General features: G+C 41.2%; 2 protein-coding genes across 2 annotated transcripts; both read left to right on the top strand.

The window, feature by feature from the left end:
* Positions 1-4,133: 4,133 nt before the first annotated feature.
* On the top strand, positions 4,134-31,747 carry LOC133103800 (cytochrome P450 3A29-like). The gene is made up of 13 exons (XM_061209333.1): positions 4,134-4,261; positions 4,785-4,878; positions 7,118-7,170; positions 9,569-9,668; positions 13,699-13,812; positions 14,059-14,147; positions 15,387-15,535; positions 18,371-18,498; positions 19,595-19,661; positions 23,265-23,425; positions 25,862-26,088; positions 28,577-28,739; positions 31,511-31,747. The coding sequence occupies exons 1-13, from the start codon at positions 4,191-4,193 to the stop codon at positions 31,604-31,606; spliced, it is 1,512 nt and encodes a 503-aa protein (XP_061065316.1). The 5' UTR covers positions 4,134-4,190; the 3' UTR covers positions 31,607-31,747.
* A 19,831-nt stretch (positions 31,748-51,578) lies between these two features.
* On the top strand, positions 51,579-58,008 carry LOC133104252 (vomeronasal type-2 receptor 116-like). Its single transcript, XM_061209885.1, is given in 3 exon segments — positions 51,579-51,860; positions 52,236-52,357; positions 57,042-58,008. Coding segments are annotated over 3 exon segments (1,371 nt in total).
* The last annotated feature ends 6,447 nt before the right edge of the window (positions 58,009-64,455 follow it).

The following is a 64,455-nucleotide window of genomic DNA, read 5'->3' as shown; positions in this document are numbered from 1 at the left end:
ACAGAGGCTGAGAGAGGCAGGCAGTGAAGGGACCACGTGGTTGAAATAAGGTCCTTTTAGATGAATTCTGATCAATTTCCATCACGGACAGATGAGGAAACAGACCCAGGGATGCCCAAGGTCACACACTCCCAATGCATCAAGTCCTGCTTATTCTGTTGCCTTCATATCTTTCAAGGAGAACAGAGTTTAAGGAAAGAAAGAAAAGTCAACTATATCAATGGTAAGGGAGCTTAAGTAAGGGGTTCTTCTACTTCATAATACATGTCCTGATATGTAACTCAATATTTATTTGAGAAGTTATTTGTTTATGTCTCTCTCCCCTTTAAGTGTAGGCTTCACGAGAGCAAAGATTTTGGCTTTTTTATAATCAGGGCTTGGCATGTGGCCTGAACACTGCAGGCATGGATCCCAACCAACATACAGTGACACTGGGGTGAGGTGCCCACCTCCTCTAAGGCCAGGACAGAATGTCCTGTCACTATCTCCCCACCCTTGATACTAGGAGACCCTGAAAAGTTGTCTACTCACCTCCCCAAGCCACCAAAACTTAGCTATCACCTGTTACCCTGAAATGGCATGCTCAAGTTTTGCCCTACTGAGAAGAATGAGGGCATGGGAGAGCAGAGATATAATACAAACACATAATCTTGCTTTCATTGTTTGTACACTCCAGATTGTGACCTGTGAAATTTGAGTCTAACACACAAATCACTCCAGAGCAACACTGCCTCCCCATATGGTGGGCAATTCTTTCAGCCAGTGGATGTCAGGACAGGCTTCCCAGAAGAGGAGCCACCTGGGCAAACAATATAAAAGGACAGGAATAGCCGACTGACAGTGCCTCTTGCATCACTGAGTCCCTGACACCCCGTTCACCTATAAGTGAGCCTAACGCCTCCCTGAGTGTTATTTGATTTTCAACTCTGACTCATTGCTAAGGACTGAGAAGATAAGCCATTTATAGTTGATGAAGACACTGTGTTTCTAAAACTTGTATAATTAGTTTACCCTGGCTGTACTATAACTACCTATTTGTCTCTGTCTTCAACCTGAATACTGTCTGGATTTTAGTCATATTTGTGCCCTAGGCATTAAGAAAAGAGCTTTGAAAGTACATGACGAGCCCATTAGTACACAAACGACTAGATGAGAGACATGGGGTGTGGGGTGATCTTCAGGCACACATGTCTTCCTTCACAATCTTAGTATATACATTGCTTCCCGTTAGGTCTTCCTGGCTGTGAATGAAGGGGCACAAAGATCATGGCTTCTATTATTTCCCCTTGCAGAGCAAGGCCATTTGCATTGGTTAGGACGTGGTACTGGCTACATTTTATTCCCAGGAAATGACTAGCCTATCGCCATTGGGATAGATTCCAACCAACTGGACCAGGTCCTGAGGTGAATAGGGCAGGTGACGGTCATATAAGGCTTAGTGAGAAAATCATCATAGCCAAGTATGTGTTTTGGAGGAAGGTGAAATCATATAGTTTCCATAAAAGGTTTTTTTCCCAAGAAGAATAAGAAAGGCTGTGAGTTTAGTTGAGTGAATTAAGTTGTCAGTAGTTATCAGACGACACCCCAGTCATCCCATGTGGGATGTATTTTATGTTCCTCTCAGTTGGGACATAGAGAGGTTGATCCTACACACAAGACCCTTGGTGTCCTCATGACCTGCACCTGTCTTTATTCCTGGTGAGGTGAGATAGAGTCCTTGGTTCTGGAGACCCGTGTGGGAGCTCCTGGGCAGGGGTAGCCATGGAGATAGGAGCCAGATTGTAACCAAGTTGCTGCTGCAGCCTCGGGTCTCACTATTTCCCATAGTGACCCTTATCACGAAACAGCAAACATTGAATACTGGCATTTCAGAGCAGAAGGCTTGCCAATCTATCTTCATGTTAGCTTACATATGACAGGTTGTGATCAACAGTTGTTGGGAAGCCACCTGCAGTCCCTGAGCCTCAGTTTCTACATCTGTAAACTGGGGGTTGTATCATGACCCTACTTAACAGCGCCCAGAGAAGGTACTGAAAGAGGGCAGAAATGTATCAGAATTTCTGGGACTTTCTATCCTACTTTTCCTGGGGATCATCTTCCAGCTTCCCAGGTATGTCCTTTGTCAGTATTCAAGCTTGCAGCCACTTCCCTCCTTCACTACCTCTCTGTAGGGTTCCATTTTTTTTTTCAGAGATTCCAGAGGTATGTCACATACTAAGCATGGTTGTGTGTCTCACTCCCTCCACTTGGAAGCTGCTCTCAAGGAAGGAGACTGTATGGCTTCTAGCCCCCAACCCAGCACAATACCTGCACCTGACATTCACCCACTTGACCTTGAATCAATGCACGAATAAATAGATGTATTCATGCAGTTTACTTACCAGTGGCAGCTATGGATTTTAACAGGTGTCTCCTGGAGAAAGTCTGAACCCAAAGATGACAAACTATGATGGTAGAAATTTCATGTTGCATGACATGTTCCCAAGGAAACAAAAGAGGGCAGGTGACATAGTTGGGACTTACTGCATTTCACCAATGAGACCTCCACCCTCTCAGGCTGTTGTCCAGGAGCCCTGGGGACTTTCAAGTCAGAGGGAGGGAAAGAGTTGGTGAAAGGTGGGTATCACTTTCTGCAGAAGGACTTAAAGTGAGAAAGGATAAAGAGAGAAGGAAGTGCACAAGCACAGCTTAAATGTCTTGTGCTTCTGTTGAGTTTAAGAACCTTTGAGATTTTGTTTTTTACGTAATTCATGGTTTCCCAGGCCAAGCAATCCCAGGACCTGGGTCAGAGTAATGGCAACGAGGCCATGTAATTTCCAGACCCTCAATCCTCAGGTTTCTCTCATAAGGAATGGGGGGCAGGCTCACAGATGACACTGACCTCTAATATAAGCCTCCTCCTTGCCAGGTCCTCATACCTATTATAAATTCCCTACTTGTCAAAAAGCAGGAAGCCATCTGTTCTGAGCCCACTTTGCCCCATAGAAAAACCTCACACCATCTTTTTGGAGTCCTGTGTACTGTGTGTGCCACATCACTGGTGGATAAAGAGGTGGGGCCCACTTGGCTATCAGTCTGCTTTCTCCTCTTTACACCCATTGATCTTGGACTTGCAGCCTCTCCAGAGACAGGGGGCCATTCTTTGGTCTAGAATCTGTCTAACTTGCTGTCTACTGCAGGACCCTCTGAGGGCAGGACAGGAATCAGCCTGAATCAATACTCCTTAGTGCGCCATCACCATCCCCTCCATGTCCTGTCTCTCCCTCAGGAGCCCTCTTGTCAATAGAATCCTGATGGATCATCCTGAACGTGCAGGGATGGTGGCCGAGGTGCAGCCAGGCTCTCTTGTTGTATTAATAATCCAGGAAGTTGGTGTGGTCACCAAAGAGCCACTTGAAAAAGACGTAGAGTGGCCCAGTGATCTTACCTCCACCAGCTCAAGTCCACCTAACTTTCTCATTCCCACTTGGCAGAAAGCACTGTCTTGGTTCCAGAGACATGATGGTGACGAATACCCAGACTGTGCACAAGCTCTCAATCTGGTGGGGGAACTAGGTAAGGACTCCAACAATGGTGATGGACATATTAGAATTCTGTGCAGAGGACAGAAGTTTGCCAGATGAAGAAGAGGTTATATCTGTTCAAGGAAGTTGGTTAGGAAAGTCTCTAAAACAGTGGGTTCTGTCTGAGCTGGGATTTGAAGGATGAACAGGAGACTTATAGAGGAAACAAGGACATTTCTAGGCAGAGGAAACTGCATGGGTAAAGATCTGTAGACCTAGCTTGTTGGAAGAATTTCAGGTATTTTAAAGTGTGGGCAGTTATGGAGACAGGGGTAGTTTAGAGGAGATACGGTCAGTAGCTTTATGTGAGTTTCTGTAATGGTTGGGCTTACTGATAACACTGAGTTGTTATTGAATTGTCACAGATATAAACTCAAGGGAGGTCAAACTGGAGTGTCCCTGATGCTTTGCCAACCATCAAGGCAGAGAGGGCTCATGCAGGTGGAGCACAGGTGGCCCTTCTATTGGCTGCATCTCCAGCTCCACCCCCTTCCCAGAACATAAACCTTCCAGCCTCACTGAATCTCCACTGGCCAGGAAGGGAAACTCCACACTCAAAGGCCTGCAAAGAATAGCACACACAGCTGAAAGGAAACTCAGAGGAGGGAAACTCAGAGGAAAGTGGCCATGGACCTAATCCCAAGCTTTTCCACGGAAACCTGGGTTCTCCTGGCTACCATCCTGGTGCTTCTCTATATGTGAGTAATGGTCCAGGCTTGCCTCCTCTGTAATCTTGGGCTTGGGGTGCTAATCAGGTCTCCCTTTTCTTGTCTGTTTTGAAGATCCAAGTTAATGGACCGGAAGTTGCTAAAGCCTTGGGTTCTACCAAAAAAAACTTTTCCCCTTTCTACCTAGAATGAGAATCTCCAAATCATGGAAGAGTCAAGTAACTAATAAACATGATTAATTCCCTGGAAGATTCCTGCCTCAACTTCTCAGGAACACTCAAATTGGAAACATTTATCAAGTATTCATTCTAGGATTGGGACCGTGAAGACTTCAGCTGCTTTTATCTAATCATCATTACTTTTTGTGGGTCTCACAGTGCAGGTGGGAAAGGAGGTGATGAGTGAATGTAATATCACTTTTGGAATCGCTGTTATTATTTATCGCCTACATGTTACCTCCCTAGGTTGACTGTCCAATTCTGAGTCAGTGACTGGCCAGCTCCAGCACTTACTACACAATCCCTGTGACCTGGTTTTCTTTTTCACTTTATAGATATGGAACTTATTCACATGGATTTTTTAAGAAGCTGGGGATTCCTGGGCCAACACCTCTGCCTTATTTTGGAAATATTCTGTCCTACCGAAAGGTGCGTGATGTTTGAGCTCCAGCTTTGCTTCTTATGGTTGCAAATCTCAGCTGAGTTCCATAATAAAAATTCCCCTTCTCAAGAGGAAGGTCTGAAGTTTCACGCTTTCCAGAAATGACACCATAGGCTCCACTCAGCACATGGCCAAGTTTACCCCATGGCTCCATTGTCAGCTGTTAGGAGCCTCAGGTTTTGCCACCTCAGACAGCCCAGCTCTCTAGCTGATTCAGCACAGGACTTGATGTTGCATCTTGTGAGTATTGTGAAGAGGATTTTCTTTCTGCCAGATGCAGATTCCCAGGAAGGTACCATCCCCCTTAGGAGAAAAGCATGAAGGGGGTGCCCAGTCATGACTCATTAAGCTGTGTACACTACAGTCAGACTTTCCTTTTGCTAGCATGTGCTGCGGGTACCCTTTTAAAAAAAATTCCTCCTGGATTGATTGGAAACTTCACTTTCTGAGGCAACCCTAGTATTCACCATTGAGTAATTTGTACATACTTGAATTCCCTCAAGAACTGCTAACCTCAGCAGTTATTTCCATGCTCTAATCCACCTCTTGTACCGGTGACTATTTTGGAGATTTGAGAGGTGGAATGAGAACTTTCTGTTTCACTTCTGTGTCTTCAAAGGAGGCACCTCATGGATGAGTTTGAGCAGAGAGAGAGTATAATGGAGACTAGATAGTGGTTGTCTTCGACTTCAGATATTTAACTACTAAATGAACTGTGGGTTAAAAAACAAAAAAGCAAGGCAGAATTACTTATGCAAAATCACTAGAAAGGACATGATTTGGCAAAATTATTAAAATTTTAATTTAACCGAACAGAATGTACTAGGTGGCATATGGGCTATGAATTCTGGCCAAGCCTTGATATTAATCCAGCTCTGATGCCTTGCCCAGGGCCTGGCCCCTGAACTGAAGGTCGTGAGCTACGTCCATGTGTCCAGGGGGCAGAGCCTTGTGTGCAGGCTGCTCTCTGGCTCAGATTTCCTTTCCTGCAGACATAAGGCTTGTTTCTCAGATCCTGATTCTCCCACCTGAGGTCTTCATTGTCTCATTACTGCCTATGAGATTCCTGAACTTTTTTCTCTCTGAAAAAGCAATAATTTATTTTCCATCTTTCCCAGATGAGCTCCTTAGTAGATGCACTCCAAGACCCACATTTCTGGGACTTTCTTTTGCATAGTTAAACCATCAAATATCACAGCAGAAACTTAGCTACAGGAAGGTTTTTGTTGTTGTTGTTTGTTTGTTTTTAAGTTACAGAAGTGAAAACTCAGGGCAAATGTTTTAATTGCACTGTCCTTTGTCCTTTGTGTAGTTGTGGCATCTCCCCATCTTTCCATGCTGAGCTGGAAAACTAGAAGGCGATCTACTTTGTCATTCATTCATTCACTCACTCACTTTCTCACTCACCACACGCCCTAGATGTTTTTAAACCTGCTAGACCCAAAGAGGTTACTGGCGCCTTAACTTCCTTATTCTGCTAGAATTCTAGGGGGGGTCATGAGATAAATGAAAAGGCTGCTTAACTAGGAGATGAAAGTGTGTGTAGGAAACTCTTACCCTCAGCTTCAGTTTTCTCACTTGTTCCTGGAGGATTAACTCAGAGGGTTATGAGATTTTAGAGACAACACGTGCTCAAGCAAAACCCCTCAGAAAGACAAGGAGTAATTAGTATTCATTGCCAAGGGTAAGTGTTTAGTATCTACAATACTCAAAGAAAATTCGAGTGATTTTTTAAAATATTTATTTATTTATTTATTTATTTTTGGCTGTGTTGGTCTTCGTTTCTGTGCGAGGGCTTTCTCTAGTTGTGGCGAGCGGGGGCCACTCTTCATCGCGGTGCGCGGGCCTCTCACTATCGCGGCCTCTCTTGTTGCGGAGCACAGGCTCCAGACGCGCAGGCTCAGTAGTTGTGGCTCACGGGCCCAGTCGCTCCGCGCCATGCGGGATCCTCCCAGACCAGGGCTCGAACCCGTGTCCCCTGTATTGGCAGGCAGACTCTCAACCACTGCGCCACCAAGGAAGCCCTCGAGTGATTTTAAATTCTCCATTTCAAATATCTCCTCTATTTTGTCTTCTTTCCCCTAAGATGTCTCTGAATAAGAGTTCCTTGCATTTGCCAGTGGGAAATAGTAAGCCTGATATCATGCGATTCAAGTCATTTTTGTCCCAATTAGAGGTAAAGTTCAATACATTTAAACTAATAATCCAAATTTTTTTCTCTTGCAGGGTATTTGGGATTTTGACAATAAATGTTTTAAAAAGTATGGAAAAATGTGGGGGTGAGTATTCTGGAAACTTCCATTGGATAGACTTGTTATGATGTGGCGCCCCCCTGTGGTGTGGAGGACAATCTCAGTCGGGAGCTTCTTGAGATGAAGCCATATATCGTAAAGCTTTGGAGGCTTGTTCTACCAGGGATCCCAGATGTCACCAGGTATCCAGGTCCACAGTCTGAGTCAGGCCTGGAGAGTCACAGGTCATCACTTTGCTCCAGACTTTGAGGCCCAGGGACTCCTAGCATCACTTTATGCCCAGTGTCTTGCTCTCCCCCCCTTCGCCATTTTTTCCTTCCTTGGGGCACCTTTAATTGCATAAAATGCATTATTCCAGAACATTCTAATATCTGCTCACAAAAGTATGTTTTTATCGTCTCCCACATGATTCACTTTTAATTAAAAGCCAAAATTCCTTTACCTAAATTTTGGATTTAATATGTCCTTTTCAAAGAAGGACTCAGGGGTATAGGTAACAAGAAAAGGAAACCATTTCTGCTCAGCTTTTAAAAAATTTCTCTGCACTTATGTAGTTTAGTTTTTTTTTTTAAGTCAAGACTTTTCAGTAGAAGTGTATAGTGGTATTGCTTTAACTACTCTATTCCTCTGACTTTGAAGAGATGTGGGATATTTCTAACCCAGAGTGTTTCAGGTGGGCTGAAGGACTTGATGATTTTGTAGAGTGGCCCCAGCTGATTGCAGTGGCTGGTCCCTTTTGCAGCTGCTGGAGGTTTGGTGAGAGCAGCAGGAGAGGTATAATGTGGTGACTATTTGCCAAAACAAGTGGGAGAAAGTTCTTCCTCTCCATACCTCTTCATCTTCTCTCATCAAGTTCTCAGAAACCATAGGGCTCTGCTGAGTTGCCATGGCCCCAAAAGGCAACGTGACTGCGTGGAAAAACAGATAGCACTGGATTGCCACTGGACCAACTCCAAATGCCCCTCCAACATTTAGTACCTTTGAGCTCTGGATGGAGTCACTCTTTCATAGTAGATCTCAGTTCTCTTTTTAGAAAATGTTTCTCATGCTAGGTGTAAATAAGAACCACCTGGGAGGGCTTGTTAAAAATGAAGCCTTGGGCCCCACCCGCCAGCAACACTGAACCTGGAGGATCTGGGATGGGGCCCAAGAATCTGAATTTTAACTCAGAGTGTAAGAAATACTAAGGCTGGAGTGACATGATGAGTATAAAATGTTACCCCAAACCACTATCCCTTCTCCACCCAGGTGTTTTTGAAAAAACATGATGGGAAGAAGGGAAATCATCCAAGAAATATAGTCAATCAGATGAAAAAGCAGATTAAGTGCCTCCTCAATCCCTTCCGTCACTGCTTCAACACTAAATGCACATGACACCCGCTTAAACCCTCTGAGTTTTAGAATTTTGGGGGGGGGAAATAATGCACTGGTTCTCATCCATTTTTATATGTGATCACAAAACCATTTGAAATTCCTGTGTGAAGTCAGAGGAATAATAGGTAACATGTAGAAAACCTTCCATTGTGTTCTAGACACTGCAAATGATTGATAGAGGAAACAAAATGCCGGAAGACAGTGTGATTAACTTAGAGTCAGCCTCATGCCAGCGGCCCATTCCCATGAACGGGCATCCTGACAGTCAGGAGATCAGGCCAAATTAGGATGTATCACATCTGAGGAGTCAGCTTTGTGTGGTACATGTGTCAAAAGTGGGCCTGCCTAGCTGCTGATGGATGTCACCTACATGGAGCCCTAGGCCCACTTGGGACCCATGTCAAAGAATAAATATAAATAGTGAAAAGAAAATATTTTAAAAATGAATTTATACATGTTCCTCTGAATTACTTTATTCTCTCAGTCCTTTTGTTTCAAATCCTTGATGCTACCAAGGATATCTCCTTGTTATTTGAAATATGATTTCCTTTTAAAAAGTATAAAGTAAGTGTATTTTTGAAAATAGAGCAAAGAAACCTTTCATAATCCTACTTTCACTTGTTGAGCATTTTTAATCTTCTATTTGCAGACACATTGTACATATTTATGATCAGTGTGTCTACAAGTTTCAGCTATTACATCATTGCATTTTTCATGCCTTTGATATATCTTCAAAAATGACAGAGTGGGTGGACTCTCTGTAATTAATTATTTTTTTGTTTCCAGTTAATTAACTTGCCTTCAATTATTTACTAAGCTAACTTATGTTTTGATATGAAATATTTTAAAGCCCTAAGAATTATGAAGTTGGTATAGGAAATACCCATACACACACCACCTAGACCTAACCCATGTTTTAATGTTATTTCTAACCATGATCTCTAGGAGTAGGGATTATGTAACATCTAGTTGAAAATCTGGACTTCTAGTTGTGGCTCCAGCTGAAGACACTGGCTCATTAAGTTTAATCAGCTCTGTTTTCCCTACACAGGTTTTTTGATGGTCAACAGCCTGTGTTGGCTATCACAGATCCAGACATGATCAAAACAGTGCTAGTGAAAGAATGTTATTCTGTCTTCACAAACCGGCGGGTAGGCATGCATTTTAAATTTTTAATTAATTAATTATTAAATTTTCATTTTGAAATAATTATAAATTCACAGCATGTTCTCAAAAGAAAAAAATACAGGGAGATCCCATGTTATGTACCCTCGTCATGTTTCTCCCAATGATAATATCTTGAAAAATTATAGTAGAGTATCAAAGCAGGAAATTGACATTGATTCTACCCACAGAGCTTATTCAGTTTTAATCAGTTTTTTGTGCACTCATTTTTGTGTGTGTGTTGCTGTATGAAAATTTATCATGTATTTAGGTTTGTGTAACTACCTCCATCAATATACAGAACTGTTCCATCACCATAAGGCTCCCTCCTACTATTCTTTTATAGTCACGGTGAGTAGCTTGTCTTTTCCTCTTATCAGGGTCTTTAGCAGAGCAACCTTTTTTTTTTTAAATTTTGATGAGGCCAATTTTGTCAATTTTTTCTTTTATGGGTTGTACCTTTGATGTCAAGTCTGAAACCTCTACCTAGTCCTAGGTTCCAAAGTTTTTCTCCCTTATTCCTCTAAATAGTATATAGTATTATGTTTTACATTTAAGTCTATGATCCATTTTGTGTTGATTTTTGTATAACATGTGATGCTTAGGTCACAGTTCTTTTGGTTTTTATTTTTTTGGGGTTTTTTTGCCTGTAAATGTCTGCGTTTTTCCTCCACCATTTGTGGAAAGACTCCTTCCTTCATTAAATAGCTTTTGCACCATTGTCAAAAATCATTAGGGCCTATTTCTGTGGGTCTATTTCTTACTCTCTGTTCAGTTCATTGATCTATGTATCTATCCCTCCCCCAGTACCACACAATCTTGATGGCTGTAGTTGCACAGTAAGTCTTAGCAAGTAGAATATTCCTCCCACTTAATTTTTTTCAGAATTGTTTTAGCTATTTTAGGTCCTTTGCCTTTCCCTACAAATTTAGGATAAGCTAATCTATGTTTGCAAAATACTTGCTGAGGTTTTGATAAGAATTGAATTAACCCTTACATCAACTTGGGGAAAATCTATATTTTTATTAGGTCACATCTTTGAATCTATGAACATAATATTGTTTCTCAATTTATTTAGGCTTTCTTTGATCCTTTCACAGCAGTTTGTAGTATTCAGCATAGAGATTTCATATATGTTTTGTTTTATTTACACCTAAATTATTTCATTTTCTTTAGAGTGATTGTAAATGGTACTGTGTTTTTAATGTGTTGTCACATATTCATTGTTATTATATAGAAATGGGGTTGAGTTTTGTGTGTTGATCTTATATGCTACAAACTCGCTCAGGTCATTTATTAGTTCTAGAGGTTTCCTTATTATTTCCTTGAGAATTTCTATATTGACAATTATGTCAGCTGAAAATAGGAACACTTTTTTCCTTTTCCAATCGGTATGCCTTTCATTTATTTTTCTTGTCTTGCTGCACTAGCTAGAACTCACTGCACTAGTTCAAACTTCTTATAATGTAGGAAAAGAATGGTGCATTGTTCCTGATCTTAAGGGGAAGCATACAGTCTTTCACCTCCTAAAATTTTTTATTTATTTATTTTGGACAAAAGAATTGTATATACTCAAGGTGTACTCAACATGATACTTTGATATATGTATATGTTGTGAAATGATTACCACAAACTAATTAACACATACATCCCCCCTCATGGTTACCTTTTGTGTGTGAGTCTTATGAACGTTTGAGATCTACTCTTTCAGTAAATTTCAAGTGTGCATTACAGTATTATTAACTAGAGTCACCATACTGTAAATTAGGTCTTCATTTATTCACCTGATAACTGAAAATTTGTACCCTTTGATAAATATCTTCTCCCCCTCCCCCTGCCCCATCTCCCACTAGCCTCTGATAAGCACCATTCTTCTCTATGTTACTCTCAGTTTGAATTTTTTTGTTTTTTTTAGATTCCATATATAAGTGAGATCATGTGATATTTATCCTTCTGTGTCTGGCTTAATTCACTTAGCGTGTTGTGCTCAAGGTTCATCCATGTTGTAGCAAATGGCAGGATTTTCTTTTTTAAAGCTGAATAACATTCCATTATATATATAATTATTCACGCACACACACTCATTTCTTTATCCATTCATCTGTTCATCTACATTTAAAGTGATTGTACGTCGGACTTACTGTTGCCATTTTCTTAATCCAGGTGTTTCATAGATTCTTTGTTTCTTCTTTTTCTCTTCTTGTCTCCTTTGTTATTTCATGATTTTTTTTATAGTGGTATCTTTGATTCCTTCCTCTTTATCTCTTTATCAACTATAGGTTTTACTTAGTGGTTAGTGAAGTTTACAGAAAACATCTTATATATACATATAACAGCCTATTTATTCTCATTCAAAAGCTGAATGTTTTCACTCTCCTTCCCCTACTTATTTTATGTTTTTGATGTCATAGTTTACAGTTGATCCTTGAACAGTGTTGGGGTTAGGGGCGCTAACCTTCCCTGTAGTCAATTTGCATATAACTTATAGTCCGTCCTCTGTTATGTGGTTCCTCTGTATTTGAGGTTCCTCCGTCCCTGGTTTCATATCCACAGATTCAACCAATTATGGATCATGTAGTACTGTGGTATTTACTATTGAAAAAAATGCACCTGTAAGTGGACTTGCATAGTTCAAGCCTGAATTGATTAAGGGTGAATTGTACATCTTTTTTTTTTTTTTATAAATTTATTTATTTATTTATATTTATTTTTGGCTGTGTTGGGTCTTTGTTTCTGTACATCTTTTTATATTGTGTAACTATTAACAAATTATTTTAGCTATACTTTTTAAAAACTCTTTTGTCTTTTAACATTTACCCTGGAGTCATAAGTGATTTGCACACCACCATTACAATATTACTGTATTCTGAATTTGACTGTATATTTACATTTACTAATGAGTTTTATTATTTCATATGATTTCATGTTACTAGTTAGTGTTCTGTCTTTTCAGCTTGAAGACCTTCCTTGTAAGGCTGTTCTAGTAGTGGCAAATTCTTTCTGCTTTTGTTTGTCTAAAAATGTCTTTATTTCTCCCTCATTTCTGAAGGATCCCTTTTTTGGGAAAAGTATCCTTGGTTGGTTATTTTTTCATTAAATGTTTTATATATTTTAGCAATGAACTCATTTGGGCCTGGGATCTTTTATGGAGAGATTTTAAGTTAGTAATTCAATTTATTTACTTGATCTTTGCAAAGTACTGACTTTTTTTTTTTTTTTTTGCTATAGTTTTTCTGTTTTGTTTTGTTTTGTTTTGTTTTTGGCATATGCCCTTTATCAAGTAGAGGGAGTTTCCCTCTCCTCCTAGTTTATGAGTTTTCATCATGAATGGGTGTTGGAAATATCCATTTTAAAAGAAAATTTTATTTTGGAAGAATGTGGAAATTTCCAAGCAGGTTGGTTTGATAGGCCAGTCCCAAGTTGAGAAATAGAATTACCTTTTTTCCTTCTTATCCTGGGCAAAAAATGTAGGGGAAAATGTTTTTTGTGTAATTGCATTATTTCTTCAGACTAGCAAATAGATTCCTAATCTTTCAAGCGCTAAGCACTGTTTTTAGAAACAATCACCATATCAAGGCATCCCTTTTTCCACTTGCTCATGCTTTAGATATATGTAAAGACAGAACTTGTCTGAGTCAACATACACTTTGCCAAGGCTATCTGGCTATCTGTCACCCATACCCTTGTACTTTGCATAGCCCAGGAGGATGAACTAGGTCTTATGCCTGTCTATTCCTCTGGAAGAACAGTTTTCCTACTATGTGGGTCATTTCATTTAAAAGGAGATTGGCATATAAAGTCTGGAAATGATGTCAGGTGGCTGGATGTCTCCTTGACCCTCACAGGAAGCTGTGAATTTGGGAAAAATACTTATTGAGCATCTAGCATAGGGCCTGCTTCCAAGTAGACAGTCACTAAATATTTGTTGAATAATTGGTGCACATTTAACACAATTTCCAAAAATGTCGAGACTTTCAAAACTTATGTAGGGTAAAATGTGTTTTTTTTCAACTCTAGACGTTTGGTCCAGTGGGAGTTATGAAAAATGCCATCTCGCTGGCTGAGGATCAACAATGGAAGAAAATACGAACATTGCTGTGTCCAACCTTCACCAGTGGAAAGCTCAAGGAGGTAAGAAAAGAAGAGGACTTTCAATTAGAAACTGAAAGAATAAGGTAGAAAATAAAACCACAGTCCTTTTCCAGGGAGGAGGCTACTAAATTCGAGCTTCCTAAAATAGCCTTTTATCTTCACCTCCTAGAAGAGACATTATGAGATTCCTTATCAAATGTCACTGCTCCATTCATGGGAAAGCCAGGTCCTTCTAGGACTTGAGTCTCCACATTTAACTTCGAGTGGTGTTTATTTTGTGTCTAGATGTTCCCCATCGTTAGCACGTATGGAGATGTGTTGGTGAGGAACCTGAGCAAGGAAGCAGAGAAAGGCAAGCCCATCACCGTGAAAGAGTAAGTAGGGGTGAAGCTGCTGGTACCTGAGCTCCACTGAGACCCTCCAGCTGCCTGCCAGGGAGCCAGATTCCCACTGCTGTGTTACTGTAGTGACCAGACAGAAGTAGGTATGTGGTGGTACAACTCCCAAAGGCCCATCCCAGAAAGAGAGGTGGCTCGCCAAAAAAAGCAGGAGAGCCAGGAGAGAAGGAAGAAACGTGACTGCACCAATTTTGAGTGTGGATGGCATGGAATGGTGGCAGGGAAGGGACTTGGTACATACTGGTAGGCAGTGGGTGACGTACAATCATCACAATATGGAACTCGGAACAACTTAGATCTCTTCACAATCTGGCTGAGGACACCTGCAAATACTGAATGTTAAATCTTGCCACCACTCCCCTTTCCATCCGTCCAAAAAGACAGAAGACCTTGTACAGGCTATGGGTAGGATGACCATAGAATTGATCGTCTAAACTGGGATTTTTTTCACTATGCAGGAACAACAAGTAAACTGGGACTGCCCTGGAAAACCTGGGGACATAGGATCACTTAGCTGTTCAATCCCCTAAGTCAATTTTAGAGTGATTTATTTATTTTTAACAAGAAATATTTTTACTCTTTACCTTTTACAGAAATGAGTCTGCCCTCTGGGCAACCACAGACCACTGGAGTTGAGGAAGTGTGGGTCTTTCAGGATCCTTAGCAGGGGTGTAAGACAGTGAGGGATGATGTTCCTGGCAACTCAGAACAGGGTGCTGCTGTTCTGTAATTCACTGAAGAGGAATCAGCTCTGAGCACAGGTTCTGTGCTGAGGCAAGATCCAGATCAACGTCCCCTTTCTGGACTCCCCCAGGATGGGTTAATTTTACACCCTTGGTTCTGCTCAGACACAGTCCTTATACACCTATTATGGCCTGTAGTCAAAACACGCTACCGTACTTTGTCTGATTATGGGTGTCTATCCCTCTATGACTGAGCTCCTTGAGTTTGTGGGGGGATGTCTAACTTGCCTTAGTGTCCCCATCCCTCCTGGCACAGGGCCAGCTGCATCACTGGCACCTCAGACACACCTCATGAGTGAGTGATAGTAGCATAGACTCTTCCATGGTCCAACAGGTGGTTCTGAAAGAGTGTGGCTCTTTACCTGTCTTGTCTGGGCATCTGATTTTACGTGGACTTCTTGTTGCATGTGTTGGGCAAGGATGGTGAAGAGGTGCTGATCTGAACTGTCCATGTCTTTCTCTCTCTACTCAGCTTCTTTGGGGCCTACAGCATGGATGTGATTACTAGCACAGCATTTGGAGTGAAGATTGATTCCCTCAGCAACCCACATGATCCCTTTGTGGAACATACTAAGAAGCTCTTAAGATTTGATTTCCTTGATCCACTCCTTATCTTTTCAGGTACGTGGACTACTATATTTCTTTTTCTTTATTTCCTTCCTTCCTTCCTTCCTTCCTTCCATCTCTTTCTTCCTTTTATAGATATCTATATTGAGATATAATTTATATACCATGTAATTCACCCATTTAAAATGTACAATTCAATAATATTTAGAACCTAAGTGTCTGTTGACATATGGATGAAGAAAATGTGGTATGTATATGTATGTGTGTGTGGTTGTGTGTGTGTGTGCGCACAGTAGAGTTCTATTAAGCCATCAAAAGGAAGGAAATCCTGCTATTTGCATAATGTGGATATACCTTGAAGGTATTATGATAAGTGAAATAAGTCAGACAGAGAAAGACAAATATTTAAATGCTGAATCAAAAAGAAGAAAATCAAACTCATAGAAGAACTATTTCATATTTTTGATTACCAGAAGTGGGGTTGGGTGGTGGGGGAATTGAATGAAGGTGGTCAAAAGGTACAAACTTTGAGTTATAACATAAATAAATACTGATGGTATAATGTGCAATGTGACTACAGTTAAAACTTCTGTATGATATATTTGGATGTTGCTAGGACATAGAGCTTTGCTTATTGCACCTTTGTGGTATAAGTTTTGAAATCAGGAAGTATGAATCCTGCAACTTATTTCCTTTTTTTTTCCCCCCCAATATTGGTTTGGCTCTTCTGGGCCCCTTGAAATTCCATATGAATTTTAAATTCAGCTTGTAAATTTCTACAAGGAAGCCAGCTAGGATTCTGATAGGGAATGTGTTAAATCTGTAGATTTGCTATCTTGACAATGTTAAGTATCCTGATACATGAACATGGGATGTTTTTCATTTACTTAGATCTTTATTCCAACAACGTTGCAGTTTTCAGAGTAGAAATTTTGCACTTTTTTGTTGATTTATTTCTAAGTATTCTATTTTTTACATTATTATAAATGGAGTTATTTTCTTAATTTCACTTTTGGATTACTTATTGCAATGTATAGAAATACAATTGATTTTTGTATATTGGTCTTGTATCCTGAAACCCTGCTGAACTTGTTAGTTAGTTCTAATAAGTTTTTAGTGGAATCTTTATAATTTTCTATATACAAGATTACGTTATCTTATGATAGAGATTGTTTACATCTTCATTTCCTATATGGATACGTTTTATTTCTTTTTCTTCCCTAATTCTCCTGGCTAGGACCTCTAGTACAATGTCGAGAAGAAGTGGTGAGAGAAGCTTCCTTGTCTTGCTCTTAAACTTAGAGGAAATCATCCAGTCTTTGACGATTAAGTATGGTGTTATATGTGGGTTTTTCGTAGATGGCCTTCATCAGGTTGAGGAAATTCCCTTCTGTTCCTTTTTGCTGAGTGTTATTATCACAAGAGGGTGTTGGATTTTGTCAGTTGCTTTTACTGTATATTTAGATGGTCAAATGGTTTTGTTCTTTATGCTATTGAAACTGTGTATTACACAACCTTGCATTCCTTGAATTAAACCCCCCTTTGTTGTGGTGTATACCTCTTTTTATATTTTGCTGGATTCATTTGTTGAGGATTTGTGCATCCATGTTCATAAGATACGTTGGTCTGTAGTTTCCTTTTCCTATGCTATCTTTGCCTGGTTTTTGTATCAGATTAATACTGGCCATATAGAATGACTTTGAAAGTGTTTCATCCTCTTCTATTTTTTAGAAGAGTTTGTGAAAAATTGTTGTACTCCTTCTTTAAATATTTGGTAGTATTCCCCATTGAAACCATGTGGACCTGAGCTTTTCTTTGTCAAATTGTTGGTTTTTTCCTTGATTACTAACTCAAACTTTGTACTTCTTACAGGTCTATTCAGATTGTCTTTTTTTTTTTTACATCTGTTTCTGTATTTTGTGTCCATTTTATCTAAGTTATCTTATTTATTGGCATAGAGTTGTTTATGGTGTCCTTTATAGTCCTTCTCATTTGTTTAATGTGAGTGGTAGTCTCCCTTCTTTAGTTTCGACACTGGCAATTTGTCTTTTTCTCCTGGTCAATCTAGCAAAAAAGGTCTTTTAAAAGAATCAACTTTTTGTTTCATTGATTTTCCTCTATTGTTTTTTTATTCTCTAGTTCATTAGTTTCTGTTCTCATCTTTATTATTTTCTTCCTTCTGTTTGCTTTAGTTTTTGTTTGTTCCTCTTTTTTCAGAATGTTAAGGTGGAAAATTATTAGGTTATTGATAGGAAATTTTTGTTCTTTTAAAATGTAGGTAAATAAAGCCATAAATTTCTCTCTGAGCACTCCTTTTGCAACATTCCATCAGTTTTGGTATGTCGTGACTTCATTTTTATTCACTTCAAAGTAATTCCTGATTGCCCTTTTGATTTCTTCTACAACCCATTGATTATTTAGGAGTGTATTGTTTAATTTCCACACATTTGTGAGTTTCCCAATTTTCTTTCTATTATTGATTTCAAATTACATTCCATTATGGTTGAAAGACATACACTGTATTAAATCTATCCCATTATTTTTTTGAACACCGTGATTAATTGAAGTAGCAGACTATGGTCTGTTTTATCCAAAGAAACTGTAGTTCAGTAGATAAAAGTCAGTGAAGTCCAAAATGTAATCCTGTTCCTCTGGTCACGCGAAAGATAGAGGGAGGACCACTGATCTCACGACTATAGTGATGACCCCTATATGTGGACTTGCCCTTGCTCAGGCCTTGGCTTGGAAGTCTGAGCAAAGGTCATAGAGGGACTGATCCTGGTTGAGAAACCTGGTGTCTCTTACTCTCTGATTGGTAGTGCAAATTATAATTGCTCCAGGTAAATTTTGCAGTTTTACTCTACTTTCCTTTTATCTTTTCCCTTACAGCACTTTTTCCGTTCCTTCGTCCAGTCTTTGAAATATTAAATCTCTCTGTGTTTCCAAAAAATGCTGTGAATTTTATCACAAAATCTATAAAAAGGATGAAAGAAAGTCGCCTCAAAGATAAAGAAATGGTAAAATCTGGTGGTGGTGACATGAGGGTGTTCACCTTTTGGTAATTTATTGAGCTGTATACACATGACTTATGCACATCTCAGCATTTTTTAAGGTAGGTAGAGAACTATAGATTTTAGAGCAGAAGAGTTCTAAACTTTGGGGGTAAATAAATATATAATTTACCTTTGGGGGTAAGTTCTTTGGGGAAGAAGATAAGAAAATGAGTCAGAGAGAAATGTTTAAGTTTAAAATAGGTGTGCCAATTAGTATATCACTGCATAAATATTGTTGAGCTAAGACTTTACCATTTCCCTTCAATAAATTGTCAAAGGATAAAAATTACTGTTTATAAATGATTTTACTCATATTTCACCAAATATTAGATTGGCAAAGAATCACTTCAAATCCGAGCCTCCTATTTTACAGATTTTCCAATGGAATGCCCCATCAGGCACCTGGTGGAGTGTAGTCTGTGTTAAATTTGAGCCCTCTCATAGGCTGGAGTGGGCAGGGGTCTTCTGTTGGCAATGAGGCTGCAAGCTGGTTAAGCCAGCTTTGCCTCATGAGGCCTGGAGGCCAGCACAAGGATGTCTGCAGGTCAGGGGGACAGGGCTGGGTATCCCAGGAAAGCACTGAAAGTTGTGTAGCATTCTGGAAGGATGGGGCTTTTGAAGCTGCTTCTACAAAAGCTGCCAGTGAACTCTGCAAATGTCTGGGTATTAATTTATGTGGCCATTCCTTAAGAATTAAAGCTGGAGGGAAAAAAAGATGGAGGTTTTTTCTTCTTGCTCTCCTGAGCAAACAGTTATGACAGGAGAGAGAGCAGGTAACTCTTTGGTTAAGAAGCTGTTTCAAAAGCCAGAGAAACCAAAGATCAGGGAGTGAGGACTAAAAAGCAGTTGGGCGTTACGGCTGGGTTTCTCTCAAGGAAACATCATGATCTCCAAGATTTGTAGGTGGATGTTTTGTTCACTGAGGCCTCAGTCAGTACTAGTCAGCCTTCAGCTCTTTAAGGGACCATATTCTCTGGAAAGAGGTGAAATATACACTCCTGATTTATTTCTGACTTCACAGGTGACTTTCAGTCATTGAAATTTCTCTTTCTGCTTCTAGTACCGAGTGGATCTTCTTCAGCTGATGATTAACTCCCAGAATTCCAAAGATGTGGACACCCGTAAAGGTAACCAGGGAGAGCTTATGAGGGGCCGCTGTGGGGAGGTGCAGAGCTAGGGGGTGGTTGTGAAAATGTGCAGGAAGTTTTCCAGGCAACTTGGGATTTCTGCCAAATTGAAGGAAGACACATGGTCAGACAGAAATGGTAACCAGAGGTACTTTCTAGAAGTTCGCAGGCACAACCTTGTTCAGAGCTCGAAGGGCAAGTATAACAAGGATGTCATGCCCATCAGTCAGTCATGGTCTGTGGATCACCTACAGCCGAACCTCCGGGGAGCTTGCTTCCAATGTCAATTCTCAGTCTCCTCCAGACCCACTGAGTCAGAACCTCTGCCTGGAAATTTGCATCAAAGCTTCATCCCATCAGGAGGAACATTGCCCCAGTGTTGATGACCTTAACTTGGAACACTAGGTTAAAGTTGTGTTCACTAGCTTAGTCTACTGTAAAGTTCAATTTTTTCCTTTGTCATTAACAAGCAGCTGGTGGGAGAAACCTTTGAGACTGGAAATATAGTGTTCCTCTTCAAATTGTTACCTACTAGTTTTATCATCCATGGATGGTTTTTGACTGAAAACTTCATTACTGTGATGTTTGCAAAATGAATTTGTAATTTCATCATTCTTCTGTATTTATCAGTTGATGTTCTATTTTAAGGGAGAGCTTTCCATTCTCCCCCATCATTTATTTATTTATCTATATCAGTACATTCTCATGTGTAATTTACTCTCATATCATTTTTAACTTTGATTCTAAAATTCTCTCAGGTTTGTCCACTGGATCCCTTTTAAGCAGGCTCCTGTATCCTTTTTTATTTCTTTTTTTATTCTTAAATGTTTTTTTTTTCCAATAGACTATTTTTAGAGCAGTTTGGTTCACAGCAAAATTGAGGGGAAAGTACAGAGATTTCAAACATACATCCTCCCCGCACCTACACACAGCCTCTTCCACTATCAAAAGATCACATCAAAGTACAATTGTTACAGTCAATGAACCTACATTGACATATTATTACCACCAAAAGTCCATAGTTTACATTAGGGTTCATTCTTGGTGTTGTCCTTTCTATGGGTTTTGACAAATGTACAATGACGTGTATCCACCATTATAGTATATAGAGTATCATTTTCTGAGAACTTCCTCGCTTTCTTTTTTTTTATTGGAGTATAGTTGCTTTACAATATTGTGTTAGTTTCTGCTGTACAATGAAGTGAATCAGCTATATGTATACATATATCCCCTCCCTCTTGGGCGTCCCTCCCATCCCCCGCCATCCCGCCCAACTAGGTCATCACAGAGCACCAAGCTGAGGGTCCCACTAGCTATCTATTTTACATATGGTAGTGTATTTATGTCAAACCTAATCTCCCAATTTGTCCCACCCTCCCCTTTCCCCCTGTGTCCACATGTCCGTTCTCTACATCTGTGTCTCTATTCTGATGCAAGATGTTCCAGGTATCTATTCTGTTTCCCTTGACTAGCCCTGAAAGGAGCTCTGGTTTCCTTTAGTGAGAAATGGTATTTAGAAATCAAAACCTGGGATCTAGGAATGGTCATTTCTACTGGTTTCTTTGCTTCTACATCCTTTCAGTGGACAAAGATAAGACCATCAAACATATCATCAAATATATTTACACAAGACTGATGAACATAAGTATTTCTTTTTCTTGTTTGTTTGGTTTTTAAAATTTATTTATTTTATTTATTTAGTGTTGGCTGCTTTGGGTCTTTGTTGCTGCGCCCGGGCTTTCTCTAGTTGTAGCGAGCAGGGTCTACTCTTCATTGCGGTGCACGGACTTCTCATTGCAGTGGCTTCTCTTGTTGCGGAGCACGGGGTCTAGGTGCACAGGCTTCAGTAGTTGTGGTACGGGCTCAGTAGTTGTGGCACGTGGGCTCTAGAGCGCAGGGTCAGTAGTTGTGGCGCATGGACTTAGTTGCTCTGCGGCATGTGGGATCTTCCCGGACCAGGGCTCGAACCCATGTCCCCTGCATTGGCAGGTGGACTCTTAACCACTGTGCCACCAGGGAAGCCCCAAGTATTTCTATATCTACTCATAACCAGTGATGTAAACAGAACGTCTCTTTAAAACAAGAATGCCCTGGTTTTTAGTTTATTTCCATGATATGAATACTCCCACTTGGTTAATTTCAAGGTACCAGTGGTTTGACAACCATCTCACAATATTCTTGGATTTTTGCAGATTGGTTCTTGAGAGAGGGATGAGATGACTCTAGCACACCACTATAAATATATCCACAACTATGTCCCTATCTATCTGTCTGTCTATCTATCTATCTATCTGACATCTATCTAACTACGTGGTCCAATACAAATTTCCATAGGAAATATTCTATATCTGCACTGTTCAATACAGTAATCACTAGACATGTGGCTATTGAACACATGGGTAATGCCACTGAAGAACTAAATGTTAAATTGTACTTAATTTTAATCAATTAAAATTTAAATTAAATAGCCACATATTAGACAGTACAGCTCTAAACTTTCAGTATCCTAGGGTTTACGCTAACTGGGGGAAAGAATTTGATAGTTGAATTTACCCACAACAGCTTCACAGAAATCATCATGGGGAAATCAGAACTCTGTAGATCTTTCTTCCACTCATTTTGTATTGTTTTAGTTGTGAATTACATGATTGGGCAGGTACCATGTTTTTTTGTTGTTGTTGTTGTTTGTTTGTTTTCTAATCAGTCATCAATTATATACACATCAGTGTTGGGCAGGTACCATGTTGATCTGAGTGCTCTAAGTATCTAGTCTAGTCCCATCAAATAGATTGGAGCCTGACCATGCTTGGATTTTCTCAGGAGAAAATAAAAATGGAGACCAATTTATAATCACAAGGGCTGTTTGCTGAGCACAAAGGAGAGCAAAGAGAGGGGGCTTGTACTGAGGAAGATGACATTCAGGTCATGATTGAATAAGCATTGCTAATTCCACTCCCTGGATCTTATTTTTCTATATTGTGTGCTGGCCAATGCCCTTCTAAGGACACATTCTTTCTTCTGCTATTTTAATGCCATTGATTAGACTAGGCTCAATCAGCACTCTTGTAGCTTTTTTTTTTTTCCTGTAGTTTCTGTATATCTGTGATCATCCATTTGAAGACTTGTGCCCCAAGTCTTCTATTAATTTTCCCAACAGTATAGCCTTAGTATTGCAAACTTTCTCAAAAAAATTCATGTTATACTTTAGCTAGAATAATATAATTTTTTAAAGGAAAAACATGGCTACCCCATACTGTTTCTAGCTAAAGTGCATTTAGGATTCTCCAAGAGACATACTGATAATGCTGTGTGTGTTAGAAATGCTATCTCTTGAAATTACTGAGCTGTGTTGGTGGAAAGTGTGGCATAACCAGGAGCAGAGGGCCAAGTATAGTAGAGACCTTGAGGAAAAACTGGATTAAGACAAGACAAGTGGCTCTGTAAAACAGACATGAGAGTGCAAACCACTCCCAGTTTGGCTCTGAACTGCTTTTACATTTTTTTCCCTAGGGATTTGGGAGTCTCATTTGGATGTCTCATCCTCTAACCTATGATGTTTTATATTGACATGCTTTACCTACAATGTCTCTCCTCCCCTTTTAGCTCTGTCTGACCCAGAAATGGTGGCCCAAGGTATTATCTTTATTTTTGGTGGCTATGAGCCCACTACTGAGGCTCTTTCCTTCCTTTTCTATAAACTGGCCACTCACCCTGACATCCAACAGAAGCTGCAGGAGGAGATTGATGCAACTCTCCCCAGTAAGGTGAGTGATGATACCTGGAGAGGGAGGGGGAAAGTGAAGCCTTAGCACGAATGTCTCCTTGCCACATCTCAGGAGGTTTTTGCAAAAAGCATAAGTATCAAAATTTTCACTTGCACTATTTAGGAAGGATCTCAAGAGTCAAACACAAAGGGGGAAAACATAGGTAATGCGTACTACTCACAGAAATATAAGTAGTTTGAAACAAGTGCTGGTCCTGGCATATCAGTTATCACAATAATGCCACATAAAAATCACAAAACCTCGGTGACATCTAACAGTAAGCATCTATTGCTCTAGTGTCCGCATAGTTATCTGCTGATATTGGCTGGACTTGCTTGGTTCTGGCTGTTGGCTGATCTAGGCTGGCCTTGGCTAAGCTGGCTAGGCTGACTCAACTCCACGCTTGCTTCTCCTGCCTCTCAGTCTCCACATGTCTACTTCTCAAGGCAATGGTAGATGGCAAGAACCAAAAGTCCAATCATATGGGTGATTTTCAAAACTCTCCTAGCATCACACTTAGCCAAATTTCCACTGGTGTAAAGCAAACCACCTGGCCAACCCCAGACTCAGAGTGGGAGGGAACCACACAGGTAGATGGCAAAGGGCGTGGACACAGGAAAGGGTGGAAAATTGGGACCATTAATTCAGTCTACCGCCCTGGGTAAACTGCAGACTAGGAGGAGCCTTTAAACAACAAAGGGCATAAAGTAGGAAACAGAGGACATGAGTTTGAGTCCTGGCTGTGGTCTTGGACAAATTTTATGACCTTTCAGAGTCCTGGGTCCTTCAAATACAAGGTAAGGATAGATCGTAGTGCCTAACTAAATTAGAGATGATCTGTCTTCTCTGGTAAACCACATATTGCAATTCTTTTCATTGTAATAAGATGGTCACCAGGCAAGAGAGAATTGCTAAAGCATTGTCTTCTTCCTCTTTTATAATAATACAATGACAAGAACACAATTGGCCAACATTTGCTTTTTTACTATATATGTCTGTTCTAGATGCTATTTATAAACGAATTTGATCTTCATAAAATTCTATATAAGTCAGGAGAGGCTAAGTTATGCCTCAGTAGCAGATGAGCCCTCAAATCTCAGAGCTTTCATAGCAAAGGTTTACTCCTAACCCACGTCTACATGACCAACATGGCTTGTTAGCGGAGGATGGGAGCGGGCAACTCTGCTCCACAGCGTTACTCAGGGATACAGGCTAAGAGTCTCCACCTTCCTGTAGCTGCCTCATCTGGCACATGAGGACTTCCTCTTGTCTGGGGAATAAGGGACTCGAGCGTTGCTCACTGGCTTTTCAAATGATTTGTCCCCGAACTGACATAATCGCCTCAGTTCACAGCCCATTGGCAAAGCTGGTTTCCTGTAACTTCAAGTGGGCTGGGAAATACAGGGGCTACATGGATACTGGGTGAGCAGTGAGTGTCTCTGCCACACAAGCCTATGAAGTGTCAACTCTAATTATCTCCATGTAACATTTCAGAAACCTGAGCGACAGAGAGATGAAATACTTTCATATACTAGTCGTGTACCTAGTGGTGAAAACGCCAACCTATGTGCCAGGGTGTCTGTCTCCTGAGCCAACTCTTACCCTCTACAATGTTGCCCCTTAAATATAACCCCACGTGACAGCCACGTGTCACCCCCACTGGTCTCAGATCTCTGCCAAAAGTGGAATTCTTTGTGGTGTGAGGAGAGCTGGCCTCTGGGGCTGGAGTGGCTTGTTTAGACTTTCAGACCTTACAGTCACCCCTGCAGGGACAATAGGAGACTGTTCCAGCAACAGAGGCTGTGGCTGAGGGTAGGGGTCTCATCCTCTTGTAACTTGCCCTGGATCTGAAATTGTGTTCCTTGTAGCACCCATTTTACCCTTCTTTTGCATATTTGGTTTAAAAAGCAACTTGTTTCTCCCTAAATTATTTATAGAGTTTTAATATCATAAAGTATTTTCAGATTTTATAGGTATAGTCAAAAGAATTAGTAAACGAGATTTCTCAAGTAAAAATTTTACATTGAATAGAGGATTTGCACTTATACATTTCTTCCCTTGGTACAGATGTGTGGCCTCGCTTTTGAAAGGAAACAGTGACTTTGGCACATTTCACTTAAGACTAAGGGTCATAGTCTATTAGTCATGTTTGTTCTCGTGAGAAAGAAAATACACTGCATAATAATGTGTGGGATTTCAGGCCCTGTTTAGGGGATTGTCCCAATGTTCTTGTATAGTCATAACCACTCCACACATCTCAGTGGGCCACTGAGCAGGTCAAAGGACATGATAGATATTAAAACATCTATAAATGTTAAGGTCCTTTACCAGTTGAAATTATTCTCTGAAGCTCCTACCATTTCAATAGGACTATGTAGACTGAGTTGAAGTTTGATCCCCAATCTCAATTTATCAAAATCTATTTCTTTCTTCCAGGCGCCTCCCACCTATGAGTCCCTGGAACAGATGGAATATCTTGACATGGTGTTGAATGAATCTCTCAGATTATTCCCACTTACTGCTAGGCTTGAGAGAGTCTGTAAGAAAGATGTGGAAATCCATGGGGTGTTGATTCCCAAAGGGACAGTGGTGATGGTGCCACTCTTCACTATTCACAGAGATCCGGAACACTGGCCAGAACCTGAGGAGTTCCATCCTGAAAGGTAGGAGAACCCAGGGAAGGGAACCCTCTCTGATCCAGAGTGGTTCCAGCATATTAGACGCCTCTTACTGTAGGAGACAAATGAGTGATTGTACAATCATTTATTTGTGCATCTTTTTATTGTTTGACATTTTTTCTTATTATAAGAGTGATCATTGTTCAAATCAAATTTTACAAACTGTGGACTAGAAAAAAGAATTATAGCTGTCTACATTCCTAATACCTTAAGATAAGCCTCATTGATAATGTGATGTATGTCCGCATGGACATTTGTCTATGCATATATAGATTTTTTAAACTAGAATGGTAGTATATTTAATTTGGTTTTGAACTGCTTACTTGACTTAACAGTAAACTATAAACAACATTCTATGTGAATTTGTGTGTGTATCTATCTATATATCTATATATATAATGTATATGAGTGATTGTATGCATATGCCATAATTTACCTAACCACTATCTTATTTTAGGTGTATAGGCTTTTTATTTCCTTTAAGTTTTTCTGTCTGTTCTCCTTACCTCTTTGAATTCATCACTAATGTTCCCACATTTCCATTTCTTTAAACACTGGCTACATTTCCTCTAGCATTATTGTGAGAGTGCAGGCTGGGGACCTAGCGGTCTCATCCCTGGTGGTTCAGGCAGCCTCACTGAGGATGGAGGTGCACACAGGTGCCCTGGTTCTGTCTGTGGCTGCAGACCTGGGCCAGCTCCCTTCTACCTCAGTACTTGGTGACCTTCCAAAGAGAAGTCCTCTGCTCTCTAGATGTCTGAGACTTCCTCCTTGGAGGGGTTGAGCATCCTCTTTTGGGAATTCAGAGTCAAGGTCTGGTTTCGGTACAGATTGGACTCTGGAAAGAGTTGATGCTTTCCCACTTATTGTACAGTGAGCAAAACTTGGGATGAATATTTTAGGGCACTAGCTGGGATCTAGACTTTTATGAGCCCCTGACTATAAGCTCCTTGATGGCAAGGACTTTGTCTTGTTCGCCCTAGTGTCCTGAGTGCTAGCATAACCTCTACACATAGCACTTCTTGAAACAGGAAGTCAGAGTGGACCAAGTCCTCTGTTTTCTGGCCCAGGGAACCTCTGTGTTTCCCTGAAGCTCAGTAGCTCCCTCTCCTGCAGGTTCTCTTCACGAACCTAAAACCAGAGACCACTCACTGTTATTTCTTTTTTGCTGTTGCTGTTGTTCATTTTGGTTCACTTCATTTACTTATTTATTTTTTATTGGAGTATAGTTGCTTTACAATGTTGTGTTAGTTTCTGCTGTACGACACAGTGAATCAGCTGTATGTATACTTATATCCCCTCCCTCTTGGACCTCCCCCTCATCTTCCCCCATCCTCCCCATCTAGGTCATCACAGAGCACAGAGCTGAGCTCCCTGTGCTATACTGCAGGTTCCCACTAGCTATCTATTTTACACATGGTAGTGTATTTATGTCAATCCTAATCTTCCAATTCATTTTTGATTCATTCAGTCGTCAAGCAGAGAGTTAGTGCTCACCTGTGTGTCAGGGACTTGGCCAGGCAGTGAGAAATCCAAATGTTTACAAAAAAGCCTATCGTGGAGAATTTTTGACGTATACACAAGTATATTCTATAGGCACTAGTCTGTGGAAGACTTTTAATGTATCTATATATGCCCATTCACTGCCCAACAACCACCCCATGTCTCTGCTCCATCCACATGCTACTACTACCCTCCATCTTCCCATATTATTTGAAGTCACAGTGTCTGTAAATATTCCAAAATGTTTTGCAAGGTAGGGACTCTTTAAAATATACATAATCACAATGCTATTATCACTTTCCACAATTCCATATTTTGCCTTAATATATTCAAATACTGAGGAGTCAAATTTGAATAAAACAGAGGTCTAACCATCAAGGAATTTATAAGCTAGTGGAACAGATAGACAAGGAAATCAGTGGTTATTCTACAGTAGCGTCATATAGTTATGTAAATGTGACCTAAGCATTCTGTGCTGTGGGGGAGAGAGACAGACAGACAGATAGACAGACACAAGGGGACGGGAAGGAAGGGAATACAAGGGGGAAATGACAATTTAAATCCTGGGAGATGATTCTCCTGCTTCCTTCCCCCATGAGCACATGACCGACATAAGTGTGCGTGGAGGCAGGAACCCACGTTTCCTTCAATCAGTCTCATTTCCTCGCTGCCGTTCAGAGCATGAACATCTTACTGCCTGAATGTAATTTTAGTGTTTAGAGATAAATTTTTTTTAAACAGCATTCATCTCATCTCCTCAACAGGACTGAAAGCTCCTATAGGGTCCGGGGAATGGGAAGGATCTGGAGCTTACCTTTCTCATAGCAAAATCACCACAGCAGGATTCAATGACTAGCTCACACAGACATCCCTAATGCTACTAGTTGAGTGTTTAAGTTAAGCCTCAGACTTTGAGCTCTTGTGGTTTTTCCGTTTCATTAATTTGTTTCATCTACTGTTGTGGAACCAGGTTCAGTAAGAAGAACAAGGAGAGCATAAATCCTTACACACACATGCCTTTTGGAACTGGACCCCGAAACTGCATTGGTATGAGACTTGGTATCATGAACGTGAAACTTGCTGTTGTCAAAGTCCTGCAGAACTTCTCCTTCAAACCTTGCAAAGAAACACAGGTCAGACAGTTACCTAGCTGCATTAATTGTGTTTATTGTGCATTTTTAAAACTGATATACATAGATAGATAGATAGATAGATAGATAGATAGATAGATAGATAGATATCATATACATATATATATATATATATATATATATATATATATATATACACACACACACATACACATGTATATGAATGTGTTCTATTCAAGGAATAATTTGTCATATTGGACATGAATGTATTTGGAGCCATCTGTGACCTTTAAGGGTCCTTCAGCTCTGGATGGCTAAGCCTGTGGCTTTGTAATGACCCAACTCTAAACGTCATCTAGAGTCAATGCAGTTAGCATGACATGATTATTTGCAGTCTTTTGAACCTCAGCAATGTTTTAAATTTCATTTCAAGTCCACCGGAAGGAAGGGGAAATGTGTGCGGTCATGAGAGCAGTGATGACCACATCATGACTTTTCAGGGATGCTCTTCTCCATCAGAACTTACAGAATCTCTCCTGACAGTGGTCCTCAGCCACTGGTTGTATAATGAAATTATTGTGGTGCTTTAAAAAATCCTGATGCCTAGGTCATCTCATTTATTCTAAAATAATTCGCCCGGAGTGTGGCATTCAAAACACCCCCGCGGATTCTCCTGTGCAGCCACAGTGAGAACCCCTGATTGAAAGCATTTCTGCCAGATGTGAAGGACTCCCACAGCCCCCTCACCTTCCAGGGGTCCTGCTGCCATCAAGATGGGTTCCCTTTACATTCCAATAATAACTCTATGTGTGCTCTTCCGCACCCCCACCCCCGATTCTGTTCGTCCCCCTTCAAGTTCTAGCTCAATCCCGAACCCCTCCATGGAGCCTTCCCCAACCAGCCCACAGCCCATTCTCCCCTCTGCTCTGTATCAGTTACCACAGGCTGGCATCATGGATCCTACCACCTAACTTAACACTTTGTCATGGAACCATCCAGTTTGGTTCCTATGTTTTCTTTACACCTATGAACGTCTTTAACTGTAGCCTCTCATTTTATTCCTTTTGTAAACTCTGAACAATGCCTCCCAGTCACCCAGCAAAGGTTTAAGGAGTTAGATGTGCAGTTGATTAGAGTTCTTGGATACAAATTTTGAACAATTTGAACTTTTGAAATTTAACAAATGACATTCGTGTACATGCCTGTTGTATGTGTGTATGTCTATCTGCAGGGGACATATATGCATGTCATTTGAAATTTTAAAATAACAAGGTGTTACATTTATAGAAAGATCTGGAATCTCTCCTCTGAAGAACACAAAGAACAGTTACCATTTTTTCATCTCAAACACGGCCCTATAAGAAGGCTTATTTCTAGGAGTCACACATTTAATAAGCAGCTCCTCCCCTTGGGTAGGCTTTCTCAGGGAAGAGGAGGATAGAGACGGTTTCCATTTTACTTGTGGGCATCTGTGTGGCCGTCCTGTAGGTGTGTACAGACAGGAGACTCAGCCCTGAGAGAAAGGGGGCCCTCTGGAACACCTGGGAAGGGCAGATGCTCCCTGAAGCTCCACCCAGGCATCCACAGGCTGGGGCTTCTTCTCGCCTCCATGACAATTTGCTTGCCCTTCAGTCAACTGAGATTAGAAGGTCACTCTGTTGGTTCCCCCAACACTGAAGGAGTGACCGGGTGAGAAAAGGGCTAAAAGTACTGGACCAAACACTGTAGGTCGTCAGAAGTTCACCATTTGCACTACATTTGGGAGACAGGCAATGTTAAAAAAAACAGGCATAATGCTTCACAACGACCTCTTCCGATCATGAAACTGGATGGGTTCTACTGGGAGAGGTGACTGGACTCTGCAGAAGTTGAGGAAGGCCCATGTAATTAACATGTGTGATTCCTACTAGGATTACCTTGCAAGTTTCAATGGACACAAAATTATCTTTACATGGCTCAAGACAGTTGGCCATAATGCCTAAGAATCTGGTAAATTTTAAAACTTCATCCTTTGTACCTAAAATTTAAATCAAAAAAAGAACACAGGCCAACCAGATTTTTATCTCTAGCCTGGTATGAAATAAGTGCTCAATAGATATTTTGTGGAAAGAATGATGGATGAATGCTTTCACTATCTCGTCTTGACATAACTTAAAGAATAAGTATAAACAATCAAAGATAAGGAGGGAAGATTGGATGAAGCTACCAACTTCCAGTTATAAGATATATAAGTACTAGAGATGCCACGTACGACATGATGGCTATAGTTAACCTTTCTGTATGGTGTATAGGAAAGTTGTTAAGAGAGTAGATCCTGAGAGTTATCACCTGAAGGAAACAATATTTTTTCTTTGTATCTATGAGCTGATGGATGTTAATGAAACTTACTGTGGTGATAATTTCACGATACATGTACGTCAAATCATTATGCTGTGCATCTTAAACTTATGCACTCCTGTAAGACAGCTATGTCTCAATAGGTGGAAATTTTAATTTAATAAAAAAGATAATAAGGGAATGCGGCAAACAACTTTACTCCATGTATTTTATACATAAATGTGGCCAGTTCCTTGAAAGACACAACTATTAAAGTTCACCCTACGAAAAACAGATAAGCTGACCATCCCTGTATCTATTAAATACATGGAATTTGTAGTTTTTAAAAAAGAATCAAAGGTATACGATGCTAAAACTAGCTGTTATATGTTTGTAAAGCACTCTTGTCCATAATGTATCTTATATATCAATACTTTGTTTCTCTTGCTGGCGGTGCTTCACTATTCGATTCTCACGTGTTTGTTTAACTGTTGCAGATCCCCCTGACATTAAGCCCTCAGGTACTTATTCAACTAGAAAAACCCATCGTTCTAATGGTTGAGCCCAGAGATGGGACCTTAACTGGAGCGTGACTTTCCCTAAGGACTTGCGCTTTGTTCTTCAAGGAAGCTGCGTCCCAGGACAACAGAGACCTTGATTTACTTTGTGATAAAACACAGAAATGAAGATGGGATTCACTTACTGCACTTGATGGATGACTAGAGATTCTGCACATTCATTTAGCTTTCTCACTGTCTATGTAGAGTGTTATATATTGCGTCATATAAAAGAGGTGATTAATAAGTGCCAGATATGCAAACTCAGCTTATCTGGTTCTCACAGAACTATCTCCACCCCACCACACCCCACTTAGTACCATCTACTCCTCCTAAGCACTGATCAGAATGAAAATTTCTCACAAACTCTAATGAAAATAAGAATGATTGTGATGACTGAAGTAGTGACATTTATATCACAGATTTTATTTTGAATATTCTAAATTAAATATTATATTGAGCAAGTCAATAAACATCTCTTTACAAAAGTACTGTCTGATGCCTTTGTGCACATTAGGGGGGAATGTACACAACTGAATCAGGGAGATTCAGTGACTACTTGCTTTTGACCATCAAAATCACTGGTTGGTTGGGGCCTTTTTCAAAACTCCAATTTGACATATTAAATAGGTAAGAGCCAATCCACTGCAACTTTGCCTATTGCTTAGAAAGTATATTCGTAGTTTATACCTACCTTTTTTGGAGCACATATTTTTTGTAACACTCAGCTGAGAAACTTATATTATTTGTTTTGATTTAATGTTTTCATCTCATCTCCCCTGATGTTTCTGGAAGGCAGAAAAGATGTTTTTCACACCTCTTTGCATTCCATCCTCAACTCCCAGCTGTCTTAACACAATGAATGTGGAATCAAAGATGATTAATTGGTCAGTTGTTCAGGCAGAAAGGCTACAAGCACTGATCAGTTTCAGTTGGTATCAGAAGCTGCCCAGGGCTCTTCCTTTCCCTTTTCTGCCCCCTCCCTCCATTTTTCCTCACCCACCTTGCCTTCCCTTCCTGGATAATCCAGTCCTAAAGCCATTGGGGGGTGGGGTGACAGAAGGTGGGCAGGCACACAATGAAGGGTGGGGGCAGAGAAGGGAGGCACAGTGGCTCCAAGTCAGAGACTGAGGAGGGAGGGGAAAGTGTCCACAGGAACAGCAGCCTGGCATTAGTGTGGGAACCCAAGCAAGGTGAGAATGTTGCCCACTCAGATGCGTGGCCTGGCAAGGACAGCCAGAGGCTAAATAGGGTGTGGAGAATGCAAGTAGGTTGAGGAGGTCATCCATGAGTGGAAAGGAATGAAGTGAGGACTGGATACATAAAGGGGGAGTGATCAAGGAAGTAAGTATATAAAGGATGATGGAAGCCAGAGTTCTCACTGTTGGAGAAGAGAGTCACTGATTCAGAGAGGGAGAAACCAGAATAAATCCCGTGGAGTCAGCAATTGAAACTGAATGTGTAGTGTAAATCCATGCTTTTCTACATATATAGAAGAGAGCTAGCTAGATGATATAGACAGATGATAGAAAGATAGATAGATGATGATAGATAGATAGATGATAGAGAGATAGATGATAGATAGAAATGTATGTGTGTGTGTATAAAAATGCATATTCCCTACTTTTCTCTACTGATACGGTTTAGAAACAGAATACCAAAATAGCAATAAGTATACCTCGTGCCCAGATCTTGGCTTATAAATATCATTTCCCGCTGAAAGGAGCCAGGTCTTCTTAGAGAAATGGCTGATTCCAGGGCTGGGAAAGTACATGATGCCCATGGACAATCTTGGGCTAGAAGGCAAGGAAATGTTAAACATTGACATGACAAAAGGACACAGAAGCCAGCCTGAGGGGCTTCCACTGCCCAAATCAGGGACCATTTGAGCATCATAATAAATAAGGATAGTAAGAGCTGTTAAGCCATTCAAGAAAATAGGAAAACATGAGTACCTACAGATATATGTAAATAAATTAATGGATGAATTGCAATTTGACGAGGAAACTTACATAGCTTCAAAGTATTGCTGCTCAAAATACCCATTAATTATAGAGCAGAAGGGGTAACTTCAGAGTGGAGGAACCTGGCAGACACTCCTTTCCTCATCAGACAGCAGCATCAGGGACGGGGTGACTTGATCGTGCTTCACCTGATGGGACGCAGTGAGAAGAACTCACCTCACCTGTGTGATATTCCTGCCAAGGAGGCAAACCTGAAGGAAATCCTGAAAAGAGTCAGACAAACCCAAACGGAGGAAGATTCTCCTCCTCGTCTGTAACTGGTTTGGAATCTTCGAAAGAGTCAACGTCGTGAAAACCAAAGATAGACTGAAAATGTTCCAGACGAAGGAGACTACAGAGAGGCGACGCCTAAACACAACTCGAGGGCTGGGTCCTTCTGCTACAAGGACCTTGTTGGGACAGGTGGGGAACTGGGGGCTCTGAGGTTAGACGGCAGTGATGTGTCAGCGTTAACTTCCTGACTTGGAGGTCATATTGTGGTCACGTAGCGATGTCGTCGTCTGTGGGAGACTCAGGGGGTGTGAAATATGAGGTTGGCGACTTACTCTGAGATGGGTCAAGAAAATGGTTCTTTCAACAGATTCTTCAGTAAGTTTGTGTGGGGGGAGGGTCACAAAGGCAGCTTTCTTTGGGGCTTATACAGCTCTCCCCACTCTCTCACCCTAGTTTTCTTTGTCTTGTTTTATTCTAAGGAGGCAGCGCCATGCTGTGACTGAGAGATGGGGGGATCTGAAGCTGGAGCTCCTGGGTTTCAAATCCTAGCACCTTCCATAGCTGAGTCTAGACTAATCAGTGGCTTTGGGCAAATGAGACAAGCCCCCCATCCCTTGCATAGCTTGGACCACAGAATTTGGCTGAATTTCAGTGCTTCTATGCCCCTCAGCTGAATGCCACTGTGCACACATTAGCTCAGGCTCAGCCACTGTCTTAGGTCGGGTTCCCCAAAAGCAGAGCCTGAGGCAGGGGTTGTAGCACAAATACTTGACTGAGAAAGTGTTCTCAGGATAATTGAATGAAGGGAGCTGCGCGCAGGAAGAGGAAAAGCTGAGTGAAGATGTGGACTCTGGAGCCCAATCCCACAGAGAGCCCGGAGACAGTTTTGTAATCCAGAGTGGGTCCAAACTGGAGGCAGGGGCCAGCCTTCTGCACCCCATCAGTGAGTCATTGATTGGTCCTCCCATCCCCCAGGATGAACAAACTCCCAGGTGAAGTGGCTTCAATTTGGCCCCGGGAGATTCTCTAGAGAGCGGGGCAGCCTTTAATCAGTAGCAGCCAATACTCGCAGTAACTGGGGGAGGAACGTGCAGCTCTGGGTAAGGGACCTGGTAACTGCCTGGAGGTCCTGGCTGAATGTCATGAATACACCGTGTCTGTAAGGAGGGAATGAGCTCTCTTGATTCTTGTTGTTGTTGTTGTTTTTCCCTTGGGATCTGTCTTTTCTCGGCCAACAATGGACTCAAGTTTGGAAACTTTTCAGAAACAATTTTTGCCCCAGGGTAGGAGGAGGAGAGTGGGAGGGACATCACCCCAGGGGACTTTGAGGTCCTACAGAGGTGGGGCGAGGTGGGGCTGGAGGTCCTGCTCAGGGCCCAGAACTCACACAGCTGGACAGACACCCCCAGCCCCAAGTAGAATCCAGGAAATAATGTCCTGAACATTTATGACTCAGTGGCTCCACACACAGCAGGTGGCAAAAGAGTCATTTAAACACAATCAATAAGAAGGAAAAAAATAAGGAGTTTAGAGTCAGCAAACTCCCAACCTTTTAATTATTTTTCAACTCTGATATGAACTCATGTCTCCTCCTCTTGCTAACAAAAGATACATTTCGTAACTTGGACTACACTATAACGCTTGTGTATTAGCCACTAGTTGAACTTTTTGACCTCGTATTGAGTGAACATTTCTAGAGGGTCTGGTAAAGGTCAGGTATCTGATGGGCAAGGTCACATGTTCTCTTCACTCAAAGCCACTAGGAGGCCGACTTGCAGATCCAGGCCCCAAGCCCCTCGGGTCACGGAACCGGGGGCTGGTGTGGTCTCGGCTCTTTTAGGAGGGAAAGACATAACTTTTTTTTTCTTTTTTTCTTTTTTGGCCATGCCCCGCGGCATGTGGGATCTTAGTTCCCCAACCAGGGACCGAACTCCTGCTCCCTGCATTGGAAGCGTGGAGTCTTAACCACTGGACTGCCAGGGAAGTCCCGGGAAAGACATAATTAACACTCATTCTATAGATTAGGCAACTGAGGCTGAGACAGTTTAAATAACTCACCCAGGGCCTGCATATCAGTCACATTCAGTGGATCCCTACTAGCCAGCTGTCTACACAATAGGAGCATAGATGTCCCTGGAGTCCATAGAAACCTCAAGAGCCACTGTGGGGCACGTTTGCAACCACGACGTTTGCTTGTCTTCCTCTATCTCTGGCAAATTCTCACAGATTCTTAACCATTTTGACTTTGCAGTTGCAAATGTCAGAATTCCAGAAATTTTACTACTTCACAACCACTAGGTGGCTATCAAAAAAGAAAAGATAAAAAGCAAGTGTTGGTGAGAATGCGTAGAAATTGAAACACTGATTCTTTGCTGGCAGGGATGTAATGGTGCAGCCAGTGTGGAGAACAGTTTAGCAACTCCTCAGAAAGGTAAACATAGAATATGACCCAGCAATTGCACTCCTGGGTAGATACCTAAGAGAATTGCCACAGTTTCTCAAACAAATACCTATACTTGCATGTTCATAGCAGCAATATTCACAAAGGCAGAAGGGTGGAAACAAGGAAAATCCATGGATGAATGGCTAAACAAATTTTGGCCTTCTCTATTAAGCTAAATGTACCCAGAGGGAAAGAAAACATTCAAACATAGGTGGATGGGTATATCAGACCTTTGATATCATTAGGGGGCAACCCAATTCTCGGAGGAATTAAAAACAGCTGACCGACATTGTTTTATAAATCTTAACAGGACCAGAGGGGTGGCTCCAGAAACAAGTCAAACCCCACCAATCTTTATTTACCACTCCCAAACCTCCCCTATTTATCTTAAGAGGCTTATAAGTAAAAAAAAAAAAAAAAAATTCAGGCCTTAAGGGAACAAAACTCCTCCTAGGAGGAATTTGCATTTCTCTTCCTATGCCTTTGAGGTGTAAATGTTCTACCTGGTCTTCTCCAGGAACTCTTATCTAGGCCATGGTTTTAAAAAGCAAATTTCAGGAAGGTAATATTTTTTATTTTTTCAGTCTCTTAGCAGATTGTTTTTTTTAGTTGTTACACGGTGATTATTACATAGTAATAAAAACTCATTACCTACACAGAATTAGGCCTTTATTACAGATTTGGCTGTTTCTAGTCTTGGTTCCACCATTTTTTTTCTTAGTTAATTCTCATCTTATTTTTTTAAATTTATTTTTTATTTATTTTTAATTTTTTAAAATTTATTTATTTATTTATTTTTGGCTGTGTTGGGTCTTTGTGCGAGGGCTTTCTCTAATTGCGGCAAGTGGGGGCCACTCTTCATCGCGGTGCGCGGGCCTCTCACTATCGCGGCTTCTCTTGTTGCGGAGCACAGGCTCCAGATGCACAGGCTCAGTAGTTGTGGCTCACGGACCTAGTTGCTCCGCGGCATGTGGGATCTTCCCAGACCAGGGCTCGAACCCGTGTCCCCTGCATTGGCAGGCAGATTCTCAACCACTGCGCCACCAGGGAAGCCCTAGTTTGTTCTTTATATCTGTGAATCTGCTTCTTTTTTGTTATATCACTGGTATGTTTTTTTTTTCGATTCCACATATAAGTGGTATCATACAGTATTTGTCTTTCTCTGTCTTACTTACTTCACTTAGAATAATGCCCTCCAAGTCCATCCAAGTTGCTGCAGATGGCAAATTTTTGTTCTTTTTTATGGCTGAGTAATATTCTGTTTTCTATATATACCACATCTTCTTTATCCATTCATCTATTGATGGACACTTAGGTTGCTTACATATCTTGGCAATTGTAAATAGTGCTGCTAGTAATATTAGGCCAGGGCTTCCCTGGTGGCGCAGTGGTTGAGAATCCACCTGCCAATGCAGGGGACATAGGTTTGAGCCCTGGTCCGGGAAGATCCCACATGCTGTGGAGCAACTAAGCCCGTGCTCCACAACTACTGAGCCTGCACTCTAGAGCCCATGAGCCACAACTGCTGAGCCCATGTGCCACAACTACTGAAGCCCACACACCTAGAGCCCATGCTCAACAAGAGAAGCCACTGCAATGAGAAGCCCACACACCGAAATGAAGAGTAGCCCCCGCTCGCCGCAACTAGAGAAAGCCCACAAGTAGCAACGAAGACCCAACACAGCCAAAAATAAATAAATAAATAAATTTATTTTTAAAAAAATGTTAGTCTGCATGTATCTTTTTGAATTACTATTTTTGTTTTGCTTTTATTTGATATATACCCAGAGTGGAATTTCGTGGTCATATTGGAGTTTTATTTTTAGTTTTTTGAGAAACATCCATATTGTTTTCCACAGTGACTGCACAGCCCACCTCCTCTAAGGCCAAGAGAGAATGTCCTGTCACTCAGCACCACCTGCAAACCAGGAGACCAAGAAGAATTGGCTATTCCCCTCTCCCAGCTGCCAAAACTTAAATACCACCTGGTTATCCCCAAATGGCAAGATCAAGTTTTTCCCTACTGAGAAGCATGAGGGCTTAGGAGCAGAGTTACAAACACATAATCTTGCTTTCATTGTTTGCACACTCCAGATTGTGAAATTTGAATGTAATGCACAAATCCTTCCAGAGTAACACTGTCTCTTCATACCGTGAGCAATTCTCTCGGCCGTGAAAGTCTAGATAGGCTTCCCAGAAGAGGAGTTACTTGGGCTAACAATATAAAAGGACAGGAATATAAGACCATGATGCTTCATCTATACTGATATCTGAGCCTAATGCTGCCCAGAATGCTATTTGAGGTTCAGCTTTGAGTGCTAAGGACTGAGAAGCCATTTATACCTGATGAGGGAACCGTGCTCTCTTACCTGTATAATTAATTTACCTTGGCTGTACTATAACTACCTGTCTGTCTCTCTCTTCAACTGAATACTGTCTGGGTCTTAGTCATATCTGCACACTAAGCATGAGAACAGAGCTTTGAAAGTACATGTCGAGCCCATTAGTACACAGATGAGTAGATGAGAGACATGGGGTGTGGGGTGATCTTCAGGCACCCATGTCTTCCTTCACTATCTTAGTAAGTAAGACTTTTCATGTTAGGTGTTCCGGGCTGTGGAATGAAGGGACAAAAAGATCATGCCTTCTATTTTTCCCCTTTGCAGAGCAAGGCCATTTGTACTGGTTAGGACGTGGCACTGGCTACATTTTATTCCCAGGAGATGACTAGCCTATCGCCATTGGGATAGATTCCAACCAGCTGGACCAGGTTCTGAGGTGAATAGGGCAGGTGATGGTCATATAAGTCTTAGTGAGAAAATTATCGTAGCCGAGTACATATTTTGGAGGAACATGAAAACCCTTGTACTTTCCACAAGGGTTTTGTTTTTAAGAAGACTGAGAAAGGCTGTGGGTTTAGTTGAGTGAATTAAGTTGTCAGTAGTTATCAGACGACACCCCAGTCATCCCATGTGGGGTGTATTTTGTGTTCCTCTCAGTTGGGAACATGCAGAGGTGGATCCTACACACAAGACCCTAGTGTCCTCATGACCTGCACCTGTCTTTATTCCTGGTGAGGTGAGATAGAGTCCTTGGTTCTGGAGACCCGTGGGGGAGCTCCTGGGCAGGGATAGCCATGGAGGTAGGAGCCAGAATTGTAACCAAGTTGCTGCTGCAGCCTCGGGTCTCACTGTTTCCCATAGTGACCCTTATCAAAAAACAGCAAACATTGAATACTGGCATTTCAGAGCAGAAGACTTGCCAAACTACCTTCATGTTAGCATACATATGACATGTTGTGATCAATAGCTGTTGAGAAGCCACTTGCAGTCCCTGAGCCTCAGTTTCTACATCTGTAAACTGGGGGTTGTAGCATGACCCCACTTAAAGGTGTCCAGACAAGGCACCATGAGGGGCAAGAAACAAATCAAAATTCCTAGGACTTTCCATCCTACTTTTCCTGGGGATCATCTTCCAGCTTCCCAGGTCTGTCCTTTGTTGGTATGGAAGCTTACAGCCACTTTTCTCCTTAGTCACCTCTCTGTAGGGCTCCATTATCCCAGAGACTCCAGAGGTATCCTCCATGCTGAGCTCGGTTGACTATCTCATTCCCTCCACTGGGAGACTGCTTCCAAGAAATGACCTGCATGGATGGCTTCTAGACCAGCAAAATGCCTGCACAAGGCATACACCCACTTGGACTTGAATCAGTGGAAGGAAGAATAGATATTTTCATGCATTACGATTTCCAGTGGCAGCTATGGATTTTAACAGCTGCCTTCTCAAGAAAGCCTGAACCCAAAGATGACAAATTATAATGGTAGAAATTTCATGCTGCATGACAAGCTCCCGAGGAAATAAACGAGGGCAGGAGAGACGGTTGGGACTTACTGCATTTTACCAATGAGATCCATCCACTCAGGCCAGTGTTGGGCAGCCCTGGGGACTTTCAGAAGAACTGAAGGTGAGAAAGGATAAAGGGAGAAGGAAGTGCACAAACACAGCTGAAATGTCTTCCATTTCTGTTGAGTTTTAAGAGCTTTAGAGGTTTTGTTTTTTACATAATCCACAGTTTGTCTGCCAAGCAGACAGAGAACCTGGCTCAGTGTAATCTTCAGCCCCTCAACCCTTGGGTCTCTCCCCTCAGGTATGTGGCAGGTGCTCACAGGTGACACTGACTTCTCCTATAGGCCTCCTCCTATCAGCTCCATTTAAAAAATTCCCCACTTATCTAAAAGCAAGAAGCCCTTCTTTGCTCTAGAAGCTCTTTGCCCCAGAGATAACGTGCCCTCATGTGATCTTTTTGGAGTCCTGTGTACTGTGTGTGCCACATCACTGGCAGATAAGGAGGTTGGGGTCCACTTGGCCATCAGGCTGCTTTCTCCACTTTTCTCCATTCACACCCACTGGCGGTCTTCCCAGAGAGTGCAGGGAGACATGTTTTGGTCTAGAATCTGTCTAACTTACTGTCTACTGCAGGATCCTCTCAGCGGGACATGAATCAGCCTAAATCTATACTCCTTGGTGTAGCCATCACCATCCCATCCATGTCCTGTCTCTTATTCAGGGGCCCTCTTGTAAACAGAATCCTGATGGATCACCCTGAATGTGCAGGGATGGTGGCCGAGGTGCAGCCAGGCCCTCTTGTTGTATTAGCAGTCCAGGAAGATGGCATGGTCACCAAAGAGCCACAGGGAAAGGACACACAGGCGTCCAGTGGTCTTACCTCCACCAACTCAATTCCATCAACCTTTCTGGATGCCAATTCTGCAGAAAGCACTCTGCTAGGTACCAGGAACATGACTGTAGCCAAGCTCTCAATCCGGTGAGGGAACTACGTGCGGAAACCCACAATGGTGCTGGACATAATAGGATTGTGTGCAGGGGACAGGAGTCCCGAGAGGAGGAAATGGTTATATCTGCTCAAGGAGGTTGGTTAGCAATGACCCTAACACAGAAAGTTCCATCTGAGCTCCATTTTGGAGGATAATTAGGAGCCTACAAGGGACACAGGGGCATTTCTAGGAAGAAAAAAGCTGCGTGGGTAACAATCTGTAGACTTCTCTTTTTGAAGGATTTCAAGTATTCTGTAGTGTGGGCAGCCATGGAGACAAAGGCAGATTAGTAGTGATTCAAGGCCAGTGGGTTTAGTTGACCTTTGGGCTTACTGATGACACTGAGTTGTTTATTGATTTTCCACAGAGTAAGAACTCAAGAGAGGTCAAACTGGAGTGTCCATGATGCTTTGCCAACTATCAAGGCACACAGAGCTCTGCAAGTGGGGCACAGGTGGCCCTTCTGTTGGCTGCAGCTCCAGCTCCACTCCCTTCTCAGTACATAAACTTTCCAGCCTCACTGAATCTCCACCTGACATGACCGAAGCTCCACACTCAGAGGCAGGCAAAGAGCAGCACATGCAACTGAAGGGAAACTCGGAGGAAGGAAGCACGGAGGAAAGTGGCCAGGGACCTGATCCCAAGCTTTTCCATGGAAACCTGGGTTCTCCTGGCAACCAGCCTGATGTTCCTCAATTTGTGGGTAACTGTCCAGGCTCATGTCCTCTGTAACCTTGGACTTGGTGTGCTAATCTTGTCCCCCTTTCCCTTTACTGTTTGAAGATCAAAGTTAATGGAAGGGAAGTTGCTTAATAATTGTGTGCTACAAGCCAAAAAGGTTACTATTGACCTTACCAGACCTGTTGAAGGAGTTAACGCCCACCCAGACCCCCAAGTTCCTATTATTGTAGTTAGGAGGGTTTAATGACAATTATTTACTCCTGTGGATGATTTGCTGATTGACTGCCAGTTTGCATAGACCGAGACTAACCAACCAGAATCCAGCAAAGGCAGATTTGAAACAACTGGCCCATGTGCAGTGGAGTCTTCACCCCTTCCCAAGCTTCGGGATCCTGGAGGCAGGAAGAAGGAACTTGGGTTTTTGTCTCATTACTTTCACCTTCTGGGTTCTGTGTCTGCTGCAGAAGACCTCTAGAAGGATTGGCCCCTGTGCCACTCGGGGGTTCCTGCTTCCTTCCTTCCCGTCACAGGTATCATTTACACAAGCCACCTGGTACACCCTGACTTTGTTGGGGGTGGGGCTGGAGACTGATCACCCTTCTCTTCAGACTCAGCCCTTCCCCTTTTCTGCGCCCACCTGCACTCCCTTCCTAGGATTTAAGTTCCCCACACTGAGTATGCAGAACTGTCTAACCCCAAATGAGAAATCTTTAGATCAGAGGAGTCATGGCAGAAATCTGGAAAGTTTAGTCATTTCCTTCACCTTTTCTTCCAGTCTCTGGGAGGGTTAGCATTATTTTCTATATATTATATAATATTATATATATATATAGTATTATATATAATATATATATTATTTTCACCTTGATCTGAAATCTGCTAACAGCCTGCAAAGGCATGAGACCTAAAAGCCAGTTTATATTTAAAATATTTATTTCCCTTTAATACAGTACAGGAGGACGAATCCAAACCACCTAGCAGAGGAATTCCTTTCCTGGCATCATGGAGCAGGGTAGGAGAGCAGAGTGGGTAGGGAAAGCCTCCTCCATGTCACATTTGACCTCTTTCTCCGCTTCAATTTCATTGAGTGTAGGAAATCATGATGACATGAACATAGATAATATATACCTCATTTCGCTTCTTTGAAAGATGGGTTAGAATTCAAGACATTGTGGTGACAAATTTTCCTTCTGATAACATTATAAAATTAATTGATATGGTTTAATTTCATTCTATTTAATACCAGTTTTTTTATTGATGTGAAACTATTTCCAGCATATTCTTTCTGGGGGATAAAAGAGGGCTGCTGTTCAGTATTTTTTACCATAAAGGTAGGTATATAAACTCACACTTCTAGAATAAAGTGAGGAAAATGAATCTAGTGTAAAATATATATGTACATCTATGATACAGATTGTTTTAAATATACCTGACAACAGATTATTTTAATCTCTCAGGGCAGGTGAGTAATTGTGCCTGGGAGCCAGTGATGATGTGAGAGGCATCCAGGTGGGGTCAGGATGAAGGGGGAGAATATTCCTCATTCCTCAGAGCAGACCTCCCTTGGTTCCACAGGAGGTCAGCAGGTTTAGCACTTCATCTGCTTGAGGCCTGGGGGAAGGGACACCATCTAAGTCACACTGTGTGTGGTCTGTCTGGCAGCGGGTCCAGCACTAGACAGTGTCACCATAAGGCAAACATCCCTGCAGCCTTAGAAGATACTGGTGTAGCCAAGAGTCAGTAGCTGCAGGCAAAGCTCTCCTTAATGCCAACACAATGTAAAGACTATAAAAATGATTGGCTTTACTGTTAGCCCCTTCCTTTTTACCCAAAGCAGCATTACTCTACCAAAAAGAGGGAAGCTGGAAAGAAAGCAAAGAATTCACCGAGCCCACTCTCTGCCTTGATGTGGAGCCTTGTGAGTTTAGACACTAGACGAGATCTTTCCTTGGGATCAGTGTTCTGACACGATCGCTCAATTGCTTGGCATCATTTTTTTTTTTTTAATACTTGGAGACTTTTTTCTCTTTATTTCTTTTATTTCTTTATTTATTTTTGGCTGCACTGGGTCTTCGTTGCTACGCACGGGCTTTCTCTAGTTGTGGCGAGTGGGGGCTACTCTCCGTTGCGGTGTGCGGGCTTCTCATTGCGGTGGCTTCTCTTGTTGTGGCGCACAGGCTCTAGGTGCGCAGTTTCAGTAGTTGTGGCGCACGGGCTTAGTTGCTCCGTGGCATGTGGGATCTTCCCAGACCAGGGCTCGAACCTGTGTCCCCTGCATTGGCAGGCAGATTCTTAACCACTGCGCCACCAGGGAAGTCCTTGGCATCACTTTTGAATTCATGTAACCCACTGAAAGTTCAGAAGCAGAATTTGATCTGCCCTGGTTGTGATGGCAAAGGAAGGACCTGGGCGGAATAGTCCAGGCCACCCCCTTTTTAGGCAGTTGGTGCTCACGCCTCCACCAACTGCTCTGGAGGAAGGATCGAAACACCCAGCGGGGCTTGGCCAAAGTACCTATTGGGCCTGTCCAACAGGCACATCCTTGCATGCAATTTGGGGGGTTTATTTTATCACGTATTATAAGGTTTGCTGGATTTGTAGAGAATACTTGAGTCTTGTACTACCGTAAAGTCTAAACTCCAAAGAGGAAGAGACAAAGTCTTAATCAACCATTCCAGAACATTTTATGCTTATTCATTCTATCTTGCATGATACGTCTTTTGCTATCCACAGGAAGGTACCTGAAGTTTGGAAGGGCCCCTTATCTTTTAGGGAAAATGGCTTGTAGAGCATGTTGAACCATTTATACGTAGCATACCTTCCTAATTTGCCTCTACCGTGTTAGTCTTGGAGGCCTAGCAAGTTCATGTTTAAAACCTTTGCTGGCAATCTCTTTGCTCAGCTTCTCTTCTCCTCCACTCTGTCATGTCTCAGAAGCACAAGAATAAGAATGGCTGCAAGATTTCGAAACCCCAGCTATGGGATTCCACACAGGAAACGTAAAGATGCGTTGCCAGCAGGTCTGTCACAGGGAGTGCCGGAACTTACTGGGTTGTGGAGACAGTTAACACAGAGAGACAGTAAAGTAACTGCTTTGTTACTGAGTATCTTCCAAAAAATGAGTGCGCCCGGGGCACTTAGCAGGCGAGTGTCACTGGTTGGAAGCCCAGGTACCATGATGGGGGAATGATCTGGAAATGGATCCCTTAGTCATTGATTCCTTTGTACAGTTTCATTCATGGGACATATGGTTAATCACCCTTCTCTGTAGCCCAAGTCGACCACATTGCCTGACAACAGAGACTTGGGTGTAGCTGAAAGGGGCTCATATTTCTACGATGGCAATGGAATCCTTGAACGCAGTTTACATTCTATAGAAATAAAAACACTGGTTGCTCCAAGGTCTATTTCTGTAAATAGATTTCAGAAGAATCAGATCCCAAAATGGGGTCAGGGCATAGAGGTAAGGAAAAGCAAGTCTCCAAGCAATCTGTAAGAACAATGTCACATTAGGCTCTCAGTAACTGTCTGTTATCGAGTGGACGAAGTTAAGCAAGATATCATTATCAGAACTGGAAAAAAAAAATTTCCCCTTTCAACCTAGAATGAGAATCTAAATAAGCATGAATGAATTTTCTGGAAGAATTCCAGCCTCAGTTTCTCAGGAACACTCAAATTTGGGAACATTTATCAAGTATTCAATCTCAGATTGAGATCATGGAGACTTCAGCTGCTTTTAGCTAATCATCATTAGCTAAAATCACCCACAATCTTTCTGTGGGTCTCACAGTGGAGGTGGGGAAGGAAATGATGAGTGAAGATAATATGCTTTTGGAGTTGCTGATATTATTTATCGCCCACATGTTACCTCCCAAGGTTGACTGTTCCAGTTCTGAGTCAGTGACTGGCCAGCTCCAGCACTTATTCCACAATTCCTGTGACCTGGTTTTTCTCTTTCTTTATAGATATGGGACTTATTCACATGGACTTTTTAAGAAGCTGGAGATTCCTGGGCCAACACCTCTGCCTTATTTTGGAAATATTCTGTCCTACCGTAACGTATGTGCTGTTTGAACTCCCTCTTTTGATTCTTATCGTTGCAAATCCCAGCTGAGTTCCATCCCAAAAATGTACCTTCTCAGGAGAGAGTTCTGAGGTTTCACACTTTTCAGAAATGGCATCATAGGCCCCACCCAGCACATGGCCAGTTTTGTCTATTGTCAGCTGTTAGGAGCCTCAGTTTTTCCTCAGTCAGACAGCCCAGCTCTCTAGCTGATTCAGCACGGGATTTGATGTTCCAACTTGTGAGTATCGTGAAGAGGATTTTCTTTCTGCCCGATTCAGATTCCCAGGAAGGACCAGTCCTATTGAGCATTAGGAGAAAAGCATGGAGGGGTTAGCTGTGTAACTATGGCTCATTAGCTGTGTAAACGAGAGTCAGACTTCCCTGTTGGTAGGATAAGCTCTGGGTACTCCTTAATTCTTCGTTCTGGATTGACTGGAAACTTCATTGTCTAAGGCAGTCTGAGTATTCATCATCAGGTAGTTTGCACATACTCGAATTCTCTCAAGAACTGCTAAGTCCTGCAGTTGTTTCTGTGACTCTGCTCTATTGCTACTCAGGACATCTTTTGGGGTTTGAGAGATGGAACAAGAGCTTTCTGCTTTGATTCTCGGCCTTCAAAGGGGCACCTCATGGGTGAGTCAGAGCAGAGAGTGAGTATAACTGAGATAAGATGCTGGTTGTCTATCAACTTCAGATATTTAACCACTAAATGAATTGTGTGGGGTTTTTTTAAACAAAGGCAGAATCACCTACACAAAATCACTAAAAAGGAGATGATTTGATGAAATTATTAGAAATTTAAATCAGGGAACAGAATGTGCTAGGTGAGACATAGACTGTGAATTTTAGTGGAGCCTCTGTGGTTAATCCAGTTCTAATGCTTTGCCCATGGCCTGACCCCTGGATGGAAGGTTTCAAGTTCACATCCAGACAGAAATCAGGCAGAGACTTCCGTGCCAGCTGCTCTCTGCCTCAAATTTCCTTCCCTGCAGCCCTGGGTTTGTTCCTCAGATTCTAATTCTCCCAACAGAGGCCTAAATTGTCTCATTATTGCCTAAGAACTTCCTGAATTTTATTTCCTTCTGAAAAAGCAAATTTCCAGCTTTCTCAGGTCAACCCCTTAGTTGATGGACACCAAGATTCACATTCCTTAGACTTTCTTTTGTGTTAAAATAGCACAACTTAAACTTTACAACAAGATTTTTTTATTCGCTGAGGTGAAAACTCAGGGCAAGTGTTTTCATTGCACTGTCCTTTGTGTAGTTGTGGCATCTCCCCTTCTTTTCAGTGTTGAGCTGGAAAACAGGAAAGTGAGTCCACTTTGTCATTCATTCATTCACTCACTTTCTCACTCAACACACATGCCTTAGACTTATTTAAATCTGCTAGACACTAGAGGTCACTGGTGCTTTAACTTCCTGATTCTTAAGAATTCTAGAAAGGGCTCAAGAGATAAATGAAAAGGATGTTTAACTAGGAGATCAAAGTGTGCGTAGGAAACTCTTACTTTTTCTCAGCTTCAGTTTTCTCATGCTTCCCTGGAGGATTATCTCTCATAAGATCTTGGAGACACACATGCACAAGCAAAAACACTTCAGAAAGACAAGGAGTAATTAGTATTTACAGACAAGGGTAAGAGTGACTGAATTCTCCATTTCACATACGTCCTCCATGTACCCTCCTTTCCCCTAAGACATCTCTGAATGAGAACTTCTTTACAACTTCCAATGAAAAATAGGAAGACTGATTTCATGGCATTCACATCATTTTTGTCTCAGTTAAAGGTAGGGCTCAATACATTTAGACTAATAATCTAAATCTGTTTCTCCTCCAGGGTGTTTGGGATTTTGACAAGAAATTTTTTTAAAAGTATGGAAAAATGCAGGGGGGGGAGTATTCTGGAAGCTTCCATTGGATAGACTTGTTATGATGAGGTGCCCCCTGTGGTGTGGAAGACAATCTCAGTCCAGAGCTTCTTAGGATGAAGTCATCTATTGTAAAGCTTTGGAGGCTTATTCCTCCAGGGATCCCAGATGTCACCAGGTATCCAGGTCCACAGTCTGAATCAGGCCTGGAGAGTCACAGGTCATCACTTTGCTCCAGACTTTGAGGCCCAGGGACTCCTAGCATCACTTTATGCCCAGTATCTTGCTCTCCCCATCTTCACCATTTTTTCCTTCCTTGGGGCACCTTTAATTGCATAAAATGCATAATTCCAGACCCTTCTAATATGTGCTCATAAATTTATGTCATTATACCTTTCTCACTGATTCACTTTTAATTATAAGCCAGAAATCATTTTTGTAAGTTTTGGATTTAATATGTTTTTATGGAAACAGGGTTGGGGGGCACAGATAAATAGAATGGGAAACAATTTTTCTTTTTTTTTTTTTTTTTACATTGTCTACAAGTATGGAGTTTGGGGTTTTTTTTTAAGCCAAGAATTTCAGTAGAACTGTGTATAATTATTTCATTATTCTATTCCTCTGATTTTGAAGAATTGTTGGATATTTCTAACCCACATTTTTTCCAGGTGGGCTAATTGACTTGACGATCTTGTAGAGTGGCCAGGATTGATTGCAGCAGGAGTTCCCTTTCAGAGCTGTTGGAGGTTTGGTGACAGCAGCAGGAGAGTGGTCATGTAGTGCTTGTTTGCCAGAAGCAAGTGGGAGAAGGCTCTACGTCTCCGTACCTCTTCATCTTCTCCCAACAAGTCCTCACAAACCATCAGGCCCTGCAGAGTTGGCACGGCCACAGAAGGCAACGTGATCAAGTGGACAGAACACTTGAATGAATGTTCAATGAATGCCCTTGCATTACCACTGGCCCAGCTCCAACTGCCGCTCCAACATTTAGTACCTTGCAGCTCTGGACGGAGTCACTTTTTCATCGTGGATCCCAGTTCTCTCTCTAGAAAATGGTTCTCATGCTTGGGTATAAATACGAACCACCTGGGAGGGCTCATTAACACCACAGACTTTGTGGGGGTTCCCTGGCAGTCCAGTGGTTAGGACTCAGCACTTTCACTACCGTGGGCCCAGGTTCAATCCCTGCTTGGGGAACTAAGACCCCACAAGCCACGTGGGGCAGCCAAAAAAAAAAATAATAATACAGTCTTTGACCCCACCCACCAACACACTGAACCTAGAGGATCTGGGATGGGGCCCAACAATCTGAATTTTAACTGGAAGTGTAAGAAATACCAAGGCTGGAGTGATATCATGAATATAAAGCGTTACCCCAAACCACTATCCCTTCTCCACCCAGGTGTTTTTGAAAAAACATGATGGGAAGAAGGGAAATCATCCAAGAAATATGGTCAATCAGATGAAAAAGCAGATTAAATGCCTCCTCAATCCCTTCTGTCACTGCTTCAACACTAAATGCACATGACACTCACTTAAACCCTCTCAGTTTTAGAATTTTTTTTTGAAATAATGCACTGGTTCTCATCCATATTTTTTAAACATTTTTATTGGAGTATAATTGCTTTACAATGGCGTGTTAGTTTCTGCTTTATAACAAAGTGAATCAGCTATACATATACATATATCCCCATACCTCCTCCCTCTTGCGTCTCCCTCCCACCCTCCCTATCCCACCCGTCTAGGTAAACACAAAGCACTGAGCTGATCTCCCTGTGCTATGCGGCTGCTTCCCACTAGCTATCCATTCTACATTTGGTAGTGTATATTTGTCCATGCCACTCTCTCACTTCATCCCAGCTTACCCTTCCCCCTCCCCGTATCCTCAAGTCCATTCTCTACATCTGCGTCTTTATTCCTGTCCTGTCCCTAGGTTCTTCAGAACCTTTTTTTTTTTTTTTTTTTTTAGATTCCATATATGTGTTAGCATACGGTATTTGTTTTTCTCTTTCTGACTTACTTCACTCTGTATGACAGACTCTAGGTCCATCCCCCTCACTTCAAATAACTCAATTTCGTCTCTTTTTATGGTTGAGTAATATTCCATTGTATATATGTGCCACATCTTCTTTATCCATTCATCTGTCGATGGACATTTAGGTTGCTTCCATGTCCTGGCTATTGTAAATAGAGCTGCAATGAACATTGTGGTACATGACTCTTTTTGAATTATGGTTTTCTCAGGGTATATGCCCAGTAGTGGGATTGCTGGGTCGTATGGGAGTTCTATTTTTAGTTTTTTAAGGAACCTCCATACTGTTCTCCATAGTGGCTGTATCAATTTACATTCCCACCAACAGTGCAAGAGGGTTCCCTTTTCTCCACGCCCTCTCCAGCATTTATTGTTTGTAGATTTTTTGATGATGGCCATTCTGACTGGTGTGAGGTGATACCTTATTGTAGTTTTGATTTGCATTTCTTTAATGATTAGTGATGTTGAGCATCCTTTCATGTGTTTGTTGGCAATCTGTATATCTTCTTTGGAGAAACGTCTATTTAGTTCTGCCCATTTTTGAATTGGGTTGTTTGTTTTTCTGATATTGAGCTGCATGCGCTGCTCATAAATTTTGGAGATTAATCCTTTGTCAGTTGCTTCATTTGCTAATATTTTCTCCCATTCTGAGGGTTGTCTTTTTGTCTTGTTTATAGTTTCCTTTGCTGTGCAAAAGCTTTTAAGTTTCATTAGGTCTGATTTGTTATTTTTGTTTTTATTTCCCTTTCTCTAGAGGTGGGTCAAAAAGGATCTTGCTGTGATTTATGTCAAAGAGTGTTCTGCCTATGTTTTCCTCTAAGAGTTTAATAGTGTCTGGCCTTACATTTAGGTCTGTAATCCATTTTGAGTTTATTTTTGTGTATGGTGTTAGGGAGTGCTCTAATTTCATTCTTTTACATGTAGCTGTCCAGTTTTCCCAGCACCACTTATTGAAGAGGCTGTCTTTTCTCCATTGTATATTCTTGCCTCTTTTATCAAAGATAAGGTGACCATATGTGCATGGGTTTATCTCTGGGCTTTCTATCCTGTTCCATTGATCTATATTTCTGTTTTTGTGCCAGTACCATACTGCTTTGATTACTATAGCTTTGTAGTATAGTCTGAAGTCAGGGAGCCTGATTCCTCCAGCTCCGTTTTTCTTTCTCAAGATTGCTTTGGCTATTCAGGGTCTTTTGTGTTTCCCTACAAATTGTGAAATTTTTAGAACAAGAGTTCTTGACATGCCTGTGACAGGTCTGGCACTATATTGGCAAATTTAAAAATTTTATCTTATGCATATATATGTGTGTGTGTGTATATGTGTTATGTAATTCATATATATATATATATATGATTTCTTGTATAATTACTTTAGACAGTATTTTATCCCCATTTTGCTGATGAGTAAAGTGAAGTTACAAGACACTAATAATGACAGCTAAATGAGGCTGAATTTGACTCTCTGGTCAATATTTTCTGAATTGTGTCAATAGATATTTTTCAGTTCTCATGTTCTCAAGCACTTCATCAAGGAAGTAACTGACTAAAAATACCTATGTTGGGTTTGACAGTACAGTTGTTAATTTACAAAATTTATCTAAGTACATATATATTATTGATAGTATATACTATATATAGTACTATATATATCATATCGCATATGCAATTAATATACATATCATATAATATTAAATATATGCATTTACATAGATATATATACTGTCATTATAGTTTATGAAGTTGCTTTCGTAGGAATTACCTCATTTGATTTTTATAATAAAAGTGAGTAATTTTTTAAATTTGAAGTTTAAAAGGGATAAGAGTCTTTCCAAGGTCATACAGCTGACAGATGTTGTGTGTCCTCATCAGAATTCTTTCTACCACCCAACCACATCTCTTCCAGCTCCACTCCTTTCTGAAGAGCATCCACTTTAACAACAGTGCTAGGGACCAGGTATATTTGGATCAGCAAAGAATCTCTGAGAAACAGTATGATATTCTCAACTTTTGGAACTTTCCCGATGGACTCGGGCTTCAGGTGAAAGTAGGACAGTTTGTCCCACAGGCTCCACGTGGACAAGGTTTTTCCATCTATGAAGAGTTGATCGATTGGGCCATCAGATTTAAGGAGGTTGGTTGCTGGATATTTATGACACAGGTATTTAGAACAGAGCTGGGTCATGAGCACTTTGGTGACCTCCTCCAGGTCAACACGAGAAGCCAAGCGCCCCCCTTCTAACTTGAGTAATTTTCTAAGTTTCCTTCAAATTTGAGCAATTTTCCCTTCCTAGTGCCTAACGGATTTGGGAAAAATACATCTAATCAAGTATATGCTCCTAACGTTTGGTAGAGTTTGTGTCATGCAGTAGAGAAGAGCATCCAATCCAGTCAATGAATGGGCTCCTTTTTCAAAATAAAACTTGTTGGTTGTCCCTGAAACACTCTGGTTACACAGGACTAGATCACATGTGCAGGTTTCAACAAATCTTTCCTCTGATTTCTCGAGACTCCTCGCTCTGTGTGCAGCAAAAGCGGTGGCCCTGGATGGAGGAAAGCTCCCCAGTGGGGACAGGCTGCCTGCTGCTTTGACTGCATGCACTGCCCAGACAAGGAGATTTCCAATCACACAGGCACCGATCAGGAAGAATTTCCTTCCCACCCTTTCATTTACATTCTTATTTGTCCCCCAAAAGCGAAGGATCTAGAATACGACTGAAATCTTCAAGTTCCCTCATTTACTCAGCAATTTCACTATTAAAGTTAACAATCCCTATGAAAGGGATATGAATTAATATCCCTATGAAAAGATACTCTTCTCTTTGGTTTATTCCTACTCATCTTTTTGACCCTTAGCATGATCTTCTCAAGAAAATATTTTTAAGGTCCATCCCAGAAGGACTTATGTTTGTTTCTACCAGGAAACTTAATACACAGTATTATGAGTATCTTGGTTTTATTGTATGTGTTACTCTCAACCAAACCGTGATCACACTGAAGGTTGTATCTTATTCTGCTTCCTTTCTCACGTGCCTAGCACCATTCATAACACAAATAAGTGTTCAGAAATAATTTGTGTGATTTCACAAATGAAAAAACATCCTGTATTGCTGCTGTGAGCCTGTATTGTACAATGTGCTGAGGATAAATTCCGGTACCCCTCGTTGTTCAATCATGCCTGTGCTCTGCTAGTTCAGAGGCAAGGAGAGAAGATGAACATGAGAGCTGACCACACGGACCATGCCCACTATACAAAGATGTGGGGGAGGATCTAACATTACTTTGGGAGGTCAGAGAATTTTTCACAAAGCGTGCAGATTTTATTATTGACTTCTGAAAGTTGAAAAAGATTGTATCAGCTGCATAAAGGGAGGAAGAATTCCTTGTCAGAAATAAGTGGCACATTTTTCCCACTCTTCAGGGACCTGAAAAAAAAAAGTCTAATGTGGCTGAAAAACAGCAAGTATAGGGTCGGATGGTGGGACCCCGTGTGGGAAGTGACAACAGTCTTGTACTGGAGACTTTTGACACCATAGTTAGTATTTTGGATTTGCCAACAGACAAGCTAATTAAATGATGAGAGAAGGAAAACATCCCCCCACCAATTAAATTTGTGGACAACATAAATTGGTCACTTTCCTTCCTGTTATTTAACATTGAAGTTCTGAGCATCACAACAATGCATGGAACAAAAGGGGTCATATTTATAGAAAAGGAAAATACAAGAGATTAAAGTACATCCTTTTGTACCAAAACTACTCCAAAGAATCAACTGCAACAGTATAATTGCTAAAACTTCCATGTAAAATCTCCTGATTCAAGATACATATATAAAAATACATGATTTTTCTTTTTTATAAAAATAATCAAGTAGATGAAATGATAAAATATTCCGTTCGGATAGTAGCAATGTACAATATATCTCGGGATAACCTTAAGAAGAACTACATGGTAATTATATCATCGAAATGCAAACTTTTGGAGAGGTATATATCTTGATTAAATGAAAGAACCAACCTTGACTTCTTTACACCCCCTGACTGGGCTCACCCTCGGGCCAATGGTGAAAGCATGGGAAGTTATAAAAGCAGTAGGTGGTCTAGCTTGCTTAGTTCTGGCAAATTCATGTAGAATACCTCAAGAGCAGAATTCCTCATGCCCCTACTCCATGCCTCTTGAAGTTTGCTTACAAGCAGTGATGACAGTGTAAAATAGAAAATGCCATGGATATGACTTACTTCTCGGGTAATTGACTGTTAGGTCAGGTGTGTACCCAGGAGCTCTCAGGAGCACACAAGCTCAAATGAATCCTTTTAGGGAAACTCAACCTCTTCTTCAGCATGAACCCTTTGCAAACTTGGCTGCTGACTAGCTTACTTCGAATTAGTGTTGGCTTTATTTGCACGTTTTTCTCATTAGAAGCTCATTGTCATCAGTTGGGGGGTCATTTCCAGAGCAGCTTGCAGTGGATCCTGTGCCCTGAAAAAGAGCCCTTTGCTTTGCCTGATCCGATTTTTACTATGTTCTGGGCTTCGCACACATTTGGAATCAAAAGTACACCGAACACTGCAAAGTTCTGCCAGTTTTCTCTCCCTGTATCCACAAATCAGGCTGTAAAGTATAATTTCTCCTGAATTCACTAATTAACTCGTCTTATTTCTATCTGCTTTACTCGATGACCTTCCTCTTTTCTATGTAATAGATCCCCTTTCCTGTCTATATAACATCTCTTTATTTTACAGAATACAAATTTGGAATTTGGAAACATCCTAATCTACTCAGAAATAATTAGTAGGCTTAAAGAAATTTTAAATAACAATGCCAGAACCCTCATTTTGAAAGCAGGCAAAATCATTCCAAATTTCATTTGTAAGAAAAATCAATTCCAAGAAAATAATTATATATGAGAGTGATTAGGGTGAAAACCCCATTTAAGATATTGAAGGTTATTAAAAACTACTCTTTCTTCACCGTCGTTAAAGCACTCTTGTTTAAAAACAAGACAAAAACGATCATTTTGCCACAATTAGGTAAGTCCAGTCTCTAAATAAGTACACAAAAGTGCAGTAGCTTTTCTATGGACAAATAATAACCGTATTAACTCTATGGCAGAAAAATATTCCAAAATGTAGGTACGCATTTAAAATATTTAGTAATGAACTGCAAGTGCACAAGTCTGATACAAAAGTATTCTAAAATTATTTGTTGGGGAAATATGGAGTCAATAATCCTGACACAGGCAAGGGATGCTACTCAGGTGAGATGATTCAAGCTCAATCTAGAGACAGGTGTTTATAGTTAGTTACGTGGAGAAGGGAGGAAATGATGCCCCAGGAAGAAGAGAACGCAAGTGTGAGACACACAGGTATGAGGACAAAGGAGCATTCTGAGAACTGAAGGTAGATTTCTTTCAAGGTTTTGATAGTAATGAAGGATCTCAAAGGGCTGCTCACCCAACAGGGCACCAGGTCCTGATCAGTTGAGCTGAAGATTCCATTAAACCTTCAGGAAACAGGTAATTTTCACTCAATTTAATGGTACCATAATTTTTTTAAAGAGGAAAACTTCATAAATTTTATGGTTTGCTTTTGTTTATTATAATTCAGTATAAAATTCTTGCCAATATTTGGACTATTGTGAACTCAGGTCTGCCTGACTCTAATGTTCTTTCAAGTTCTTTTGTTAGAAAACATTTAAAAATTTTAGCCCCGGTTGGCTGTGATGTGCTATTTATTTAATGTACTTGATTTATCTTTTCTAAGGCTTTATTTAAAATTTATTAGCATTCTATAAATGAGATTGGCCTATGGTTTTCTTTTCGATGATAAATTTATGAAATTAAATCTTGAGAAATTCATATTGAGATAAATATCAAAATACAGACATTTCTCTAAACCTTGTAATTCTAAGAGAATGATAGCTTTTTAAGAGAAAAGGTTGTAATGAACATGAAAACTAGCAAAATGTGTATAAGGGAAAGATCACAGGCTTTGGAATCAGACAAACGTGATTAGGGCCCAGACTATGGTAAGTTAAGTGAGGTAGAGGAGGTACAAACATTAATGAGGCACTCGGGGTCTTGCAGGGGCAGGGTTGGCACCTGAAACAGAATCCTGTTTGAATTTTGCCCCGGTGGGTGTCTTATTTGGCTCACCCTAATTCAGCCCCCTGGTCACGAGTCTACATCTAGCCCTGCTAGACCTACCTCCAAGATCTCGGGTGAGTTACTTCAGCTCTTTAAGCCTCAACAGTTTTCTCCTGCAAAGTGGTTGCTTCTATCTACCTACCTCCCGAGATTCTGTGAAAATTGAAGGGGAGATATTATATGAAGCAAATTGCCTGGAGTATCACAGGTACACATTAGAATTGGTTTCTTTAGCCTCCCTACTCCACGGCCTCAAAAAAAAAAAAGGTGCTGCAGGAGAAGTAGGTAGAATGTAGATAATAACAGAGCTTTTTGCGTCGTTGGGAGTTTGGACTCAATCTAGAACAGTGATTCACAAAGTGTAGTACGTATACCAACAGCATCAGCATCACTGGAGAACGTGTTAGAAATGTAAATTCTGAGTTTCCCAATCAGAAACTCTGGTCGGGGACCAGCAAACTGCTTTAACAAGCCCCCCATATGATTCTAATGCATGCTAATGTCGGAGAATCACTGATCTAGAAGAACATGAGAATAATTGTGGCATTTGAATCAAGAAGTAGTATGAAAGGATTTAAATAATAGAAACAATAATACCTGTGATTGAATGGATGAGAGATGAGAGGGATTCAAGACAGAAGACAGGGAGACTCATTAGGGAGTTATTCTGTTAACATACAAGTTATTCAAATTGGAACAACATAGTGAAAGTGATAATGAACAGGACATAGGTTTGCAATGATGTGGATAACAGAAATAATGTAAATTTGTAGCTTCTTAAGTGAGCGTTTATGCCTTGGTCCTCTCTATATGTGCAACAGTTGGGATATTCTCTAGGTCACTGCAGGTTATCAATAAACGCTTGCTTTTGAGTGAATGAATCCAGGATATGTCCTACTCTGCCCATATCTAAGTGAAATATTTGGGTGTAATTTTTGTTTCTATGAAAGAACATGTTCCTTTGCATATGTAAGATAAACAAAAGAGGTGATGTTAGGTTCCTTGGTCCTTGATATACTAAGAAAAACTAGACAGCATTAATTCAGAATTCTTCACTCTGTAATGTTCCTTTATTTGGTGTCAAATTATAGAAATTTGACCACATGTAAATATTTGGGGAGCTCAAGAGAATCACTGAACCCAAGGTAATGGCACCTTGCTTTTCTTGCTGGATGTGAAGCAATGTATGAAGTGTCCAGACCATCAGTATCCAAATAGTGATCGAGATCATTGTCTCTCAAAGGCTGTGACCTTCTTGTCCTATGAAGATCCTCTGAGGATGGTCCTTGCCTGCACTGCCCTTTGTCTGTCTGTCCTCACAGCTGTAGTTCTTGGCGTCTTTGTGAAGTATAGGGACACCTCCATAGTCAAAGCTAATAACCGGGCTCTCAGCTGCACCCTGCTCATCTCCCTCATCCTGTGCTTCCCCTGCTCTTTCCTCTTCATTGGCCATCCCAACACTGCCACCTGCATCCTCCAACAGATGACATTTGGAATCGTGTTCACTGTGGCTATTTCCACCATTTTGGTTAAAACCATCACTGTAGTCCTGGCTTTCAAGGTCACAACCCCAGGGAGAAAGATGAGGCAGTGGTTGTTTTCAGGGGCACTCAATTTGATCATTCCCATCTGCTCATTGATTCAAGTGACCCTCTGTGCTGTATGGTTGGGAACCTCTCCCCCTTCCGCTGACATGGATACACATTCAGAGCCTACCCTCCTAATCATTGTGTGCAATAAGGGCTCCGTTGTTATGTTCTAACTTTCCTTAGGATACTTGGGCTCCTTGGGCCTCTCGAGCTTCACCTTGGCCTTCCTGGCCAGAAGCCTGCCTGACACTTTCAATGAAGCCAAGTTCCTGACATTCAGCATGTTGGTGTTCTGCGGTGTCTAGATCACCTTCCTCCTTGTGTATAATAGCACCAAGGGGAAGGTCATGGTGGCTGTGGAGATCTTTTCCATCTTGGCTTCCAGTGCTGGGTTACTAGGATGCATCTTTGCCTCCAGGTGCTATAATATTCTCCTTAAGCAAGATAGGAATACCCTGCCAAGATTAAGGGGTAAAACAAACTCTGGGGAAAAATTAATATTTAAGGCTTTACTTCATGGATTTCATAAAATATTTAGAAAGCTTTAAATTAAGCAATACTTTGAAGAGTTCACTCCTCACACCCTGCCATGAGTACCTAAATGTTCTAACATCATTTCCTCCTTGATTTGCAATGCCCTGGTTATTATAAACTAAATTCCTATATATAAATCTGTGTTCTGCACTCACTATTCTTTCATTGATTCTTTCTCTGAATTAATACCATGCTGTTTTAACTTTCTGGATTTCATGGTATGTTCTGACAGTTGATAATACCTGTTCTTCGTTATTGCTGTTTTTCTGTTATTTTCTGTTTATTCTTACAATTTTCTCTTTGACTTTTTGAATGGTCTTGGCAAATTCCATAATACACAGTAAGAGATTTGGATTGGAATCATTCTGAATTCAAAGATTAATTTGAAGAAGGACTGACCTCTTTGCAATTAAAAGTTTCCCACTCAGGAATGTGCATTATCTCTATTTATCTTAGCATTTTCAGTTTATTTATTAATGTTTTATTATAGTTTCTGACTGGTTATTTGGGTTGTTAAGTAATGTATTGTTTCTTGTACATTTCTTGAGCTTACTTGTTTGCTCCTGTTAATTGTAAATGGATTCTTTTGGTCTTCTAAGGTATGAAAAATACCGTAAGGTTTCTTTCTGCTCAAGATAGCTTATTTCTTTCCTAGTGTATTGGCAAGATTCTTTAATACAATGCTTAATCGTAGCACTGTTCTCTGTACCTAAAAGTTGAGGGGTTTTTTTGGTTCCACACACAAGTGATAGCGTAGAGTATTTGTCTTTCTCTGTCTGACTTATTTCACCTAGCATAATGCCCTCGTTGTCCATCCATGTTGTCACAAATGACAAGAATTCCTTATTTTTCATGGCTGATAATATTCCATCGTATATATATACCACATTTTCTTTATCTATTCATCCATAGATAGACACTTAGGTTGTTTCCATATCTTGGCTATTATTGGGTAGGCCAAAAGGTTCATTCGGTTTTTCTGTAAGATGGCTCTAGTAGCACTTAGTTGTCTTTAACTTCATTCAAAACAATTTTGTTAGATTGTATGTGACAGCTGTCATATCAGTGTACATTTAAAAAAAGACTTATCAAAATTGGTGAATTTTGGTGTGGCCATTTTAATATTGAAGATGGAAGAAAAAAAGCAACATTTTCAGCATATTATGCTTTATTATTTCAAGAAAGGTAAAAAACGCAACTGAAACACACACACAAAAAAGATTTGCGCAGTGTATGGAGAAGGTGCTGTGACTGATCAAACGTGTCAAAAGTGGTTCGCAAAGTTTTGTGCTGGAGATTTCTCGCTGGACGATGCTCCACGGTCGGGTAGACCAGTTGAAGATGGTAGCGATCAAATCGAAGCTCAAAATATCCAAATCAAGCGCTGAAAATCATTTGCACCAGCTTGGTTATGTTAATCGCTTTGGTGTTCGGGTTCCACATAAGTTAGGCAAAAAAAACCTTCTTGACCGTATTTCTGCATGTGATTCTCTACTGAAACGTAATGAAAACGTTCCGTCTTTAAAACAAATTGTGAGAGGTGATGAAAAGTGGATACTGTACAACAGTGTGGAACAGAAGAGATCGTGGGGCAAGCGAAATGAACCACCACCAACCACACCAAAGGCCAGTCTTCATCTAAAGAAGGTGATGTTGTGTATATGGTGGGCTCTACATGGGCTCAACAACATGGACTTGTACTCACCACGGCCAATCTAGGTACAGCCACCACTGAGTGCCCAATCTGCCCAAAACAGAGACCAACATTGAGTCCCTGATATGACATCATCCCATAGGGATATCGGACAGACATTTGGTGGTAGACTGATCATACTGGATAGCTTCCATTATTGAAGGGACATTACTTTGTTCTTACTGGAGTTGACACTCTGGGTAAGGATTTGCCTCCCTTCCCCACAGAGCTGCTGCCAAAACTACCACCTATGGACACACACAATGCTCTATGCACCATAATGGTACTCCATGAAGCATTACTTCTGACTAAGGAGCTCACTTCATGGCAAATGAAGTGCGGGGATGGGCCCATGCTGAAGGAATCCACTGGTCTTACCATATTCTCCAGTGTCCTGAAACAACTGTCTTGACAGAACAGTGGAACAGACTTCTGAAGACTCAGTTACAGCAACAGCTAGTTGGCAACACCTCACATTGCTGGGACAATGTCCTCCAGGAAGTGGTATATGCTCTAAATTTCTATATCAGTTTATGGTGTTGTTTCTCCTATCATAACAGTTCATGGGATCAGGAATCAAGAGGTGGAAATGGGAGTGAGCCTCCCACTATAACATTTATAACCAGACGTTATAAACCAAAGTTTTGCTCTCACACATTTAGACTCTGCTAGTTTAGAGGTCTTCATTACAAAGAAAGGAATTCCTTCATCAGGCAACACGATTTCATTTACTGAGAGTTGAGACTGCCACCTTGCCACTTTGGACTCCTCGTATCACTGAAGCAACAAGCAAAGGAAGTTACTACACTAATTGCTGTGATTGATCCTGACTAGCAAGGGGAAATTGAATTGCTACTACTCCATGGGAATGAGGGGGAACATGTCTGGAATTCAGGAGACTTTCTAGGGTGCATCTTGTACTCAAATGTTCTGTGATGAAAGTCAGCGGAGGGCTTCCCTGGTGGCGCAGTGGTTAAGAATCCACCTGCCAACACAGGGGACGTGAGTTCCAGCCCTGGTCCGGGAAGATCCCACATGCCACAGAGCAACTAAGCCTGTGCGCCACAACTACTGAGCTTGCGCTCTAGAGCCCGCGTGCCACAACTGCTGAGACCCATGCGGCTGGAGCCCATGCTCCGCAGCAGGAGAGGTCACCACAGTGAGAAGCCCGCACACCCCACCAAAGAGGAGTCCTGCTCGCAGCAACTAGAGAAAGCCAGCGTGCAGCAACCAACGCAGCCAAAAAAAAAAAAAAAAAAAGACCCAACACAGCCAAAAAGAAAAAGGAAGTCAGTGGAAAATTACAACAACCCAATTCAAACAGGACTACTAATGGCCCAGATCCTTCAGATCCTTCAGGAATGAAGGTTAGCGTCACTCCCCAACCCAACAAGTAACCATGACCAACTGCGGACAAAGGGAATATGGAATGGGTAGCGAAAGAAAGTAGTTAGGAGCTCCAGCCATGACCATGTGAGCAGCTGGAGAATCAAAACTTGAAATAGTTATAGGCATTTCTTATTTATATATGAATATTTTGTATATAGATATATTTACCAAATATTTCTGTTTTTTCCCACTCAGTCATCCCCTTGTCTAACATAAGATATATTAATATAGTTAACTTCATATCTCAGTATTCAAGTCACAGGATATAAAAGGGGAAGTATGAATCAGATAGGAGTAAAATTAATTTCACCTTTTTTATGGGAAAAGCGTTGGTGTGTTTTATATATTTTTCTTGGGAGAGGGTTACATGTTTTTGGTTGTACATGGGGTAGTTGTATCCAGTAAGGTGGAAGGATAAAGTGATACTGTCTTTATTTGGAGATCTAGTTTAAAGAAATGTGCATGGGTGCCAAGCTGACACATAACAAACCCACCAAAACTATGTGTTTGACTGGGAAGACCTGAGAGCCTGAAAATTACAAATCAGGCTGATAAAACTAGGATGATAACATTTAATCAGCCAAATTTCCCAATCGGTCCTTTACCTAATTCTCATATGAACACTGATCAGAAGGAACTTTAAAAAATACTCTAAATTGAGCCCCAAATATCCACTCTATTCCTCTTCGTGTTCTTCCTTCTAAGCATCTCCCTGGATCTTCATGCATTCCAGATTACTTACTTTTTAGAGTGAAGAACTCAGAACTGAATGTATTCTTCCAAGTATAGTTTGACCAGTAATCACTCTCCATTTTATGCAGCGTAGGAGCATCTTTGGGGCTGTCATCTCACAGTGTTATTTCAAACTCAGCTTCCTGTGGACTAAGAGCCCAGCATTCCCCCACGCTTCTTCTACTCACTCCAGCCCCGTCAGCACATCCACAGATTTCCCTTTACTTAGGTATCCATATACTTCCCCCTCTCTTTCCTCATTAGTTTCCATCTTTCTCTGGAAATCTCCATAGCATAATACATTTTCCCATCATCTGATTCATGCCTCTCTTCCTCCCACAGGCAACTTTCCTAATAGTTTCCCATTCTGATTTGTGACTCTCAAGTGACTTTTCCTCTGCCTTCTCAGGCTGCTTTCCTCATGGAATCACCAATTATCACCCTCTGACTTGAGGGGTCCAGTAATAAGCTGACAATGCCAGAGGATGCCCTAGCTTCAAATAAAGGTTTCTTGAATACTTCAAGCCCCATCATTACCTTGCCTGGAGTTTCCTCTGCAGACACTTGTGGGAAAAACAAGTTCAGAAGTGGAATAGGGCAGAATAGATCCACACTGACTCACAGATTAGCTACTGAACATCCAAACAAGTCTTTTATGAGATGCTCATCAGACTCCCTTCATAACCCTGAAAATCTCCATTGACTGAGGAATAGCATAGAGGATATTGTCCTACACAGTCTTTATTGTTTACACTAATTCTCTTTGTGACAGAGCATCACCAGGAGCAATAGCAGGTGTAATTCTGAAATACTCTTGCAAAATGTGTTCAGATTTTGAACTCCATCAGCACGCATTAGGACAAATTAAGTAAACTTGTTTAATCTCTATTAGTTGAGCCTTTGAATCATGCATACGATTTCTCTGCCTCCAAACATATATCTGAGCCACCTCTCCATCCAAAAATAGCAATGAGAGCCTGGGTCATAACAATTTGCATTAATGTTACCTAGTTAAGAAGCTACATTTAATACCAGCTTAATCATCAATGAGTCCAGAGTCAAAAGAAAATCTGTTTTGGATTTCATGCTCCATTGGATCACTCAAGGCATTCTCTTCTTAGCTTTACACCTCCTTTCCCATTTTAATAAAATAAGAATTTGGCTCTAGCACTGGTGTTTTTAGAATAAGCCCCTTCCTGACTGCATGAATGTTTCCTCAGCAGGAATCATAGGGGCTAGAATGAGGAAGGACTTGGCCTGACAGGAGCCAATCATGAAGGAAGAGTAGCATCATCTGTGAGAAATGAAACACCCCTCAACCCAGAGGACCTATGTCAGCTGAGGCAAACTGAGGACACTAAATATATGGCATCAGGGATTCCCACCCAAAGGACACATCCTGAATCTCTTCTGGAAACCATTACTCAAGATGCTAATTAGACTTGCATTGTGCATGAGATAAGCATTCCCAGAGGGCTTTGCTTGAAGTTTGTTTGTAGGGGTCAGGGGACTGAGATATTTTGAGGACTGTGGCTCTGAAGATAACATGGGAATATCTTCTCCAAGGGCCAATTAGCCGTGGAGAGAAACAATTCCTAGAATCGCTGGCTTGTTTTTCATCCTGGAACCCAGATCACTCTTGCCCCTTTCCATCCAACCCTCTGGAGAAGACAATCTGAGAAAGATATAGTCTCTATTGCCCACGGCAGCCTGTGGAGGTTTCCCCCTGTGCCATATCATAGGGAAAAAGTCAAGGAATGGAGGCAGGAGATTACCACTAGTACTTCCCACCCTCGCTGTTGGTCATACTCCAATTTCACAGACTACATTCATAGAACATGGCCAAAGACTTCAGATACAGAAGTAAGAAAAGAAAGTGGTGTATCTATACATCGCCTCCTTATTTACTCCCATCTCAGTCTTATGCCCTGCTCTTCCTCTCCATTAAAGGATCTATTGAGCTATTCTTTGCTCTCTATCTCAACTCAGATACTAAAATGTCTTATTTCACTGAGTTTATCTTGTTGTTTATTCTTTGAGTAGATTCAGTGTATCATCACTTTCTTCAAAACTTCTGTCTAATGATTTACTTGGTTGCTCTCATTCTTGCCAGAATATAATATCCCTCTAGTTAAAGCAGTTATGGCATTTATATAATGCATTAATTTATTTGACCAATATTTGATGATCATCTGCTAAGTTCCAAGCACTGTATTGTGTACAGTGACAAACAAGCAAGCATGGTCCCTTCCCCCAGGGGGACCTAGAGATAGAACAAATAAATAAACAAATATACTATATTATATTGGGTTAATAATTTGTATTAATCAATACTCTTCAAATGCCAATGACATTAAAACAAAACTTATACTATCTTAAGGGAAGGGTGTGGAATCACAGCAATGACTAGGGTAGAACTAATCTCAGAATCAGCTAGAGCCAGTTACTTGAATCATGTCAATGCCTTCTTTTTCCATCTTTCATCTTGGCTTCGGTCTCTGTTTTGATCTCATTCTCTCAGGCATTTTTAGATGCAGGGTACCCATACAGCTGGAAGCTCTGATGCCATACTTTTGGCTTGAAATCTAATATTCCTCCACCTCCAGTTGAGAAAACTCCAGGGACGAAATCTGTTCAACAGTTTAGC

This window comes from Eubalaena glacialis, chromosome 13, assembly GCF_028564815.1.
Source record: "Eubalaena glacialis isolate mEubGla1 chromosome 13, mEubGla1.1.hap2.+ XY, whole genome shotgun sequence".
Lineage (NCBI taxonomy): Eukaryota > Metazoa > Chordata > Mammalia > Artiodactyla > Balaenidae > Eubalaena > Eubalaena glacialis.
This window is presented reverse-complemented; position numbering and strand designations above follow the sequence as displayed.

Coding starts and splice junctions, on each gene's coding strand:
- LOC133103800 (XM_061209333.1), top strand. CDS start 4,191: ATGGACCTAATCCCAAGCTTTTCCACGGAAACCTGGGTTCTCCTGGCT. Junction 4,879..7,117: donor ATATTCTGTCCTACCGAAAG/GTGCGTGATGTT, acceptor TTTCTCTTGCAG/GGTATTTGGGATTTTGACAA. Junction 19,662..23,264: donor AGATGTGGACACCCGTAAAG/GTAACCAGGGAG, acceptor CTCCCCTTTTAG/CTCTGTCTGACCCAGAAATG.